The following is a 72,089-nucleotide window of genomic DNA, read 5'->3' on the forward strand; positions in this document are numbered from 1 at the left end:
CCCTCCTCCCAGCTTCTTGTCGCCTTCCACGGTTGCAGCCGAGAATTACTTCCCGACAGTATTTGCCCTGCGTTGTCCACCAAATTGCGCCACATGGCAAAACACACACGTGTGCACACGCACAACAAATTGAAGGGAGCTTCGAAATAGAATGGTCGGAGAGAGTGGTCGTTTTGCCCCCTTAGCCATGGACTTTCTTAGCTTGGGGATCTAGTGGTCCCATAATTTCAACCCTCCTTTGGCCCTCCTTGATGTTCCTCTTGCAAAGAAACTAAATAACAGAGGACTAAGGAGACTAGCTAACTATTGGGATTGGTTGGTCCTTGGCATGTTGGAAAGAGCTGGATCAGTTAGTCACAAACTTTGGTTTACTATCTAGAGAAAGGCACCTAGCTAGACAGATGTTGGTAGAATTATAGAAAATATGGATTTCCACTACTTTTGATGACTCCTACTAGATAAAGGATTGGATGTGGTTTAATGGTGACTCCTAGTACTTTTGATGACTCCTACTAGATAAAGGATTGGATGTGGTTTAGGGTCAACTAAGATCCTTTACTTAGAACTGAGGAAAACTGAACTGAGCACTAAATACTGTAATAGAGCCTCGAAAGTAAACTGGAGAGCAAGAACTTGGAGGAAGAGGTGGAAGCTCATTTGGGAGTGAAACATTCCCTTGAAATTTAGGTTTTTCTTTGGAGAGTCTGCTTGTTGGAGCCTTGTTTGGGAGTGAAACATTCCCTTGAAATTTAGGTTTTTCTTTGGAGAGTCTGCTTGTTGGACCCTTTCTATTAGGACTAAACTCCTTCAAAGGACCTTTAGGTTTTTCTTTGGAGAGTCTGCTTCTTGCTGGTCCTTCCCATTGGGACTAAACTTCTTCAAAGGAACTTCACTTCAGGTTGATTCCCCAAGTGCACATCAGCTTTAGAAGATGGAAGGCATGCTTTTTGGGATTGCCGTGCTATCAGGGGTTCTTGGGCTAGATTAGGAAAATGGGTAGCTAAGTCCTTAGGTGTTCAGGTCTTTGGGGGGATTGGGTTCTAGGAAGGGGAGTGGATTCTGAAGAAGTTACTAACCTTATTTTTAATATTATTAGATATCGCTGCTTATGGGAAATATGGGTATCTAGAAATAATATTGTGTTTGAGAAAGGGGGAATACTGGTCGAAATGTGACTGAATTGACGTATAAATGTACTCAACTTTGTTGCATGCAATATTACTTTGGATTTGATGTGAAGACTACGCCTCCCAAATTTGGGCCAAACACCAAAAGATCGTACCTCAAGGAAAAGCACCCCATCTACACATTTGTGGCTTTCATTGAGAACCCCCTAGGTACTAGACGAGTGGTCAAGGTGTGGACCAGTAGATATGTATTGGAAAGGCTGCCCCCCAAAGGTTGCACCACAGAAGCTATGATGATTATCTGCATCATGCAACTTGGATATCATGTGTATTGGAGCCAATCCTCATTTGTGTGGGAAGATGATAGATGGGATATGTTATGTAAGCTCCTAAGTTGCAATGTAAAAGAGTTGGAATAGTCTTTGGCTCTTAGCCTTTGTCCCATGGTCTTTTGTACCTTTTGTAAAGTTTTCCAGTGTTAATATAATAAATAGCTTTCTCCCAAAAAAAAAAGAATTGGAAATAGAATATAAAAACGAAGAAGAATGCAATGTACACAACATTTTAATTAATAGATTATAAAACTTACGAGCTTCAAATATTTATGGGTTTTTCTTATGAATTTCAAATAAATACAGTTTTCTTTAAAATTATAAATTTATTAATTAAACCATACTTAAGTTACATAAAATTTTGTAGATGTTCTAAAATTAGAAAAAGAAATGTTGGTGGTAAAAATGAGAATTGAAGGTCCATTGTACATCATTTGTGTTTTTTTTATGAGCCATACTTTTGCATGCACCTAGATAAACGCCACACGGATTAATTATAACCCTTTCCCTTTTTTGGAGGGTTTAAGATATGTGGGATGAAAAAGGATCACCTGAAGCTTGTAGTGAAACACCTAAAAATGGATCACCAACAACTTGTACTGGAGCACCCGTAGCTTGTACCAAAACAAGTCTCTCGCTAAGAGGGACTAAGGTAATTAGTAAGATTGACCTCAAGTCTAGTTATCATCAAATGAAAATAGCTGAGGAATATGTGTATAAAGTAGCACTCCGAACACAAACTTGTTATTATAAATTCTTGGTTATGCCCTTTGGACCAACCAATGCTCTAGCGACTTTTAGTCATATGATAAATCGGATTTTTCTCAAACATCAAAACTTTGTGGTTATATTTTTTGATGATATACTAGTTTCCAGTAAAAGCATTGAAAAACATTTAGAGCTAGTATTCACACTCTTAAAGGAGAACCAACTCTACCTCAATCTTGAGAAGAGTAGTTTCTTTCAAGATAAGATCGAATATCTCGGCCACATTGTTTCCGTCCAAGTAGATCCAAAAAAGATCAAGAATATTGTTAGTTTCCCATACCTCATGGCATACATGACTTACGATCATTTTTGAGACTATGTAGTTACTTATAATAGGAAGTTTGTCAAGAACTTTGCATATATTGCACATCCCTTGATTGAACTCCTAAAAAAGACTAAACAATTACATTGGAGTGCTCAACATGATAAATCTTTTCAAGCTTTAAAAGAAGCTCTTACCCACTCACCAATGTTACAACTACCTCATAAGACCATTCTTTGTAGCTGTGACCATCAACGCTAGTGGTTATGGAATTGGAGCAATACTCATGCAAAACGAACACCCTATTGCATATGAGAGTTGGAAACTAAAACCAGTAGAAAGCAACTATATTACTTATGACAAAGAATTGTTGTAGTACATGCTCTTAGGATTTGAAAACATTATCTAATGGGTTGCAAATTCCTTATAAAAACTAATCAACAAAGCATTAAACATTTACTCTCACAATCAACAAAGCATTAAACATTTACTCTCACAACCCATGATTTCTAAACAGACATATCAAGTGGGCATTAAACATTTACTTTCACAACCCATGATTTGAAAACATTATCTAATGGGTTGCAAATTCCTTATAAAAACTAATCAACAAAGCATTAAACATTTACTCTCACAACCCATGATTTCTAAACAGACATATCAAGTGGGCATCATTCATCCAAATCTTTTAGCCTATGATCCAATACCAACCAGGTAAAGAAAATGTTATAGCTGATGCTCTTAGATGGAGGCCTAGTATTCACCACATTTTTTCCATTAAGAGTGAACCCTTTGAAGCCATGAATGAAACTTACGAGACAACCTGGATTTCTCTCAAATTTGGATTGATGTGCATAGTCAGGATTGAACTCCTAATTGTAATTATCTCTTCTTTGAGAAGAAATTGTGCATAACACAACCATTTAGATAGACGATCATGGAAGAGATACACTAGCCTCCATACATGGGACATAGAGGCATTTCATCAACTCTCCAGTTAGTTGTGGGCAAGAGAATTTCTATGAAGAAAGACATTGCTCAAATTGTAGTTGAATGCATTGTTTGTCAAAAGATTAAAAGCTAAAAAGGAAAGACTCAATGATTATTAATGTCTTTACCCATTCCTAGTAAGTCTTGGGAGAAAATATCCATGGACTTCATTACAGGTTTACCTACTACAACTACTCATAATAATATGATTTGGAGTATAGTGGACCGTCTTAGTAAACAAGCCTACTTCATTCCTTTGTAAGAAGATTCTAATATCCCGATAAGCCGCAAAACTACTTATCAAGTAAATTTTCATACATCACTGCTTACCTTCAATGATAGTTTTTGATCAAGACTCAAAATTTTGTTGTCACTTTTGGACCACTTTGTTTGACAATTTGGGCACTAAGTTAGATGTCACAGCTTTCCATCCAACCAGAAGCTAATGGTCAAACCGAAGTCACAAATAGGACAATTCTTGAACTACTTAGAGCCCACACATCTTCTCAACCAAAGCTTTGGGATCAATACATTCATTTTATATAGTTTGCTTACAACAATACACCTTATTCACTGATTGGCTACGCTCCATTTGAGATCATATATGGAAAATCCTTACCCATTCTAGCTACCTGGCTTTCACATAGAATCCAAGCTGTTTTGACAACTTCGCGATTAATTTTGATAGCATTCTTCATGAGGTACATGTAGCCATAGATTTTGCACAAGAGTGCTATGGGACTCAAGCAAACAAGAAACACAAGGATATATCTTTCAAAGAAAATGATTATATACTTTTATGAATTGAAATGAGATGATTAAAAAGTGTGGAAAAGCATACAGTGGTAAAACTTGCACTGAGGTTTTATGGACAAAAAAATCAACAACCTCGCCTATAGACTAGATCTTCCCCATCACACTGAAAAATTCACAACTCTTTTAATATTAGCCTTCTACGACCATTTATAGAACCTTTACCTTCCCATCTGGTTTATGAAGATGTTGAGTGAGTCCAATTAATTATGTGACACATACAATTGTGAGTGAGTCCAATTGTTAGTACATGTTAGAATTAATTATTGAGTGAGTCTAATTGATTGATATCTAACATTGTGGATTTTATGAGTATAGGCTACGAAATAGAAGACAATGGCGACGGTTATTGAGCAAGATCATCAACTTAGGTGTATTCCATATTATTATTTCTAAACGTGTGCATGCGAGCTACATTTTGGTTGTACATAGCTAGGCCCATTTGTACATAAGTTTGGGCAAAGCACACTTTTGAACATTGGACTATGGTTAGTTTTTGTACAAACTCAATTTTGGAAGTAAAAACTATTTATGTCTCCAAGGGCTAATTTTTTAATACAACTTTAAATACCCACATGAGAAAGCAGAGCCGAGCCGCTCATGTTTGGGGGGGGATTGAACCCAATGCTTATGTGTTCTTTTGTGTCTTCTATTTTACTTATGTTACGTTCATGTCTATGCTTATTTTGAGTTATATGATTACAGTTTATTGATTCAATCCTTATCTTGGAAGCGAGCGTGGTAATTGCAAAGTCTCCATGTACAAAGATCCTTGACAACCACCACTCCACTTTTGAAGAGGCTCCGTAAAATCTGCATGTGCTCCTTCTTTTCATCACTGGAAAAACAGCCTTGTTCAAGAGCATGTATCTCCCTCCTAAATAATGAGAGGAATTGAAAAAAAAAATCATGAAGGCAACTCGTGAAGCCCTCAAAATTATGCACATTTTTGCTCTTGGGGTCTTCGGGCCAAAAAACTTCACCTTCAGCCCACTTAAACTATGACATGAAAAACTGGGCAAATAATGAGGTGTAAGTGACACGTGTGCCAATTTGGAGGGCAGATTCGGGCACTTAAACAAATAAATCAGCTCAAGAGATTGAAGACCATCATTCCCTTGGATGGAACCCAATACCCATCTCCCCACAAAGGCCTACAGGCTACATATGCATAGGGAAAGCCCCCCCCCCCCCCCCAAAAAAAAAAATCAAGAAAAAAATTACTAAGTTTTCTCATCCAACTTTTTACTCATGATTATTAACAAAATTACTATTTACGAAAAGAATTAATGCCAACAATAAAGATATATGATTGGGTCCCAAAAAATACCAGAAAAATACCATGTTTTGTGTTTTTAAGGAAGGTTTCAAATTAACATTTAAATCACACAATTTGTATCAGCCAGAATCAAACATAGGACCTTTGGAATAACACGCGTCCTCTTACCAACCAAAAATACCATGAAATTGTGTTTAAGATAAATTATGGGTTCTCTGACAGCCTTGACTCTTGACTTTGACTGGTTTGGCGATGGCGATCACCAGCGTTGACATAACGCCCAGGTAGCCTTGTCTTTTGACTGGCACTCCCTCAGGGCCTCAGACTCTTTTCCCTCTGTCATTTACAGTGTTTCCCTCTAAATCCTGCTCACTGACAATTTCCTGCACAAATCTCTCAAACCCCCAACTTCCAAGCATGTTTCCTTCGTCTCCCTCTGTCGCCCTGCGTATGCTTAGACGCCATCTCCTTGAAGAAGAAGACTCTCCTCATCCCGCCTCCTCTGCAGTACAGTCCCGTTTTCCAAACTCTGCTTCTTGTTCTGATGAATTAAGGTTTCCCGAGGTGGGAAGCTCTACTGCTCTGAAGCGGGACGATGCAGGTGATGGTAGAGAAAAGAGAGATGCAGATCTTGCTCTTCATCAGGACATGGAGAGCGTTTGTAAGAAGAAGCCGCGGCTGGAGGATCTACATAACTACATGACAATGGCAGGAGCGGGCAAAGAAGGCGGAGTCATGGAAAGCAGCAACATTAACGAAGGAGCCATGGAAAGCAACAGCAGAAAAAGGGCTTTGGATAGCAGCATCAGAAAAGGATCCATGGAAAGCTTGAGCAGCAGCAAGCTTCAATGGCCTGTTAAGAAAGAAGAAGTAGAAGACGATAGAGCGATTGAGGAGAATCCGATCTTCCAAGGGTTCCCTGATGGCATGGGCCATGCCATCTTGCACACCAGGCTCTTCAGCGATGGCATCTCGGCAGCAGAGCAGAGCCATGAAAGCGAACCCGCTGCACCACCATCGCCAAAAAGCTCTTCTGTTAAGCGTCGCCACTTGCCATCTCTCGCTCTTCCAGCTTCATCTTGCTGTTCAAACCGTGACCCTTCCTGGCAGAAATCGCCTAGGCTGTCGAGCCCCTGGGGCTCCAAGTTACCCTGCTCTACCCCCCCTTTCCCTAGCCCTTGCCTGAATCGTGTGTGGGATGCCCTTCCCTTAAATGAGAATGATTCAGAGGACATGCTTGTCTATGGTGCCCTCAAGGAGGCTACCAAGAAAGGCTGGGCCCTCGCCACACCTCGGCCCATGCAGCTGCCCAAGGCACATGCATCCCTGCAGCAAGTGAAATCAGAACAAGAGGAACCTGTTCTTGAGCCAACCACACATTGCATGAATAAGAAGCCTCCACGGCTCTTTGAGAAGAAGCCTGCTAAGCATTTTAGGGGAGTTAGACAGCGGCCTTGGGGAAAATTTGCAGCTGAGATCAGGGATTCTGCAAGACAAGGTGCCAGGATTTGGTTGGGAACCTTTGATACAGCGGAGGGGGCTGCCCTTGCGTATGACAGAGCGGCTCTTAGCATGCGAGGGGCTCGTGCTCTTCTGAATTTTCCAGTGGAAGTTGTGTCAAAGTCTTTGGAAGACACGGAAAACTCTCGAGCATATGCAGATAATAGGAGCCATAGCTCATTTGCAAGCTGTGTCACCTCGGCTTCAGCTGATCGTACTCAAAACACCTCATCAACTGCATCAATTGATATGCATGTGATAGAATCAGCAATTGATTGCAACTCAACCCCTGAACAAGCTCCATCTGATGTTGGGACTGATTCAAAACAACAAGTCCAATGGAAGAAACCTGTAGCACCGGCAGTGCAACAAATAGATGCAACTGTCTTTGGTGTCAACTTTGGGAATGAAAGCCTTGGCAAGTCCTCGCAACTCTCACCTGTTTCTTCTGTGCCATGCATAGGGGCAGAAAGTGTGATGGTAAAATCAGTTCTATAAAAGGATCATAGGAACTGGGAGAATCTCAACTGTTCAAGTGCATGATTTGTTCTTAGGATGCTGACAGAAACTTTTCATCTACTTTAGGGAGATTCCTATGCAAGGCATTCTGAACATTTATCTTTTGCATCTCCCTGTACTGTGCTGTATCTTTTGCATCTCCCTGTACTGTGCTATTTCTCTGTTAGAGTCTTAGAACGAGCTTGCTTGCTTCTGACCCGGCTCGAAAAACAAAAAACATATGTGAGTATCTGTTAAGCCTCTTTCCATAGATTGGGCTTACCCCTTTAACATTTTAAGTTGTTTTATGAGCAAGGTTAAAATGGCAATGGTTATTTGTGAAGATCCTGTGTAATTTAGTTGCTTTATGTGTCTGGCGCAATTGTAAAAAATTATGGCTGGGCTGTTTTGCTCTTTACAGACAGAAACTGGGCTCATCCTATGGGTCGTGAACAGGGGAGATTCCCAACCCAATGCTCAACTCTTGATAGATTTTAAGAAATCCTTGTCCGGACCTCTTTAGCTCGTTGGGTAATCACTTATGTTCTTCCTTACTCATGTACCAGTTATCCTTGTGAAAAACATGCCTTACACTAAAACAGTATTTGATGCAGCTGGTGGTTCATGTATATGTCCTTTACATGAATGCAGAGGCCACGTACAATTAGTTGCCTGCGTCTAGGGACTAGGATCATATGTGCTGTTTTTATCTTTCAGCCCACGTACACTAGCCATGCTCAGGCCCAGTATTTTGAGCAACAGATTTGGCAGCAGCAGCATGTTGATGATGAGGCCAAACAGGGCAGTGAGCTAAGATTAACAGCATGTTAGTGCCCAGTGCATGAGGCTCCAATTTTTAGGAGGTCTGATTGACTGGGGACTACTTGCGTGTGCGGCCAGCATTCCCCATAGTACCTTAGCTCCCTTGCCAAGCAAGTACATTTGCAGACTTGCTCTGCATTTATTTATTTGTGCCAGCCATGAGTCTTTAAGCTCTGATCAGACCTCACATGCAGCTCTGCGAAGCTACCGCCACCCTAACAAACTAAACAGCCTTCTCTGATGCCATCTTAAAAAGACTATGGCGGAGCTTGCATGTAACAACCAGTTGCTGAATCACTATTCAGCCATTTGTCCGTGCCATCCTATGTGCTCCCTAGCTGGGATTTCATCAACTCTTTACCACTGCCTCATCAAAACTAAGCTCAATTCACATGCAATCTTCGCTGGTGAAAGTTTCGTGTGGAGTCGTAAAAGACATAAAAGAAGTCCCGTTGGTGGTTGTGATGCATAGCACAGCCTTGGTGGGCCAATGCATGGTTCAAACAAGACTAATCCAAAGTATGCAGAAATGATCAAAGAAGAGATTTAGAAATGGCAGGATATGCAAGATTCATTTGTGAGATTGAGCACATGAATTGATTTTTCCCAATTGTGATTGTGCCCAAGAGGAACAAGGAACTATGCATGTGTTGATGTGGAAAGACTTGAATGCATGCACAAAGAGTAAACACTATCCAATGACATTGATGGAGGATTTATTACAAAGGGTAGCTAGTTTAGAGATGTAAAGTTTTCTTGATGGGTTCAGTGGGTATAATCAAGTACACATCATTCCCAAGCATGACACAGGACAATTTGAGTGCCTAGTAAACAAGTGATAGTTAAAGATAAATGGATGCAATGAACCAGTTTCCCAAGAACTAGAGGATCTACAGAAGCTAGATGCACCTTAATATTATGGTTGCTCATGCTATGATCATAAGAAACACAAGACGGAAGGCATGTTTTGATAGAAACCATCAGAAGAATCTTAAAGGAGATCTGGCACTTATGTACAAACATAAAGAGAAGGTGTAGGTCCATACAAGGTTAAGCAAGTTGCATCTCAAATTGGAAACCTTAGAAGATGAGGAGATTTTGATGTACAAGATTGGTTAAACCTTCATCAGAACGGACAATAATTTGGATTCTAGTATTAACTAATGATAAAACTAGCCATAGCAGCACATGTCTGCATAGTGCTTGAGGAGATAAATGCTAAACCAACATTTGAGGAAGAAGAACAAGAAAACTATCCAAAGAGGGCCCAAGCAAATCCAATAGTATGTAGGTGGTCAATAGCTTGGATTAGCTGGAGCTTCTACTGAGGAAACAAATGAATTACATGCAACAAGTGATTAAAATCTGTTCAAGGTACAAGGATTAGCAAAGCCACCAATTCAAGCTACAGTAAGTCTCTCAGTTGGAGGTGGCACCATGGCTCGTCAAATGGCTCTGTTGTGTTCCTTTTATTGTTGTTGCAGTGTTTTGTATTATACCTTCTTCTTGCAGGCTTCTTTTTAACTAATGGAAGGATCTCTCCACCCATGGAGAAGATTGAACCTTGCCACCTATTTCACACCCAATTCACCACTACGACTCTCCTCATATATGCCATACCGGTTTCCTTCTTGGATAGAAGATAGATGGTGCTCGTGCAATCTTGGTGAAATATGCATTACTTGCAATAAAATATATTCCCATGCAAATGCCATCTCCTATAGAGCAACCACATGCCACTACACCATCATGTCCCATCATGATGTGGCATGCCACTACGCCATCATAGAGCAACCACGTGCTACTACACCAATGCTAGAAAAAACTTATTTTCCAACCAATCAAAATAAGGACAACTCTTAAATCTATCCCGTTTTTGTTTACAAAAACTCTACTATATGCTAGTTTTATAACTAAAATATATGAAAAATCATTCCTTTAAATAAAGGCTACTTCAAATCTCAGCCATTTTTTCTTAATTCTGGCTTGTACAAATACACTAGAATGTCGTTTTTTCAAGCGTTGTACTACACCATCGTGTCCCATGCCAAGGTTGAGACTGAGAGGAGAGAAGAATAGAGATTTGGCCATAGTCTTGCTTTGGTCTCATGTGAAGGAGGAGAGAAGAATGGAGATTTAGCTTTAGTCTCGCTTTGGTTTCAATCACCTAAGCACATCATGCACAACAGATTACTACCAAGAAAAGAAACCAAACCAAGGTAAATTTGAGTAATTTACTTTCACACAAACTCACCTTCCTCTTCCTCTCAACTCAAAAACTAATGAGAATGAATTGTCAAATTTAACCAACCCATCATACTAATGCAAATCACACTGGGTAGCATGCAAAGTCTCACAATGCTAACAAACACAAGAGGAATTATTCTTCTAGTCACTTGAAGGCCTCAGACCTTAGGTGCTACAATGTGGAGTGTCAAGACTTTTAGCATTGTGCCTTGTTCGATTCACTGGTGGAGGGGAAAGAGTGAGAAAGCATTGTGATGCAAGCCCAAGACATGGCACCCTGGCATGCTAGCTCCGCTTAAAACCACCAGAGTGTGATGAGATTTCCTATTTTTTTATTTATTATTCTATTCCACATGCGAGAACAATAACAAGATCTGTCATGTATCTTGGGTCACATTAGTTTAGATTCTCTCAATTTTGAATACTAATGTGGATGAGTGAGAGAATAGGCACTCCATTTTCTCTCCTCAACATGCACTGATTGAAGCCATGAGCCTCCTTCCGTGAATACAATGTTTTTACTATATGCTTCTCCCAAACTATTCTCGTGTTGAAGACATACCCTCACATATAAATCTTTGCATAATACGAAATTGTGTATCATGACAAATAGGTTGAGGCTCTTGTAGAGGCATTATAGGAATAGTTTCAATACCATGGATGAGCCTACAGATCCAAGTCCTACCTTCTCTCTACAAGGTGCATGATCTCATGCACCCTCTAGGAACCATTCACAATACAATTATCAAGATTCAAGCGTTCAAAACTAAAATGAGGGTAGCATTCAAATTGAGTGATTCATTGCTAAAAGAAAGAAAGAAAAAGAAAAACATGTATTCAAAAATATCATTGCAAGCATTCATGTATGTCTTCAACTTATGAAAAAGGTGATAAATAAGTCCCATGGTGAACGATCATCCATGTTTGTGATATGTAAGAGATAAATTTGGGTTTCAATATAAGACAAATATCTTGAACAACAGTCCAAAAATCATCTAACACCTTCCATTTTTATGTACGTTGTGGCTTCAATATTGAAATTCTACATCAAGTATCAAGCACTATGCTTTAGGTCTTCAAGGTTCATGCAATCTCTTTCTAGGGTGAAATCATAAAATAACATGTGTTTGGTGCTTCTTTATAAAGAAAGAATCTATGCATCTCTCATCATCCATAATGGACTTGGCCTCCAGTTGACCCCAATATCCTCCATAAGCAGATCTAGGGAATGTGAACATAAGGTGTCAACACGTTTAGTCAAAACTCTTGCTCTAACTTTTCTCTCTATCCTCTTGAAGTTTGAGGCATTATAATGACTACCTCCATTGCAATCAAAAACCCCTTGTACTTAATTGAAGAATTCAAAACATTCTCATCCTTTGGGAAATAAAAAACATTCTCAACCACCACATCTAGACTCTAGAGTAGCCTAGCAAAAATAGCAAAAGATAAAATCGTGTGTGATCTACTCATTGGCTTTGCTAGAATTGACTCCAAGTGTAATATGCCCATCTTCAATAACACTACCTACCCATGAATTTTTGTTCTTTTGTGATGTAAAAAATTTAATAATTTTAATAAACGAGCTGTTTCCACTTAGAATCTTATAATTCTGAGTCCAAATTCAAAATCTGCACGCGATTTTACCCTAATGTAGGATTTTACAGCATTCAAAACAGACACTGGATAGAGCCTATACGTAAATTTTTAGTTATTTTCACTTAAAATATGGCAAACTTAAACCTTAATAAATGCATGACCGGGTGTCTGATTGACAAACGGTCAGCAACCCTACGACTAGGGAGATACCTCGGATATTTTCACCGAAAAAAAAAATTCACACCGTCGGGCACTCCAGCACACATATCAAGGCCGACGTCCCAAATTAGGGGTCCCCACCCCAAAAAGATGTCGTACACATACCCAGGCACCCGTGCAAAGACCCAAGGCCGACCGCCCTAGTGTACAGTTTACATAGGCCGCCACGTGGACACCCATGCTACCTCTGAACCGGAAGGTACATGCGTACCATAGCTTTTGTCCACGTACATGCACCACTCCTTTCCCCAAGCTTTTGTCCACGTACAGGCACCACTCCTTTCCCCAAGCTCATGCAGACCACAGGCCGGTGTACTTTCACCGTACCATAGCTTTTGTCCACGTACAGGCACCACTCCTTTCCCCAAGCTCATGCAGACCACAAGCCGGTGTACTTTCACCGTACACCGTCCTTTGCACGCACGCTTTGCTCTCCTTTTCCATGCACCCGTACCCGTACTTGCATCTATATAAACCCCAAGTACCTCGTGGCCAACAGACCCTAGCCCACTGTTGTGCCCGTACTTGTCATTCTGCCAGCGTCTGCACCCATCCCCTTGTGCGGCACTGAACTCCCGTACTGTACCCCGGCAGCCTTCCAACAAGCCATTTTTGGCCATATCCAAGTAAGGCCTCTGCAAGATATTTCTTGTCTCCTCTCATCCTTCAACCTAGAGTGTCCTTAGCTGCTCCCCCCTCCCCCCACCGGTGTGAATAGACTCCTCCTCTCCCTCTTGTTGCAGCCATCTCCCTGCAAATTCAGTTTAAGGACACCTTTCCCTCCCCATTAGTGGTGACTTTAGTAAGGGATTTTAGTCTCTTAGAGATGATTCACACCTAGGGTTTTTTGCTCGTAACTTGAGCAAACGAGCTCCAAATTGTGATCTAATTGAAGCGTTGGATTCATGGCATCGCGGTCTACAAGAAGGCGGGCAAAATGGCTCCTTCACAAACGCGTCGAAATATCACCCCGAGAGTCGCGCACATCAACGAGTCTCGAGAAGTTACTCCAGATACTGCCCCATCTCTCCCCTTGGGAGCCCCACAAAGAAGTTAGCTTGGTCATCGTTTAAAAGAAGATTTTTATTTATTATCAATCTTTAATGTTAACTTTAAAGACATTAAGAAAGAGAGGCTATTCTTCTTTATACCGAAATTCGCAATGAAATTGTTGTTTCCTCAAGGAAAGTGATGAAATCTGTCATGTTCTAGAATTCTTTTTGTAAAATGTTATCTTGATTGAGTTAAGCAATACAGGTATATTCTTCTCCCGCTTTAACGCTAACCATGTTTCCATGCTTGTGTAGCTGGGCACGGCGACGTTAGCAAGGCCCGGAGTCGACCCAAGTTATCCCTCATACCATTGGGAGAATAAGATTTCGCCAATGGAGGCGAATTTTATGATGCTGCCTAGTTCTGCGGGCCCAAGCTAGTGCGGTGAATAAGCTCTCCCTAGTGCGTAGACATCTAAGAAGCGGGAGGATCAAGCGATGGAGCCTGAGAGGGCGACAGGCCCGGCTCAAGTCCTCGCCCAGCTGTCAACGATGAGGTGTATGGTCCCATAAGAAAATGCCCAGTCCGTAGAGGCTGGAAGGTCGAATTCTAGATCATTGGCAGAATAAAGCTATGAGTAATTTTGAACATTGTACCTATTTTTTTTAATAATACTTTGTTTGTAAACATTGTGTATTATTGATAAAGACTGTTTAAACGAACCATGTGTAAGGCTTTTAATTAAGGAACTTGTTTATTTATGTCAAACAGTGTGGTAGGATTAATTAGAAAATAAATTGACGCATGAGTTGGGTGGAAAGCGGAAGGATGAGACACCTTGACGGCAACATCCTACGGATGGGTGGACTCGATTAGTCGAGTAACTTTCTAATAAATTAATTAAAGCGTTACGTTAGATAAATAGATCCGTAGGCAACCCTATTCTAAAGGACTAGGTTAGCGGCTATGCCATGCATAAAAAAGGAAAAAAGCGTTGTTTCTAGAAATCAAGAATAGAGGTTGGCCAAATTAAAGTCAATCACTCTATGAGTGGTTTGATTTAAGAAACCCTTTTAAAAGATCATGCTCCCCCTGCGAGATAGAACTAGGTCATACCTACTAATCGTATCCTTGTATCTTACATGTTCAAGGTGTCGATGAGTAGGAAACTACCCTAAGTTAGACTTAGTAGACTATCTTAAAGGTTTCCCCTATTTAGGAAGCGGGGGACCTTACACCAAGTAAGAAGTGCAATGGCAAGATGACACAAAGATGTTCATGATGTGCCACCTTCTTCTTATGTCACTTCAACCATCAAAAATAAAGGCCATCCATAGTGATTCCCAACTTGCTTTACTCCATCTTTGTCCACTTATGTCAGTTGCCACAAGTGTTTCTCTCTTCGAGTCTATGGGCAGCATTCTAAGGCCATGTTGTTAGACCCCAAGTAGAAAAACAAAAAAACGTAGTTGCCACAAATGCCATGCTCTCTTTGACCAACATGGTGATTCCCAACTTGCTTTACTTCATCGCTATCCACCTATGTCACTGTCCCATAGCTACCACAAATGTAGTCCTCTTCGAGATTCTCGAGGAAATCATAGTATGCCAAGTTGCCAAGTTTGACAAATGGGAAGAAGTAACCAAGTTTGACATGACAAACGTGAAGCTTCTTATGAAGCTAAAGAAAAAATCAAACCAGTCCTATAAGTTCTTAAAGGGCAAGCCTGCTATACCCATCAAGTGAAAAATAAACAAAATCCTATAGGCTCTCAAAGGGCAAACTCATCAAGAAAAAATCTAACCTCTGCATAATCACAACACTCCTTAGGTGAGCCTAGGGCTCCGCCACCCCTCGCTACGTACCTTGCACGGCTCCTCAGCCAGTCCGCCTCCTTGCAAGAGTCCTCACCCTCGCCTTTCCTTCTCTTGCCCGCTGGAACTTAGTGCTGGGCTCCCCTCCCATCGTCTGCTTGCCTCCCCTCGACCTCACCTGCTCGAAGTTACCTGCTACATCGCCTGCACGCCTCCTCTCACCCGCCTGCTCTTCTCCCCTCCCCTCGCCTGCTCGCCAGGAAGAGCAAAGTGTTGGGGGAGAAGTATGTAAATGCAAACCACACTTTCAGTTTTCTCGAAGTATGGAGAGGCAGATAGTAATTGCCAAAAAAGAAAGATTTGATTATATTTCTCGCCTTTAGAATCCTTACTTAGTGAAAGTTGAAGGGTCATGGATAGCAAAATTAATAACTATAAGAAACGTTTTGGTAGCTTATTCATAACACTCCTTACAAATCTAGATATATGTATTGACTACAACATTAAATACACATATTCGGGCTGAGCGAACAATAACTAATTTGCGCCCTTACGAGCGCCAATAAATTATTGTGGCCCTAAGGTTGAAACCTTAGGAGGGCACTGTCGTGAAAAGAAAACACATGGATTTTCCTTCTCTCCTTATAGCCGGAGAGTAGAGCGAACAGACGAAGAGCAACGCACTAGAAAAAAAAACAGATGGATTTTCTTTTATTAAAAATGTTCATTGTCATTGCTCTCTCTCTCCCTGTTCGTGCTCTCTCTCACATAACATGAGCCACAACCCAAACTCAGGCATTGCTCCCCCCTCTCTCTCTCTCTCTCTCTCTCTCCCTGTTCGTGCTCTCTCTCAGATAAGCCCAAACTCAGGCATTGCTCTCTCTCTCTCTCTCTCTCTCTGGCCGTTCGTTTGCCCTTCATCGTCATTGCTCTCTCTCTCCTTACAACCGGAGAGCAGAGTGAACAGACGGAGAGTAACGCACTGGAAAAAAAAACAGACAGATTTTCTTTTATTAAAAATGTTCATTGTCATTGCTCTCTCTCTCCCTATTCGCGCTCTCTCTCAAATAACGCGAGCCACAGCCCAAACATAAGCATTGCTCTCTCTCTCTCTCTCTTGCTCACCTCATTCGTTTGCCCTTCATCGTCATTGCTCTCTCTCTCGCCTCATTCGTTTGCCCTTCGTCATCATTGCTCTCTCTCTCTCTCAAACCAAACTCAGGCTATTGTTTAGGATGCAGATTTATAGGCATCCCATAACCCTCTAGATCTCGAATAGTCTAGAAGGCCTCTAGCTCCCTCCACTAGTCATCTTCATGATTTCTTTTTTTTAAAGGTAGATTAACCTTTTGCCTAAGGTCTTTTAGGGTTTAGGGTTTAGAGTTAATTTCACTTTTTTCCTTCCAAACTAATTAATTAATGCCCAAACAAAATTGGGCACCCATAACTGAAAAACGATGTTGGCTACCTATTTATTTTTTAAAAAAAATCACTCCCTATGATGAAAGGGAGTGGGACTAGAAGGAATATGCAAGTGGTTGGAAGTTTTTTGTAAAGAGCTAAAACTTGTAGACATTAATGTAAATATATTATTATTAAAATAATAATAATAATTTATTCACTCTAACAGTTAAATATTCCTATTCATTAAAAGTCGACGCTCACGTTATTTAAGAGTTGACAAAGCAAAGACCATCTCTCCTCCTCCAAGAGAAAACCGCTCCCAAGAGATATAGTAGCCTCCATCATTGGCTCAATGGTGCATCCCCTTGGGTTTGTTGAAGTGTGAAAAATAGAGGACTCTAGTGAGGAAATATCTGATGTAAATGACTTAGAAGTGTCCGACATTTTAGCGCATATATATATATATATATATATATATATATATATGTATGTATATATATATATGTATGTATATATATGTATGTATATATATATATGTATGTATATATATGTATGTATATATATATATATGTATATATATATATATATATATATATAGGTTAAAAAAAGGGTTGACGCCCACGTGCTGATTTTTAATGAAAGGTTAACCTTTAAATGTGGCACGTCAACAAGATCCCCTAACGTAGGGATTGGCCCACATGTATGGAAGAGACCCCCGACGATCTACATGAGAGCCCTACTGTGTGTGTGAGAAGAAGAAGAAGAAGCAGCTTTTTTAACGTCGTAAGAACAATCCCAAGAGACCAAATATGATATATCCGAGGGGAGTGTGAGAGAGAGAGAGAGAACCAAGGTCCCTTCAAGGATAGGACACACCAGAGGATGCGAGAGCACCTTCTACGCAGAGATGCACAAAGGAGAGAGAGTCGTAATCTGCACTGAACATTTTGTCAAACTTCCCAAACCAAAATTTGAAAAAGAAAAAAAAGGGAAAAAACACACACACACACTCTTGTACGGCCCTTTTAAAAAGAACGTGATATTCTCACAAAATTACTGTTAATCATTGGAGAGCTTCTTCTTGAAGCAATCTATCAGGTGACAACCTTACGAATAATGTTTAATTTTTTTAAAAGCAGTACATTTTTTCAATCATGATTTGTACTAAAGGTTTTTTTAAATATCCTTGAATACATTTTTCTACTTGACATATTTCAATCTCTTTGACATTAATTAATTAGTGCCCACAAGCGGGCACTAGTTAATTGATGATAAGCAAGGTGGCAGCCTTAGAGGAGACCCAACTACGTGCAGGCCCATGCTGCCCTCTGTTTGCCTGCACGACAGGCACTCGGTATTTATGAGCATCGCATCTACTTCTCCTCTGCATCGAATATATGAACACGAGAGGGAGAGACACAATAAAATCTCCTCTGCAAAGGAGAGGGAGAAAGAAAAATCTCCTCTGCGTCACATGAGAGATGAACGAAAGAATAACATAATCTTTTTTTCTCCTCTGCGTCGCACGAGAGAAGGACAAAAGACGAGATTTTTTTTAAAAAATAATCCCTCTATTCGAAGGCGGTTTGAAACATTCGCTCTTTTTTTTTTAAGGAACTCTCCAAAAAAATCAACGTGTTAACCTCAAGGTCCCCCTCCCTGAAATTCAAAAAAAAACATCCATAACCATAAGGTCCCATCATCTCACTCCCTAAAGTAGCCTAGGCTCACTAATTAATTAATCTCAAAAGAAATTTGGGACCCATATTCAAACAATTATTTGATATGTATTATTTGAATGCCGCTGACCTGGCTTTTACCTTAGAAGAGTTCCGCCAACCCCCTCCCTCCCTCCCCTCCTCTCTCTTCGTCCCTCTATTCGTTGAGTGAGCCCTTTGAAGCTTTTTATAGAGAATTGTGAATCTTAAATTAAAAAGCATATGGGTGAATGTATGCAAATAGAAACAATATGGAAGGTCATCATTTAATTGCCTTAAACAAAGAGGATATGTAGGTCATCATTTCGTTGACTTTTTCAAGCATTAATCATTACATATTAAAATAAAACCTTAGATAAACACTCTTTTTCTTGAAAATCTCAGAGTATATTTAATGAAAATGCAAAAAATATTTTGATGTCATATTTATTCACATGTATAGTTAAATTAAATTTAATATAACTCGTGTCTTTAAAAATCATTGAGGTTAGAGGCTATATTGATGGTCAAAACACAAGTGACTAGAGATTGGGTGTTCAAGTCAAGAGCTTACTTTAACCTTGCCCAATTAAGTGTGGTTTATCTTTACCTTAGAGCCACAATTACAACTTTCTTATGTAGATGCGCTAGCTTATCCGTATCTAAATGGAAGTGATGTGATGTGAATGGGGCCTAATGAACCCATGTTTACCTACACAATCATTAATAAATACTACTACAAAGTGCTTCAAAAGTGTGTATGGTTCAGCTATAGGATCAATGATAATTCTACAATGACATTGAAGACAAATGAGTGGAGTCAATGGATCATTATGGCCTAAATAGCAAGGAAAACAAGCATCAGAACACCACCTACCATGGAAGAATTATTTTTCCACAAAATTTTATCCATTGTATTACACCTGCCATGCTAAATTTATACGAGAGAATGGTTGCTATTGGTGCTTAAGTGTCTGAGTTAGTGAAGCATGGATGTGTAGCTCATAGAATAGACCTAGTCAACATATGAGCTTGAGTATAGGGTTCTCAAGATACTATGTCAAACATATGAGCTTGATTGTATATAGTATAGAGTCCCTCCAAGAAACCTCGAGTGTGCAACAAACTACTATTACTCGTCCAACCACTCCATGAACTTTCTCATCACCAGCCTACCCAAGAATCGGTAATGACAACCCTTTTCTTGTTCAAATATATCTAGTTCCTTTAACATACCAATGCATGCAGCATTGCTACACATTGCCAATCTCAAATGAGAAGATTCCAAGCTGGCCTATACCAAACGTCTCCATGCCAAGAGTTGAGTTTCATCCGAAGCTTCTAAGTTTCTTACACTTGACATGTTTTGGGGTTCTCAAATGACTCCTCTTCCAGTGCTAATTACTGTTGACACAGGAGCCAATGAACTTGAAAGAGGAGACAACTTGCCATGAACAAGCAACTGGCCACAACGTAAGAATCATAAATAATTAAGAATTCTAGCTTGGCATGAGCTAAAACGACAGGAGGGGGCAAATTTTGCAAGAAGCAAAACCCAAGTCCACGAGCTTACTGACAGCACGCTCTTGGCCAAGTGGTTAGCTCATGACCCAACCTACCCCAGAGGTAGTCAATACAAACCTCTACATCCTTTTTTTTTTAAAGAGTGCACAATTTCTCTAATTACATGGCTTGACTACCCCCTGTACATCCTTTTCAACGGGAATCAGAGATGGTTGCCCTCTCAGTGTTTGATTGAGACCAGCACATAAACTGAGAATGCAGCTTGGCCATGCCAACAGCTATTTACCTCTCAAGGCTTTGAACTTGAGTACCAAGAGCAGTGGTCGTGACCTGCTTATTCTTAAGCTGCCATGTAGGCCAAAGGATCACACAATGGTGTACCACCATTGACACTCAGTTTAATGGTATTTGCCTAAGCAAATTAGGGCATGCAAACTCCATTCCCTTGTCAGACTCTTCTATTCCATGGCATATCGAAGTAACAAAGTTGTCTTGAATTGCTATTGCCTCCATTATACCCTTAAGCTCCTCTGCAAACCTTTGCTTTTCAAGCTTCATTGCCACCATGCTTTTTTCATGTGCATGGAGCTGCTCTTTCAACAGTGCCCTTGTCCTGTCCTTTTCAAGGTTTGCCAGCAAGACTTGCCTCTCCAAGGCCCTGATATGTTCTCTGGACATCAATAACATTTCTGTCAGTGCCTTTTGGTCTTCTAAGTCTACTTCACTAGTAATACGCCTTTGATTTCTGAAGCCATCATTGGCTGTCTCAGAGGCCTTTTCCCCCATTGTCAGCTGCTCCTCGTTTAAAGCACTATCTTTGTTACTCTGACGCATGGATCCCTTTCCTTTGCATTTGAGCCAACTGTCATCTGATACACAAATGCTGTGATCCTGCTCAAAAGAAAAAGATCTCAGAACCAACATTTGTCCACATGATTTTGCTTCACAATTCTACTATGCAAACTGGGCATTACCTTCTGCATGCTCCTTGCCCGACCATCCACCTGAGGCATCTTGACGGCCATTCTTTGCTGAGGATTATTGCTGTCCTTACAAGTTGAGATGAGTGCTGCCCCACCTAGCACAGGAAAAGCTTGAAGGCTTAGGAAGAAAAGCATATTTTCAGTAGTGAAACGAGAAGGAAGTTTTCCAAATGCCTAGAAAGGTGATTTTGAATGCTGTAGATTTAAGGACTTTGCAAGACTGAATGGCCACTGGCCTAGGGTCTTAACTGAGACCTGAACTTGCAGCAGATAAGGTTGAAATTTGAAGACTTACTGCAGATCTCCATAAGATATTATTTTCATTCTAGAAGAAAGCCTATAAGCTACAAGTTCCTCCACTAGAACATGGCCATTAACAAGATTCTTAGATCCTAATTATCCCATGACATTGGACACTACCCAATAGCTGTTTTGATCATGCTTAATGAGAGAGTGATACTATAGCACCATAGTAGAAATGATACTGGTAAAAAGTTCACTTCACTAAACCATATCCACGGACCATTGGACATCAGCTTTGTTTAACATTGATTAAGAGCAAAAAAGCACTACCGTAGTACCATTAGACAAGCGGTCTTGAGGAGAAGGCAACTCGTTCGAGTATTTGTCAACAACACAGTCTACTGAGACAAAAGAAGCACCAGCCTCCTGCAACGAGTGAAATGGGAGGCAAAGAACAGTTGCTTTTTAGCTAAAAGAGCATAATATCAGAATTTCAATAATCCCTAAATATGGGGCTGTCAATCAGCTCACAAGTTTATGAACCCCCACCCGTGAAGAGGGACTGCTCATCCCTCGTGGGCAGGGATTTTCTGTTTAGACCATTAGGTTGTGGGAGAAACTGAAGAATCCAAGTGGAAATCTGTCATGGCAGCAGATAAATACTTTACCTGAATTACAACGCATTTTCTCACCTGAAATTGAGAAGGGTACTTTGTACGACTTGATGCCATAAGACCTTCACCCTCAATTCGCATGCCTTCTTTAGATTCTCTGACAATACTTGCACCAGAGTACTCGGGTTGTTCTACCAAAGCTTGGCACTGTGATCGCAGTTCCACGTTCTCATCTCTACAGTTCAAGAGTTCCTTTTCTAATTCACTGACTTTACCTTTTAGGCTCTCTATTTGATTGTTTGTCACATCCTCAGCATGTAGAAAAGCTGATTGGATATGGGTTTTCTCAGTGACCAGAAAATCCTACCATACACAAGTATACTTGATCAGATATTGGACAAAAGACCCACCATCCTTACAAAAAGATGAGCACAGAGAGACCCCAAAAGATTAAATTGCCTCTAATTAAGGACTCAAGCTTGGAAACTTACACGAACAACTGTTGAAAGAAAAGATTTAGCCAGTTGTAAAACATCCCAAAACTCCTCCACAGAATTGGCCATGCTCTTCGACATGGAAAATTCCTTTTCCAATTTCATCAGCTCATTTTGAAGCTCGGCTTGAAATGTGAATTGCTCTTGAAGTTGAATCTGCATTATGAACGTCATTGTAAAACGAGGTATTGATGTAAAGCAGTAAGTCACCATAGGTAGCAACAAGAAACATCAATCTTCATCAAGCTACTGCAGGTTCCATTGTCAACAGGATCAAAATTGATTTGCTTTTCAATGTTAGAGCAATACTCAACCATATTGATTTCAGAGTAGTATATATACCAGTGGAAAGTTAGGTTAATTCCCAAACTTAACAAAAACCAAAGTGCAACCTTGACTCACAAGGCTTCATTTCATCGACTCCATCATGCATAGCTTACACTCACGTCCTCAACACCTAATAGCAAGTGAGATCACACATATAGATGTCACCGTAGTAGGGAGATCCTTGTAGATAAACCATAGAACTGAGTTTCCTTCACCTGTTTCTATCACCTAGAGGTGAAAGGCAGGCTCACGCACACGCGCACACACACACACACACACACACACGCGTTAGTTGGTTGGGCATTTGCACAACTTTGGATAGAAAGAACTAATATAAACCAGCTGGCCGCAACTTGGGCAAAGACTTCAAAAGAAATCTGCATGTCAGCTAATCATATTGATTATAGAGCAAACTTCTTGAACATGCTCCTGAGACATCAGAAACTGGGCTAACTGCATCATGAACAGGAGACGAATCAATTTAACTACTACCAAACCATCATGGTTAGTTATGCCATTGTCAAACTCTCTCGGACAGTCATGACTAGCTATGCCATTGTCAAACTCTCTGGGACAGTCATGGAATGCAAACTGAGCACACAAGCAGACCAAAAATACAAAGAAACATTGGGGCAAGAAGGTTTTGGACAGGCAAATAGCATGATTGACCACCATTAGGTAGCTCTGAGGGTGCTCATGCAAGAGATTTTACTCAAGGGTGGCAGGCTGTATTGCTGCTTTGTCGACTTCAAAAAGCCTTTGAGATTATTCCACAAGATATACTGTGGATTGCTGCTTGCCAGTGTCAAATGCTAGGTGCAATTAAAAAATGGAATCTCAAAAAGAATAGATAAGGGCCACGAATCAGATCAGCAGTTGCTCACCATGTGATTCGTGACTCATTCTGAGGAGGATGCTCAAAATTCACTGGTTGTCCTAGGTTTTGTAAGCACAACCGTCTTAAAGTGAGCGTGCAGAAGACAAAAAATCATGTAGGTCAAAAGCTGAAGAGGGCATGCTTCCATTGTACTCTACCCAAATCATAAGTGGTGAACACCTTCAAGTATCTAGATACAAAAATACCCTTAAATCATAGATGGAAGCAATGTGTGACCCTTACGTGCACTGAAGAACACACGCAATCAGACTGAGTTTTAAAGTTGCCTTCATAAGAAGTACCGTGACAGAAATTTCCTAACCTCTTCTTGGTCTTGGAAGTGGGCTTGGCACAAATATCTAGATACAAAAACACCCTTAAATCATAGATGGAAGCAATGTGTGACCCCTACATGCACTGAAGAACATACGCAATCAGACTGAGTTTGAAGTTGCCTTCATAAGAAGTACTGTGGCAGAAATTTTCTGACCTCTTCTTGGTCTTGGAAGTGGGCTTGGCACACTTTAAGTGGGCTTGGAACAATTAAAGAAGGGTCCACTGGCCAAGGGAACAGTGTACATACTCCAGAATAAGATGCTTCTTGAATGGGTTTAGTGGGTGTAGGTAGGGGGACCAAAAAGAATTGTGTTCAAAGCATAGTTCGGAACGGTTGGATCTAGTTTAGTGGGGCATCATGTATAGGCAAATGGGTCTTTACATGTAATGGGTCATGCATTAGTGAGTGGGCTTGGCACATAAATGTTTGGGATGGTGCACTAATAAGTCTGGGGGGGTTCCCTTCCATTCAAAGATTAAGGATTTCCCTTGAGGGTTGCTTGTCAAGAGAGAACAGGTCATCATTAATATTGATGTGGATGATGTTTTTTTTTATCGTTAACATAAGTTGAGCATAAGAGTTTTAGGCTGGGTAAAGCGTGCATAGCAAAGTTGTGTAGAACAGAGTGGCACTATGCATTAGCATCATTAAGAAAAGGCCAAGCATAAGGGAGAAGAGGTGACGGGAGTGGACAGACCCCTTCAGCCCAGAGAACCCCCTTTTTTCATTACTCCACGAGGCTAGGCCGCCAGATCCAGATGCATGAGATTGACGGTACTCCCGCTTCAGTGGACCACTGGTCCTCCAAGGACATCTCACCTAGATTCCCTGAAGCAACTGTGTAACAGCTTCCGACCTCAGAAGGTCACTCTTTTCCTCTGGCATGTAGGTCACAAGAGTTTAGCAGTTGGCACGTGGCTGGCCACCATTGGTGGTTGTCCTGCACACAGTGCATGAGGTGCATGCAGCCACCCACAAGAGTCACAACATTGCTTTTGGCCAAAGCGCAGCAGGTGTGGCTGAGGATTCTTTGACTATTCACCACCTCTCAGACTTCTTCCCACATCATCCCTTGGGAGGCGGTTGCCTGGGTGACGGAGTCAAGACCCACCCCTCCATTGTGAGGAGACAACAGATGGTCAAGCACTCAAGCTTGCCCATTGCAGGATAGTCTATCCCCATCCCCGACTCTTCAGTACAGGCATGGTCCTCCGACACTTGTCAGAGGTGGGAGAGCAGCATACGTACTGTGTGGTGGTGTTTTTTTAGGAAGGATCAATTAATACTTTTTGAGCTTGCTAGCCAAAGCTAGATATGTGCCTAAACTCGAAGTTTTCATAGCAGGGAGAACTGGGTCGGTGAGTTGGCGATTTCGAGCTTGTGATCTATGGCTAGAAGGTGCCTTGGATTATCCCATAAGTGGAAGCATGGAAAGTTGAAGAGCCATATATAGGCTAGAGTGGCACCTTGTCATAATTATCTCCTCCGGCCGGTGTTTTGGGAGGCAGCTCATTGGGAGATGGGAGCCCGATGGAGGGATGCTACAGTGCCCGTTGGGGGTGTTCGTGGAGCTCGATGGTGATGCGTCTCCTATGTGCATTAGTCTTCCGCTGCGCATTCTGACAGTAGCAACCCACAGGGTTCTGTGTATGCATGGCTAGGGTTAGAAGGTAGTCAAAACGTGGATACTTCATCGTGGGCAACAAGTTGACCGAGTGGAGATGGTCGAGTCGGTGGACATGGTGCCAAAGAAGCTGTAAGGGGCCAGATGCTAGCTGAGACTGAAGGCAATCCAACACCTAAGCAAAGCATCAACAGAAGAAGCTCAATACTACTCTGCTGATCAACGTGCTAACCAGATGTTTGTTTGGAATGCATTTTGATATTGAAAGTCATCCCCACAAGACCTAGCAGCCTAGGGCCCTAATCCTTTTGTACCTTGTGTAAACCCCATTATAATGGATTGTGCTTATTGAAAAATCAACACATAGTACCTTTTTTCATTGGTAACATGTGATATTTTATGAAGCGGTAGAGTGAGAGACAACACCTTAGCATTTACTTGGATGGATACAGAAAAGATTTTAAAAATAACTCTCAAATTTCTTCAAAGTCAAACATGAAAGATAATCTTCACTTATTTAGATAGCACCTAGGACATTCACAATCATTGAGGTGTTAGAACTTAGAATATTGAGTGGTTGATATACTCACAGTCAATTATAAGGATTCCTAAATGAGAAGGGATATGAAGAGGTGTGAAAGGGATATGAAGATCCCAAGACCCTTCACATTCAGTTTGAGGTCTATTTAAGCAAGCCCAAGCCACTATAATTTATGATTATGATCCATGTTCTAATGCAAGTTTTCCTCTAGTTGTGATGCAAGCGTGTGATTCATTGTGATGTTAATTATGCCAATAGAAGCTAAGGAGTAAACTCACAATGATGACAACTTTGTAGATAAGTATCTATATAGGTCTATATACATGAGGCAACCATGACATGACATGATTGTGCAGGTCTGTCTATGGTCATAACTGGTGTCCAAGAGTGAAGTCTACCTTCTCCATAGATGGATTGTTATGGGATAAAAAATCCACCGCAACATGTAGCCTATTTGGTAATGTACCAAATCTAATCAAAGCCATCTCTAAACCATTTGGTTTGCTAGGCCACCATTCCATGTCAATACGAGGATGTCGGAAGCTTGATCTGCTCAACCATGGATGCTCCTCGTAATGGGGATCGTACAAACATGAGCTAACCAATGCTTGGATAATATAATATGAGGGTGAAGCATTGATATCCAACAATGATAAGCATTGTGCTAAAGGTCTCACTTCTTTGAAAAACTTGTAGGCATTTTACTTCAAGCGGATGTGAGAATATGTGAATATGAAGTGGAAGCAAGTAGAGATCAAACAAGAGAAAGTAGATAGCCAAGAACTGAAATATTGAAATGAATTATTAATGAACAATGTCCATGCTCATATACATATATGTAGAGCCAATTGGCTGTAGCAAAAAGCTACTAGTTTGGACAAATGGTAGAATGCCTAAAAAAGCCTAAAACTAAGTTATAAAATAGCCGAAAAACATGGGAAACGTCCCTAATTACATCATATAAATATCTGGATAAAAAGTGACATAAAATGGAGTAAAATGGGCTAGAGATGACATGTCCAAAACCTCCTTTGAGCTCCAACACGAGGGTCCGATTCCCATACAAGTAAGGAGCTTATCAATAGTATCTCAAGGAAGAGGCTTGGTGAAGAGATCAGCAAGGTTGTATAGCTCACAAACGAAGTGAAGGTGAATCTCAATATGTTTGGTCCTACCATGGAAGGATAAAGTTTGAGCCAATGCCAAGGCACTTTGGCTGTCCATACGAATACGGATCGGAGAATCTGAGAGTACATTAAGTTTGCTCAACATCTGAAACAACCATAACAGCTCACAGCAGGTATCTAGATAAGCACGGTACTCAAGCCTTAGTAGAAGATAATGAAATTGTATTCTGCTTCTTGGATCTCCAAGAAATAAGACTGAACCAAGAGTGAAGCAATAACCAGAAGTGGATCATCGAGCATCCTGATCACCTACCTAATCAACATCAAAGTATCCCACAAGCTCAGTGCCTCCTCTGAAAGAGACGGTACCGGATAAGTATCGAAGAATCCCCAAAGCAGCCTGCCAATGAGAATGTCGAGGAGCGAAAGAAAGCTGACTGAGAACACTGACACTATAAGAAATGTCGGGCCTGGTGTAAGTCAAATAAATAAAAGAACCAACAAGTCTCCGGTACTATGTGCTGTCCTCGAAGAGGAGAGAGGGATCATCATGGGAGAGCTTGGAGTTAGGATCCATCGAACAAGAAATTGGACGGCACTTGGTTATCCCAAATGTCTCCAGGAGCTCCTACAAATATTTGTATTGGCTAAGAAACACTCCATCGAAAGACTGATACACCTCCATCCCAAGAAAGTAGTGGAGAAGTCTAAATCAATCATCGCAAAGGTGAGAGGTAAATCTAACCGATGTGAGCCAATGATCGATAAATCATCAACATATAAAACAATCAAACAGAGCAAAGCATCCTGAGCAAAGAAAGACAGAGATTGATGTCTGCAAAGCATCTCTGGAATCCAAGGGAAAGAAAGAGTACATCAATCTTATCATACCACGCCTTGGATGCCTGTTTCAAACCAAAAAGGGCTTTGTGCAATCTGCACACCTTACCCTCATTTCCAAGAACCTGAAAACCTTGAGGTTGTTCAACATACACCTCCTCATGTAAGTCACCATTAAGGCAAACTTGACATCCATTTGGTCAACCGGTCAATGCTCATGAGGAGAAAGAGAAAGAACTATCTGGATGGTGGTGTATCTGACTCTAAGAGCAAAAATTTCCTCATAATCCACTCCCTCAATCTGAGAGTACCCTTTCGCAACCAATCTAGCTTTGTGTTTGTCCAAAGATCCATCAACATGAAACTTGGTCCTAAAGACCCACTTGACCCCAATAACTTGTCGATGCAGAGACTGTGAAAATGGCATTTTTCCATCCCCAAAAAGGGGGTTTTTATCTAGATTTATTTGGTTATTTTTGGTTTTTTAGGTCTTGTGCTGCTGGCCAATAGCCCCTTTACTACAGCCTACCTCATATATATACACATGGCTTCATCAGATCATTCACCACATCATATACCTCATCATCGACCACATCTGTTGTTGCTGCTGCTGGCAGCCCCTACTCTACATCACCATACCATCATCGTTGACAACTCCAATGTTTCCTTATGCAGCATACCCTTGGGATAGCAGCCCACTCTCTGCACTTCAGTGTTTTACATCAGCACATATCATGGGACAGCAGCCCTCTCTACTACAGTAGAGCACTTCAGCGTTTTACATCAGCTCATATCATGGGACAGCAACCCTCTCTGCTACAGTAGAGCACTTCAGCGTTTTAAATCAGCTCACACCTTGGGACAGCAGCCACTCTGCTACAGTACAACACATCCTCATTTTATCATCAGTTCATATCTTGGGACAGCAACCCGCTCTTTGCTACAACACATCTGCGTTTTTCTTCTACAGTTCTCCTCGGGACAACAACCCTCTCTGCTCACCATATCACATCATCGGGACAGCAACCCTCTTTGCTTATCTTCATCGACACCACTCGGGACGACAGCCCTCTCTACTCCTCTCCACCACTCAGGTATTGCAGCACCCTTGTCACCAGAGCTTGCACCACTCGGGACGGCAGCCCTCTCTGCTCCTCACCACCACTCAAGTATTGCAGCACCCTCGACACCAAAGCTTGCACCACTCGGGACGGCAACCCTCTGCTCCTCATCACCCCTCAGGTACTGGAGCACCCTTGTCACCAGAGTCTGCATCACTTCACCTTCCACTGCCCACTACCACCTCGGAGTGCATCTGCATCCACCAACACGGGCCTTCGACACCGACCACCTCATGGAGTGCCTTTGCCTCACATCGACGCGAGCCTTCGTCATTGAACGTGCTTCAGCTCCTACATCATCTTTGCTTTTGCACCGGTCTTCTTCACACAGTCTCCTCACATCAGAGGACCTCTTGTACATATTTTCACTCACCATCATATATACACTCACTCACCCATTTCATGGTGTGTTGTTTTGCTCTGATATCTCGTACATCTAGTCCTTCGTCCTTTTTCCCTCACAGAGGCCGGTCCACAAGTTCCCAAGTACGATTCCCCTCAATGGAATCCATCCCGGCCTCCATGGCTACTCGCCACTCAAGAAGAGCAAGAGCCTCTTTAGCTAGAGTAGGCTCGTATGCTTGTATCATTGTACTCATCAAGGCAACGTTACAAGAATGACAAAGGTGTTGTAATCTCCGTGCCCATATCAAAGATTGTGTTGAAGAATCAACAAGCTTATGAAGTTCCATATCGGAGAGATGAGAATCATGAACAATGGTTTCCAACCATCGTGGAATCTTGGGGAAAATCCTCCATTGCTCAAGAGCAAGAGAAGGAGAAGCCGGAATAGGAAGAAGTAGGGGTGGAGAGGCAGGGTTAAAGAAGTTGATGGTGGAGAAGCTAGTGGTGGAGTTCGTGTTGTGAGGGCAAAAGGATGAAAAGATTGGATGTATGAGAGATCAAAGCAAATTAATACAGCATGGAAGAGATGAGTGAGTGTATGTATACTAATGAATGAAATCCAGTACAAAGTCCCTCTGATGTGAGGTGAAGCACGGTCAGTGTCAAATGAGCAGAGAGGGTTGTTGTCCCAAAGATGTCTAGCAGAGAGGGCTGATGTCCCCATGAGGTGTAGCAGAGAGGTGGTACTGCTCCAGAGTATGAGAAGCACAAGTGCTGCAGATCCAGAGATGTAGGCCGACGATGGCTGCAGGTAGAGAATGCTGCATTTGCAGAAGCCGACAACAGCAGAAGAAGTTTAACGATGAGCAACTGATTGATGTTGATGCGCTGGCAGCAACAGAAACAGTAGCAGCATACAGATAATAACCCTGATCTGAGTGTTGATGTTGATGTGCCGGCAGCAACAGAAAACAGCAGCACCAGCAAAGAAAAATGATGATCTTCTGATTGTTTTATGAATAATGAGGCTTTTTGTATATATATGTTGAAGGGGTGTTGGTCAGCCAGGGATAGTTGTCGACTAGTAGAACAAGACAAATAAATGCCAAAAATCACACCCTTTTGGGCTGGATAAAATATCAGTTTTGGCCAAGGAAGGAGGAGGGACCTTGATGGTAAGCTCAGGATGAGAACGAGAATCAACTAATGAGGGTTCAACAAAGTGAACATTGCGAGAAATCACCAAGGATCGCGACTCCGGATCCCATAATCTGTAAGCTTTGGAATAAGTGCTATAAAATAGCTGAAAAATATGGGAAAATTCAGTAATTACATCATATAAAAATCTAGATAAAAAGTGACATGAAATGGAGTAAAATGGGTTGGAGATGACATGTCCAAGAGAGGAGGTGAGCTCAATCCTAAGGCTACAAGGGGAAATGAAGAAGCATACAATGTGGAATCAAACTTCCAAAAGAAAGAGAACGTCGTGACTGTGGAAGAGGTAATTTCAAAAATGCTTCCAATTGACCATTGCAAAGCCAAGATAAGAACTCTTCTTTTGGTCATCAAGGACAATAACAAAGGTTTAAACAAACCTATAACTCTAAAGGAAGAGAAAATTTTAGACCATCCAATAATAATGCAATGCAAAGCAAAGGCTCTTGTTATGATTATGGAAAGGAGGACATATTGAGAGTATTAATGCCTCAATCAACAAGCACAACAGGTGGATGGAGGTAGAGGAAGAGGAAGAAACTTTCCCAATTAAGAAAGGTAATCATCAAAATTTGTTAATCAAAGTGAGCACAAGGGTGAATTCTTACTCATGGCAACAGACACCTTAACTCAAGATGGTGAGTGATTCCTTGATTTAGAGCATCTTCTCATATGAATTTCCAGGTGAATTAGTTTTCAAATTTTATCAAAGAAGGATGTAAGAATAGTATTTTTCTTGGAGCTGATAGTGCTCAAAACATTGAGGTATGGTGATATTTCAGTTTCCTTCCATTGAGAAAGACATGTCAAAGATGCTTTTTAATTAGCAAGAAACTTGTTTTTGTGCGCTGTATTGTAGATCAAGATATGAAAGTATTTGCAAAGACAAATGTCTCATCAAGGACATGAAGAATAGTTTCAAGGTTTTTGCTCATGAAGTGAGAAAGGATGGAAAGCTTTATAAGCTTATACTACTGAGAACCAACATGCTTTGGTAGCTTAAAGGAATGACAAAAGTCAACTTTAGCATGAGAGGCTAGGAGATTGGAGTTATAAAAACCCTCAATTGCTTCATGTGAAAGGTATGGTTATTGGTCTTTCACAGATAACAATGAATTTCGGTGTGTGTGAACCATGAAGCATGATGAAAAAACAATCAACATTGTTTCCAAAGTATGAAGCATATAGAGCATGATTCACGTGGAAGGACATGAGAGCTTTGCACGAAATCGACCAGGTTAATGGGCTTTACTATACATTCAGATCTAAAGAGGGTGTCACATTTACCATAGAGATTGATACCAACATCACTAAAACTGTCGTAATTAAGCAGCAACACTAGTCATACCCGTAGTTCGGAGTTTTCTTTCCAAGCCTCTTCTAGCTGAGCTTTGTATCGCTCCATTTTTACTCTGGAGCTCATCAATACACCAATAACCTGTTCTCGATAGTAGAAAGTCCCAGCAAACTCAATATTAGTTTAGATAAAAAGCATGCAGGTCTAGCTTAAACAAAAAGTTTTTTATTTCTTCATAAGAGGGGGAGAAAAGGAAATGGGAGTAAAAAAAGGACCAATAGAGGAGCTTACGGAAGAAGACGACCCCCCCTTTGTGCTACCAACTGAAGATGTCCATCTGCTTGGAGTAGAAAATAAGAAATCCGGTTCAGCCAAGGGTTGGCCATCATTCATGGTTACCCACAAATCCTCGTCCGCAACATTTTCAAAGTTCAGTAATTCTGGGAGATCTATTGCCCTCTTTGAGCACTTTGCATTTCTGTCAGCACTTTTCTCAGAAAGCAGTTCAAAATTCAGGGGACTCTGATGTCTCTCTCTTCTTACAGTAATGAGGCAATTTTGATTTGTGTTCTGTGAAGACCTGTTTTCCAAATGCTTTCCATTCTCCTGAAAATAACAACTCTAAAGAAGTTAATGGTTAACTAACTTGGTGGTGAGGGGACTCCCCTCCTAGCACAATGATTTGAGTTCCATACCGCCAACCTACACCTGCTGAATACGCTTGGGACACTTGAGGTGTTCTACCTCAAAGGGGAGGACTGCGAATTGTAGATCTTAAGTTCTAAGCTAGGCTGTCCTTTATAAGTTTGTGGTTCATGATCTCCATGCTAAAGCCCTCTTGAATTTCAAGATCCACTGTGCCAACAAAAGGGAGGAACTTGAATACTTGAACACAAGTTGATTTTCATAGATGCAGTGCCAATCCTGCTACATCATGGCCACCCTTTCCAGGCTTTTCTATACACCTCAGCCAAAGCTCTTCCTATTCAGGAGCCATGGAGCACTTTCTTCTACCTTTAATGTGAAACAGTTCATCCTCTTTATGTCAAGCCAACTCCCTAGGACCAACACTACCAGATGTGATCGATTCATTCACAAAGCATGAACACTATCAAAGCTGTCATCCCCAGGGCTCCTCTTGCCCAGCCAGTGGGTCACTATTTTCTCCCCACTTTGGGTGCTAGGACTTCAGGAGAAACCAACCCCTTGGTTTACGCCATCAGCAGCATTAAAAACATAATAACCTTAGATGCTGCACTATTAAAGATCACCTCATTCTTACCCTCCACACATTATGGTTTCCCAACAAGGCAAAGCAGTTGTTAGCTAGGAAAACGAAAGGGTGAGAAACATGAATGAAGCAAAGTAAGCACCTGAAAAACATTGCTGAAAAAGCATATCTCTTAAGCAGTTCTGAGCAAAGCATATCAGCAGGCATCTTCCAAGCATGAGGTCAAAAGGTGTAAAATACTTAGGCATACTTGTCAAAACGTCCCAACAGAACAGAAACAGCAACTCCCAATGCCTTTTGAAAACAGCAAAAAATGAAAATGGGAATCAATCCCAACGCCATGTCATAGGGTTAGTTGTATTCCATTCAAAGGCTTACATGCACAAGTAGGATTTTGAGTGAGACTAAAGGGCAAAAAAAGTTATTTGACAGTGTACCACAATGGCAATGACACAACCACACTTAGGATGGCCCTTAATATCTTTCCATTGACAACTAGGTAGGACATTATTTTCATAAGTGCAAGCTTAATCATGTAGCCTTCCCAACTTGCCAACCAATGCTTCCAATGTTGCTGTCAATGGGGTTGATTGGCAAGTTGGGATGCAAACATCCTCGATTGGCAACAGCTTCTCCCATGCAAAAACGTGAGAACAAGGTTGGGACCTTGCCAACACCAAGTTTTGACAACTATGACTTAAGGTTACCCACAATGGCAACAATTGCTTGTATATGACCGAAACAAAGCTTGTAGGAATCTTGTCTTAGGGACAAAATTATGCCATAAAGTTATGCAAACATCTTGACACTCAAACAATGTTTATTGACTTTGGTTCATCCAGCTTGCAAAATTTTTGTATCAAAGACTACAAAGAAAAAGTCTCTCAAACATCTTAACTTGTAGACTCCATATCGGTCCATCCATGGGGTTGGAACAGTTTACTCAAGAACACACTGTCTGGACCCCATGTATGGACCAATAAGGAAATATCCATCCACACAAGCATGTAGCCTATTTGGCAATGTGTCAAACCTCCCTTAGCCATCTACAAAACATCTGGCCTCCGTAGGCAATCATCCTTGTCTACATACTAGGGTGCCAAGCATCTGAGCTGCTCAACCATGGCTACCACTCATAATGGGAGCTTTACATTGATGAGCTAGCTGATGGCTGGGCATTGCAATATAAGGGTGGAGCACTAATAGCTAGCCCTTCACCTTTGCATTCTCCTTCAAATTTGATGCTCACCATGATCAGGCATGCTTACTTATTCTACATAGAAAAAATGGCAAACAACTAACCTTGTTCAGAGCATCGTCCAATGCTGATGTGATAACTAAGGAGCTAAGGTTTTCAATCTTAAGCTCTTGCTCTTTAATACGATGCTCTCGCTCCACCTGCGCTTTTCTTTCTTCCTGCAGCTCTAATGCCAGCTTTTCTTTCTCCAATTCATACTGCAATAAAAACAATTTTGAAACAAATTTCACATCCAGATAAGTTCCAGTCCATGCGTGTGCCTCTCTACTTGTTCATCAATGTAAGGCATTATCAACTAACCTTCAGTAAGTCATTTCTTAGGCGAAGTATTTCTTGCTCTGAAATCTCTGATTGAAAGCCCTATCGTACGCAGCAAGTTAGTATGCTTGAAGGCATAGATTCTTGAAAGAGAAAATTGTAGGGTCTTTACAGACAGACCCCCACCTGGACATGCAGAGAGGGGGAGATCCCCTCGCCCCATGGCCAGGTGAGATCTCCCCTTGTCACAGGCCATAGTTATGTCTGTAAAAACCGTTACGGTTGACCAGTTAAACTAGCCCATAGTTCATCCACTGCAAGACAGTTTCAACCACCTTAAGCTTTTTCCTCAGGTCTTCAATCTCCCGTTGCTGCCGCTTTAAGAGTGCCGCATCTGTCAATATCTGTTAATCCAGCATCCACCAAGATTGTTAACGTGTGATAGCCCTTTCCAAATTCATGTGTGTGTTGATATTTGGACAACAAACAAAGTTCTTCGGCTCACCATAGAAATGTGTGTTTAAAGATTGCCGAGCTCTCAAAGGAGTGCCTGTGGGTGTGATCTGGCGATTGAATACTGTGCTATTCTAGCCTCTAATTTACTTTCCACAATCAGCACTCATAAGTGAAAAAAACCAGCCGTGTAGATGCACTAAACTCCCTATAACCCACTGAATCCCTACATTGTGCAAATATTGTCCCTGCAGTTTAAACATATATGCTTTCGTTTCCTGATATCATCTAAACATTTTCAATCTCAAAAATTAGGGTCCATAAAGAGCTTGCAACATACACTACAATAATGCAGGAAAGTAAGAAATACTTTGAATACCTACCATGCATCAAATGACATAAATTAACAAGTTAAAGCACAAGTAATGATTTCAGTAACAGTAAAAAAGCGTACCTCATTGACTTGTGCACAGGTGGTGACTCTTTTAGCCCTGCTGGCAAACTGCAATGTGCCTCGTGTCTCATCAATGTGAACCTGCACCTCCTTTCATGAGCTTTATGACCAGAAACCTACTTCCAAAAAAAAGTACAGGAAGTTGCACAATAAATTTCTTGCCTCATCTGGTGCTATAGTACAAATGATTGCAGTCTTTGCGTTGCCCCCTAGAGCTGGCTGCAATATACGCGTCAACTTACTATCCCGATAAGGTATATGCCCCCTGCACAAGCAATAAATTATATTAAATTGTTAAAAAAAATGAATAAATATCCCTTAACACTTGAATAGCCTGTAGACACTACTACTCTTACCCTTGCCTTGCAGCACCATCGCTCAATTTCTTTATCACATTACCAAGAGTCATTAAACTCTTGTTGATATGAGTTCCCTCTTTTAAGCGAACACCACCAGCTCCTGTTTTTGCTACTCGTTCAGAACCTGCTAAATCTACAAGACTCTGCATACAGAAAACAGATCTCTAGAACCTTTGCAATTGTTGATTTCTCATATTGATTCATGTCCAATCGCTACATGTATACATACACACACATGCACACCTACACACATACACATGCATATACGCATGCATGCATGCATGAAAGCATACATACATACACATATACATACATGGAGGTAAAGCATTCTAAAATGTAGCAGCATAAATGCATCCAAAGTTAATGCAAAAACCTTGAAAATCTGAGTGAAAATGACACAATAGATAATAATTACCAAAACTGAAACCCGCACTGCATCTAGCAAGCAAGCACCTGCCAACTCAGCATGCTTGTCTTTACTCTCTATGACCTGTCATTGGGCATTAATAGTGACAGTTCAAACCAGCATTAAAATAAAGATAATTAGGATGGCTTCCCAACATCCCCTCCACATTTTTTGCAAAAAAGCTGCCACATTTTACAACCCTTGATGCTTTCAGCCGTGGGTAGGCTGCCCAATGTCTTGGGAGACATTTTCAACCCTAACAATGTTTCAAGCACAAAACATGCTTGTACAAGAGATGTACACTTACCATACGAAAAATCGTGTGAGACCTGCTACTGTACACATTCATGTTTGTTTGCCCAACATGGCGGCGGGCTGAAAGCACAATCAATGTACAAGTTTTTAAAAAACAGGACTACTACATATCACCATATTTTGCATGCAATGGGCAGAAGCTGCACCTTCTCCGAACTCAAGGAGTTCAAAGACTTGCTTTGGACTGCTCACTATCTCCTCTCTTAAGCCTGCAACGAAGATCCCCTTCTGAAAACAAGCCCAGGGTAGCAATGAAATGTTCAGACGCAGGCTTGCAATTTTCTGCATAGGTTCTCAAAAAAGGAGGTGCAAGCCAAAAAGACTCGCCTCAAGATTCTCATGAACTTGCAGCTTTCGATTCTCTGGAGCCAGGAGGTCATTTATGTCCTCATTGTAGATCTCCATGTATGAGACACGTATCAGGAACTCTCTGTCTGTAATCTGCTAAAAGCCACAACCAGCAAAGATAAAAACAAAGGTGCAGGGGTGATTAAGGAATGCTTCACAACTCCTACCCAGTCATCTAACAGTTGAGGTCATGCCCGTGGGGAGGATGGCCTCAATCAGCCACACGATGGGATAATAGGCCACAGACATGAACTCTCTTTGTGAAGCCAGCTTAAAGAAAAATGTAAATGCAAGCTTGGCATAGACAAGACTACTAGCCTTTTGAATATGGCTGAAAACTTCGTGGACTGCCAAACCAATCAATCCAAGTTCACCCTTTGAGCCCCTCATGGTATAAGTTTTACCACTGCTGGTTTGCCCATATGCAAAGACAGTACCTGGTTTTACAAATGTGTAGTCAAAATCTACATTTCTAAAACTTCAAAAAACAATCCTTCTTCAATAAGATCTAGAGCAAGCGATTGCCTTCTTGTAGAGCTGTTTACAAAGCATCTGTACATGCAAAGAGAGTCCGAGACACTATACCATTAAATCCACGCAATGCAGATGAGATCACTCCCTTGGTGTGCAGATCATAAATAGCAGCAGTTCCAATTCCTGTCCCGAACACATGATCTGCAAAACCCCTTGAGGGTAATCTTCCATACGAATGGCAATGTTGCCAATATGATAAACATCCCCTCTCAAGAAGACAAAAATGAGAAAAAAGGCTTTGATGTATCAAACTGTGTGATGCATGGCAGTTATCAAGATTGCTAACCTAGCAACCAAAATGGTGCAGTGATCAAATTGTATCACAATGGTGCGTGACTTTGTCCATTTTCACAAGCCCTAGCACACAATGGTGATGAATTGCTCTGCCACAGGTTTGCAATTCCTAGCAACACAATGGTGCTTGTCTACTTCTAAGGTTTTACAAGCTCTAGCAACACAATGATGCTTGTCTACGTTACATATGAAACGTGGTGCGTGATTCTACTCTACGCGCCAACAGCCCAATGGCGCAGAAAATCTCGTGAAATGCAGATTCTTTGGAGGTTTCAAAACCTTAGCCGTACAATGGTTCAGGAGATCTCACCGAATGCAAAAGCTTGGCCTGAAACGGGGGTTCCGAGTGGGCTGCAAAGCGAGATGGTGTTGTCCACCACTTTCCAGAGGTTTCCTTTGCTGGATTCAGAATTAGAAGGCGGTCGTACGCGTACAGCTACACTGATTCTTTCCATGGATGCAGTAAGAGAGGTTTGGTTCGAAACCCTAGCACACAGCATGCCATAATGTGTCTTCCTTTCACCGAGTGCAGCATGGAGAGGAAATAGGAGGGTAATCAAAGCATACCTGGCTCTCACTTCGGAGATAAGATTTAACGGCGAACCTGCTCCTGCCTGATGGCCGTTGCCAACTTCACAAGCTCTGCAACCTGATGGTAGCCTCGCGATGGCAAAAACGCGAGAAACTACGTTGATGAAGGACCTGGAACAAAAGAGTACGATGCAGAACTGGAAAACCCTAGACTAGTCCTCTAGCAACAACGATCCGCCATAGCCGTAGCTTCTTCCCACTGGTTAGGGGGGAACACACTGTGTTCAAATTTCATCAACTACTTTTCAATTCTTTTTGACGTCCGCCTAAACTTTTGAAGTTTGAACTGTACTTCAGATTAGGGCCGGGTCCTGCGGACATTAGGTCCGGTGGTTGCCGGGTATATATATATTATGCTTGAAAAGGTTTCTATTACTAAAATCCTTTATGGATTTTCACAATTTTTTTTTCACGGTCTCACTCTCCCAAGAGTGTAAAAAAAATACATCAATAACTAAAGGGGCAAGTGGTGGAGGTAGCATCCTCCCTCTCATTCGTGGGAGCAGGTTCGACTTGTGTGTGTGTGTGTGTTGTACCTCCTTGCAAAAACAAACCAAAAACCCATAAACCTAGCCACCCCCATAATGTCACACAAAAGAGGGAGTATTTTTTGGGCAAAGGGCCAATCGGATTGGGACACCTTAGCTTTTCTGTTTTATTACTAGAGTTTGGTCAATCCACTCAATAAGATAAAGGTGGGGATGTAGCCATCTTTATTCTACCGAGTGTTGATTTTATACAGAATGAGTAGCCTCACCCGTCTCTTCGATGGGTAGGGGTTGGGCACAATTTCACTCAAATGAGCTCCTCCACGGAGCGGAATGTGAATATTTCCCTTTTCATATCGGGCTACGCATCTTCTCATCAATCTCATAACAACTTTACCTTCCAATGCCAATGTCCTGCCAAAGCTTACACTTTGTGACATGAATGATGGGTATCATAACATCAATGATCTCAACTTGACTTATATCACCAAGTCGCAAACAAATTGTACAATGTCTTCATACTAGTGTAGCAAAACTACTAACTTGTTGGGCTCATCCCAAGACGATGGGTTGTACATAGGCACAAATCCATTCAATAGGTAATCCAATCTCTCTTTTAGATTTCATTTTAGCAAGCAGGTATGCCCACTTAGCCCTCTCTTGTTTGCAATTGTTACACATCCAATCTTATATCCACTAGATAAGCTAGTGGAGGATGGTGAAGTTGTAGGTCTTACTCTTCCAAGCGGAGAGCAAATGGTCGACCAAGCATTAGCTGATGATTCTTTCATGTTCCTTAAGGCTCAAAGAGATAATATTCAGAAGGCTGTGGCTATTTGGGATACTTTTGGTCTTGCTTCAGAGGTTATACGTTTATATGCAAAAATCTACTTTGATAAGCTGTACCAAGAGTGATTTGCTTGGTTTGGGATGGAATGGATAGGTCATACAAAGGGGATGCATCACGCGCCACTTGGGTTATCTGATTGGAGTTGATGTTGATTCATATGCTTTATTGGCATGGATTTCTGCAAGGATAGATAATAAGCTTGAGTATTGGAAATCTCTGGGTTGGCCTATACATGTTCAGCTCAAAGTAGCACAATCCATTATGATTAACATGATATCTTTTTTCTTGGCTTTATTGCCATGGACGGGCAAAGCTTTACATCAGATACAACAATGAATTAGATTTATGCATGGAAAAGAGCTGGAAATAAGCCAAGGCATACATGGATTTCTTGGGAACATGTTACTACTCCGAAGAGGAGTGGAGGGGCAGCCCTATTAGATGTCAGATTACATATGGTCACTAGGAGATGGCCTTTATTGCAAGATATGTGTGTATCTCAAGAGCCATGGGTGGTAATGGCTAAGGCCCTCATAGAGAAGGTCGCACTTGTGCATGGTATTACCAAGATTGATGGTACATGCTGGGATGTAGTGAATGGTTCTCAGCAGGTTCGAGTGATGGCTTCACCTCTCCTTTCTCATTTGATGATGTCATGGAAGGAGGTGTTGGCACACACTAAATGGAAGCCTTGCGACGATCAGTGGTTGCAGTTGAATTCTATGGTAGGTGAGGGTGTTGGCTACTTCGTGACTTCTAGAGTGGCCTGACAAACTTGTTGAGCGGCCAAAATTCAATAGAATGGCTCGATTGGGACTAGTGAGAATTATGGATGCTTTGTGTTGCCACATAGAGGCCACTTACTGTCTTTTCGGAAAATCCATCAATATTTTTGGGTTCCACGTGGATATGTACAATTATGGGAGAAGGTGAGGACAGGACTTACACCATTTGGTGATATTCCTTAGTTGGAGTATCAACAACCTTGGTTAGATTGGGCATTTCAAAAGCCTCATGACATTGTCCAGCGTACAACAAATCAAGTGTACCATTTAATGGTGGAAGATAAGCATTGGATCATTGAGAAAGCTAATAGGGTTTGGAATAGCAAGAAAAGTAGAGCTTGGTGGAAGGAAGTAATCTTACAGGGCTAGTGGTCTAAGATTCCATATCAAGGGAAGGTGTTCCTATGGTGCATGCTAGTTGGAGGCCTCTCATTGGGAGACTAGTTGCGAAAGCGACGGATTGCTTCTAATAATTGTGTATTTTGTACTACATGCTTGGAAACATGCCCGCATCTTTCCATTTCATGTCCGGTGGTGGCAAAGGTGTGGGATTTCATTTCTCGCATATGGATTCCGTTGACAAATAAGCCCATTCAGGTTAAAGACTGGATTTTTTGCAAGATTCCGAATGGGCTAGATAACCCATAACATTCAATTTTCTTTCATTTTTTCAGGTGGACAGGTTTGTGGCATATCTGGTTAACTAGGAATGCCTTCATATTTGATGCAAAAAGTTGGTATTACAACTCACATAGGTCGTATAAAAGGGCTACTATTGTGGCAAGTCTCTTTCTTGCGGTCGGCGGCTCATTTGGTGGAGAATGACACGGCTATATATTGGATGAGGGTACTCCAAGCTACACCTGTGGTGGTTCAGAGTTATTAGTGATGGAAAGCTAGTACATCACATGGCAGCCATGTGGCCATTTGTAAAGTAATTTTTGGTTCTCTCTCTCTCTCTCTCTCAAAACTTGAAGATTTTAAAATGGCCAAAACAACAATCAGAATCATGAATGAACATCGTACACGAAAAACAATATATTTGAAAACTATGCGAAAATGTGGTGCTCAAAATGTTTTACATACAAAAGTCCCCATAAGCTATATATTGGTCACCAAAAAATCTCATGAATAAACATACTAAAATGTGTTAACCAAATTTTTTCACATACAAAAGTTCCCATAAGCTATATAGTGGTTACAAAAAAATCTCATGAATAGACTATACTAAAATGTGGTAACCAAAATGTTTTACATATGAAGGTCATCTCATAACCTATATAAGGACCACTAAAAAAACTCATATACAATGACCCTAAACTAGAAGATATTATATCTATGTAGAATCACATGGTGCCACATAAACTTGGTGCGCTGCAGAGAGAGCCTCCTTCATAAAAAAAAGGCAATATCTGTGTGTTGTCCTACACATGTTGCGAACAACGCTATACTCAAAACTGCCAGCTCTATTCTCAAATTAGCTTGTACCTAGGTAATACATAAAAAATAATTAAAAACTTTGGATTTTTTAGATAAAAGCTTTATAATATTTCAACATACCTTGGTCAATAAATGATGTACTTTTAAGGATAGGCATACGAGTAGGCCTCAAAAAGCTATACATAAAGTCACCATTATGACCATGCCTAATAGCTTGCCAATCATAAGACACAGTGATGCAATTTAGAGTTGGTGACAAATGTAAAAGATATCTTAATCCTATTTAAAGTACATACGTGTTAATGTGTATGTAGAGGCTAAAATAGAAAGCTATGTAGGCACATAAAATTTCTCAAACTTAACATGCATTACATAGATAGTCAACAAAATAGACTGACTATACTCTAGACTTGACCTGTATCTAGTTAATACATATATTAACACATAAGAACTTTGGATTTTCAAAGACAAAGAGCTCTACAATCACACAACCACAATATTGAACCAACCATGGTCAATAGATGCTGCGCATATCTCGACATGAGTACAAATTGACCTCAAAAAAGCTATATAAATAGTTCTCATTACAACCGTTTTAGTATAGCCAAAAAGAACACGTCAATACAAAATGGAGTTTGAAAGCTGACAACCCCATCAAGCTAAAACAAAACACTCACTCAAGACCGACAAGAATCACATCCATAAATTCAAAATAAACATAGATACATCAAGAATAGACTTGTTATCATAACATTATCCCTTATACTCATGTATGTACCAGAGAACACTATCTCCTTCACAAAGAATAATGGTTAAAATATTAACTCGCAAATTTTTCCATGTCAAAGAGCTCAACCAATAAGTGAGTAAGAACACGAGCTCTCCTTTAGAAAGGGATTTGTATAATTTCTTCGGGTAAAGGAATTTAGTGTTGTTATTGAAGACACATAAGCAACACCCTTAATACTTTTACAATTGTGTATCTTCTAACCCAAGCAGAGGAGTCAGTGAGAAACACAAAAGGAGTCAGCACAAAACAACTCCTCATTCTAATCCTATATGAAGGCAGACATATATCAATGTCTATGTAGAGGTAAATTATCTTAAAATTTTGTAAGTTATTGAAGACACATAAGCAACACCCTTAATACTTTTTCAATTGTGTATCTTCTAACCCAAGCAGAGGAGTCAGTGATGAGAAACATAAAAGGAGTCAGCACAAAACAACTCCTCATTCTAATCCTATATGAAGGCAGACATATATCAATGTCTATGTAGAGGTAAATTATCTGAAAATTTTGTAAACATAGAGGAAATACCAAAATTAATTTGAATCACACAAACAATTAAGTAAATGACCTAAAATTTCACCTTTCAAATTAAAAAAACTTGCCAAATTACGTCTACATTCGTCTCGAAGCCAATTGCAATACCTCCTTGAAGACCACATTCGTGGTGCAAACAATGCCGAAAGTACTCAGGTCAGTTTCAGATGTAGTGTTTGAAACAAATCCTTTCATAGAATCTGATGATCTAAGTCGTAAGAAAGCTACATATAATTGTCCATGGCTGAATACCAATGTCACCAAGTATAACCTTAGAACTGATAGTGTTTGTCCCTATGATTCATTGATGGTCATGGCAAATGTAAACTTCATGGAAAATTGCCTTCCTCATGTCAAAGCTACAAAGTACTTGTTATGAAAGTTATTACAGGGATGAAAACCCTATCCCCAATATTTGTACCTGTAATTATTTCTGCTTTTATAACCTTAGAATGGAAGTGCTTACATATTAATCTCGTCCCATTGCATAATCATTTTCACGAATTCAAATTTTGTAACAAAATAATAGGAACATTTTCCTTCAAAACCAATCATCGATGAGTAGGATAACCATTGCCTACATTCAAGCTATTAAGATATCCTGTTTGCATACAAAAAGCTACCCTCACCAGCTCCAAACACAAAATCCGAACTCAAGTATTCCTTGGTTCTCTATAGGAATTGCACTTAGAGAAGTGTCATAAATAGCATCAACCTCAACATTTCGAGCCTCTTTAAAAAAAACTTGCATAGTCTCCAATTCTCAAAAGCCCTGTCTACACCCATTCAATGAGTTGTTGCATAAACCCTATCTGAAGAAGCATTCTAAAGGGATTGACACAACACCTTCTTATATTTTGATATATGTAGTCCCATTATCAATGTCTAGAATCTATTGTACAAATTCTCTCTTCGTCGAGTTACTTGTGTTCTGAAGAACACACATGTTCTACATAAGCTTTAACATTGGTCTCTATCTAGATTTTTGAATGGCACAACATTGAATTGACAATGTCCTCTCATCCTCCCTTCAAAACAACTGGCAAAATCTATTTGAAATCCCCACCAAAAAGCATGACCTTTCCACCAAAGATCTTCTCATTAGACATCATGTCTTGGAGCATTATATCTAATGCTTTGAAGACATATCAATGTGTCATTCGATGCCTCATCCCAAAGTATCAATCTAGCCAACCTCAGCACCTTTGAAAGTTGACTATTGACCTTTATATTGCAAGTGTTAGTGGCATTTAGTTCTAATGGTATCCTAAATCTAGAGTGAGCCATATGCCCATTAGCTAATAGTAAGGCATTTATACCAGATGAAGCACACACAAGAGACACATGGCCATCTCAACGTATTTCACAAAGCAAGAAATTGTAGAGGAAGGTCTTTCCAGATCCTCCAGGACCATTAAGGAAGAATACATCACTAACACTCCTATCAATTGCATCAAGAATCTGATCACATCAAAGAAAGCCCACTAATCATTATTGAGAGTCATTTTAATCTAATTGAACATTTTTGCTTGTTGCATAGGATTAAAGATTATCTCTTCTTGCAAATAACCCACCCACAACTCTTGTCCTACCTGATCTATCAATTGAAGGTATTCCTTCAAACTCGGACAACCTTCACCCATGCTGCTAAAGCCTCATTTTTTGCCATAGCTTCACAGGTATTAATAATTTACATTGTACCTTGTAAATCATGGAATATATCCTCCAAAAGACTTGATGAGAATATTTCCCACAAATGTCTGAGAAATTCAGGCTCACAAATGACCAAATTGTTACAAAACAATTGTCTCAATTGTCTGACACTTTGATAAAATGTAGCCTCTTGCATACATGTAAACCACTCCTCGTCACCTTACAATACAAGCTACCTTGAGCATACACGTAAACCACTCTTCATCACTTTCCAATAGACCTCTAGCTATACAAGCAGCCTCTAGCATACATGTAAACCACTCTTCATACGTTCTAATAGAACTCTAGCTATGCAAGTGATAAAGTCGACCATCAACAGTACATGTCATCAAAAGACTTACAACCTCTACAAATAGTAAAAGCAAGATACATAAAAAATGTTGTTCTTGCCAATAAAAAGCAAGATACGTAAAAAATACTGCTCTCGCTAGTAAATGGAGAAACATTATACACGTGGCCAATGGTATCACCTGGCTTTCTTATAGTCCCCTTCTTTGCACATTTGTTCCAAACCCAATTGCAAGGGAAGTCATTATACATCAGATTGCATCAATGAAGATCATGAGTTACAAACCACTTTTTTGAAAGATTAGTTTTTTTATTGTTATCCTCCAACAACTACATCTTGCAAGTCATCGTTGTCTCAAAACATCATGTTATTTTGTAATGGCAGATGAACTTGTAATCTGGATATTCAGCTTCTCCTCATGCAAATCATATTCATAGAATCTCCAATATGCCTTTGATGATGCTGATTCATAACGTGCATCAAAGTATTTACAAACTTCATACACTATACCACTGCGATCATCCATCCTTATCGTTCCTCTGTCAAGACCCTTATACATTATATAGATATTTCATGGTGGAAATTGTGGAACACACTTCAATATTAATGTGAGCCTTGTATCTCATGGAAAGGAAAGGAGAGTATGGCACGATCCACATATTGTTCACTATAATTCCCTTTACTTGTACACTATTACCATTATCTCGACACATGTAAACGGGATAACCATCACTATCCACTGCTATAGACGAAGTGAAGTTACGTGGACCCCAAATACATATCCCATCAACCATACAAACAGCACTGGGAATCAATGTACCACATAGACCACGAACATTACACTATTTGATAACTTCATGCAACTCTATAAACATTTTTTTACTGGGCAGATTAGTACGTACCAATCGATCATAGTGAACTATATCACTTGGCTTGAATTTGGTAGACCTCCCTTTTAAAATTTAATCACAGATCTACAGAAAAACACGGTTCTAAATAAACTTTGCTTTGTAAGTAACCTCATCATATCCTTATGCTTCTGGTAAAACACATAAGTAGTAAAATCCGATCTATCCTAGTTAGGTAGTTTGCCATGGCAATAAGGTGTCATATATTTCATACCATTTTGGGTTACATGTGAAGGTAATAAACATGTATGGCTTACCCTTCTTCCTTACAATTCTTGGTAAAGCTGATACATAAAGCGAGGCCCTCTTGTAAAAGAAGATGGCAACATAACTCTTTGCTATGCTGCACTCCCTAATACACTTTGTGCACCATTAGCTACATTAATCATGTTAGATAGTCCCTGGTAGACTTCATCACATAAATCTGCTTGGTGATTTTGGATCCATACTAATCTTGACTCCTTGATAGTATTATAAGCATCAACAATGTATTGCTGCAATAGTCTTCCCCCACGCAAAAGGCATGCAATGGTATGAAGTCTAATTTGTAATCGATATGCATAATATTACCTCTAAGTGACACATTTATGAGTCCTAATTGTTTCATGCATGTGCACATTAGCATGTAGAATGCGTACATGCCACCCATCCGCCACCCATCCTCTCCTCGTGGAAATAGGAGAACATACATGAGCGGTATATATGACTGATGTAAGTTACTTATTCTTTTCACCACTCCATTACGAGAACAGATTTGAAAATCTCAAAACCCAAGATCAAAATCATCCCTTGCATTGGTAGAATAGTAGCAGTTGGTGCCAAATACTAGCTTGAAGTACAATGTGTCTCATAGATTACCATCCTTAACTCTACATGTGGATTACTTTGCATAAATTCCATCAGAGATTGAAACACATTGGCATATGGCTTACATTCGTGTAGTTGGCCGCCAAATACTACCTTGAAGTACAATGTGTCTCATAGAATACCATCCTTAACTCTACATGTGGATTACTTTGTAGAAATTCCATCAGAGACCAAAACACATTGACATATGGATTACATTCATGCATTATTTCTTGCAACCTTCCCAACACATTAGGATCCAACCTAGGCATACCATCTAAGCAATTCTGTAACTCATGCTCTATGTCATCCATATACAGTGGTGCATACCATGGATTGTCTTCTCGTGTCTGTATGGGCAACAATGTTCTGACATGATGATACAACTTACCATGGACTCAAAAATCATACACATCTCTATTTTTGTCAAATCTTTCATCAACATGACCACCGAGTGAAATAAAAGCTAAGGCATTATTGTAAGCTCGTATATCCTTTCAAAATACCTTGCTTTTGGCATCATTACCGAGCAAAAGAGTTTTAATAGCCTCAAGGGGGATTCTCTAAGGCTAGCAAAGATACCTTCCCAGCTCCACAACAATGCTTCCCCATAACTTGTCGATAGAGTATTCTTATCTCTTCATTCCATGACTCAACATGGCAAAAACTACAAATATAATCCATACCTTCCAATGAGTGAACACTACACGCACCAAAAAATAATGGATATGTTAATAGATGCCTTATGTCATCTCTTGTAGGACATTGATGATGAGCAATCGAAAGACATGGCACTCTTGACCCTTGCATATCACCTCTGATCTTTGAACTGCACTCCTTGCAAATTGAGCAATGAGAACCTCTAGTTCCTTCCAAATGAGTGAAACTATTTTGATTTGGATCAACTATTACTACTCTCTCTATAGAGCTATGTAGTGTCACATTTTACGCCTGATTGATACACTCAAGTTGATCCCTACATGCACTTATTTTGATTTTACCAAATGACCCCTTTCTTTTAAACACGAAATATCTAAACGTTGAAAAGCAACATATGATTGAGAATGTGTTTTTAAGTCAAAAAGAATGTAGCATTTTCTTATAAACATTTCAAACACTACTCGGCAAAAAAATTCAACCTTTGGGCAACCATCTGGACCATGTCAGACTTCTTTTTTGTTCCCTTTTCAACACTCTTTTTTTCCCTTGAGTCTTGGCCTGTCTCAAGAGGGAACAATTTCTTCCTCTTCTAAATCTTTATCTCCTCGTAATAATCATAGAGCATGCAATCATTGGGAACCACTAGGCCATTAGCTTATCCACAAAATCTTTAAGGACAACATTTGCCCTTTGCAAAATCTTTTCAAGAGTGACCTCGTTTTGAAGCCAGCTTCAAACCAAAAATTGCATCACAAAGAAAAGTATGCATATGACATATTTGTAGAAATTGCAACTAAACACAAATAGCTATAGAAAACCATGACTTACTGTATATAGATATGATCTCTGTGCACAAGGCCAAACATATTTTTGGTTGTCTTGTTTGCCTCCAATAAACCCAACCAAAAGATTTTGGACTCTATTGGTACATCGCACAATGCTAATAAATTCAGCTTCTCCAGTGTTGCGAAGCTATCCACATCTCACTTTAAGGACCACACTTTAGCCCGCCATGCATCACCATGCTTTGGATCAATAATGTTAAGGATCTACACAAATGGAAATCATTCTCAATACACTATGTCTAAAGTTAATATTGTCTTGAAACGCAATTAGAATCACATTATATTAATCTCAATAACATATAATTCACGAATGCAAAACACACTACAAAATACCTTCCCTAGGAGGTCACTATATCTCGTGGGCCAATTCCTCTATCTCCTTAGCTTCAACATCTTCTCCCATGGTCAAGCGCACTTGCTTAAGATTTTTGTTCAAGGCTTGAGTAATTTGAACCTTCACATAACATTGAATCTCATCACATGACAATTTAAAGCAAAGCATGAGTATTAAACAAAGCTTAAGCTATCAAATACTCACATTATAAACAAGCTTGCCCAAGTATCTACGAGTAAGAGGGTACCAAGTCTTGGCGCCCTTTGTATTCTTCTTTCTAATCAAAGTAATTAACTTTCTATCTCTCTCCGGAAAATCTTTCATGTAATCATCATGATTGGTAGCACTAATGTTAGCACAATTTACAATCTCGTCCTATAAGGTTGTGGTTACTAAATGCATAAGTATTCAAGCTTTAAAAAATGGAGACAAAAATTTACAATTTGCCTGAGTAAAACACCACATGATCAAGATCTCAAACATAAATTCATAAGCAACTTACTAATTTATCCTTTGTAGGCTTGCTAAGAGAGCAATCTCGCTCACACATGTAGGATCACTGATTGTACACAATACATGATGGTGCTTTGCTCTTGTTTGATAGCTTGTGTCCAAGCCACCGTACGATGGTTGCCCTCCCACACATAAAACATCCTACCCCACAAGGATTTACAACTTTGGTCTACTTCTAACATCCTCCTCAAACTCCCTATTAATGTCATGCCAAATAGCATCCCATCCACTAGTGATCTCATCATTCACATAAGTAGTCTCTTTTTCACGTCTAAAGAGAAACTATAAATGCTCCCTTTTCTGGCACATATCCCTCCTTGCCAAATGCAATCTTTATACCACAAACATCTTCCCTTAAACCCCTAACATGGGCATAAGGGATCATAGGACATTGAAAACAACTAAACAATCTAATTTTTGCATGATATCCTCACCTTTGTCAATTTAAATCTTATTCTCATCTTTGTTTGTTCTCCAATGGAGGCACCTCTGATCTCATCACATAAGGCACAATCTGTAAGAAAGCTTCTTTGCTATTCCACTCATCCAATGTATTAAGAGAGGTACTTGGTAAAGTGCTACCACCCTTTTCTTGAGCGTTGCCTACGATTGTATCATCAACAACCACATGCAAGCTACTCCGTAAAGAGTCAGTCACACTGTCTAACTGTCAACCTCCTCCCCAACATCTTGAACACCCTCAAATTTAGTCTCCACAAATCGACTAATTTGATCCAAGCTAACTGTTGCCTGAGACTCCCCTTCCTTTTCAACTGCTTGTGCCCTTTCTCTCTTGGTATGCTTCCCCCCGCCACCAGTGGGGTGGATTGTCTGTACATCAAAAAAATACACACAACCATTAATTCTTCCAAATACAACATAACCATTCAACTATGCATCACCAAAAAACTTGACTATTCATTTCACCAAAACACATGACCCCCAAGCATATAAAAAATAATGTCTAGTTACAGAGACACTTTGAGCAGAGACAAACATCACTCCTTGAACTCACGAGGAGTCTCAAACATCACCTCCATATCCCTTCAACTTCATCTCAAACCTCCCATGCATCCTTAATGCTCACACATGTGCCCTAATCATGCCCTTAACCAATATATAAAACATATGCCCCACATGTGCCCTAATCATGCTTTTTTAAATCACTTTGAAGAAAGACCCTCCCCTTGAATCTCAACCTCGGCCATGGCCAAACATGCCTTTCTCGGCCACAGCTCTAAACCCAGACACCCTCAACATATGCCCCAAAAGTGCCCAATCATGCCCATAGATAGCTCTAATCCAAAGAGGGTTCCATGTCTCCTTTAGTAGAGAGTTTACATTGAAGAGCAAGATCCTACTATAATGAGCAATTAATCATGAAATAAACACTTAATTTGTAACCTAGATTATGAGCACTTAATCATGAAATAAGCACAACCACAAATAGAAGTATGCCCAGTACACCACACTAGGTGCTGAAGATACCCCCAACCCCCTCGGATACCTTAGCTTAGATTACCAAATGGAGATTGCTTCCAAATACAAGATCATGTATGCCTGGGAATTCACTGGCCTACACCTAACTTCTCCAAGCACAACCAAGGCTCAAGGCACTTTCAAGGCTCACCGTGTCTTTGGAGAGAGACCAACACATAAAGAAAAAAGCCCAGCATGGCTTGTTTCTGGGCTTTTTAAAAAATCTCTTTGAAGACACAACCACTTGAGAGCGGGAACATATATGGCTCACCTTTGTCTTTGGAGAGAGCAACATATATATATAAAATATGCCCAACACAAGAGCACTTGACTCTTTCAACTCACAAGGCTCACCATGAAATTGCAGAAGGACCAACACATTAAAAAAAAGCCCAAAAATAGGCCACGCCAGCCTAGCTTGTTTCTGGGATTTTTTAAAAATCTCCTTGAAGACACAACCACAACCATCTATGGCTCACCTTTGTCTTTGAAGAGAGCAACACATATATAAAAAAAGCCCAGAAACCGGCCGCGCAAGTGTTTCTAGGCTTTTTTTATATATGTGTTACTCTCTTCAAAGACAAAGGTGAGCCATAGATGGTTGTGGTTGTGTTTTCTCTTTGAAGACACAACTATAACATCAATGGCTCACATTTGTCTTTGGAGAGAGCAACACGTATATATATAAAAATGCCCAAAAACAGGTTGCGTTTGTTACCATATTATAGTAGTGATGTGTGTGAACACACTTAGGACCGCCGGGGCACTTTTTCCCTCACTAGGAGGTTTTTTCCCCCGTGCATTGTATATACGCCCATTATCTTTTAGGGTTGGTAATCTTTTATTTTTGGCACTCATAATACACAACAGTGTTGTGCTCAAGCTTCCTCATCTTCTTGAAGTTGTGTGTGCATTCCTGCAACCCTAATTCCAACAATTGGTATCAGAGCAGGCTTCCTCCTCCCGGGCAGCATCACCGGCACCTGCCGCTTCATCTCCTCCGATTGCGACGAGGTTTCACGAGCGTCTGCAGGTTAGTATATGCCGTGGGTAAGCCCATAGGGCTTGTTCATTTCAGAATTTTGATCTGAAGTCATTTCGCCCTCCGTTTTTGCATTCCAAGTACTGCGCAGGCAAAATCGTCCTACTGTGCAGATTTTCTGTCAAGATTAAAATCTGCAGGACAGGTGCCCATTCGTCTGTTTTGGGCTGTGCTACATAGCACAGGTCGATTTTATACAGGTTTACCTCTTACAGATAGCATTTACATCTAGTAGTACAGTCATTGGCCATGGCTGACAACAATGATGTATTCCGCATGTTGGCTGCTGAGGATAAGTTGGATGGCACCAACTATCCATTGTGGGCATATATGATGCGACATGTATTGGTAGCAAAGGGGTTATGGAACATTGTGCAGGGTATTGATGCACGTCCTATTGTGGCTGGGAATGCTGCAAACACATCAGAAACAGGTACTGTTGATGATGGTGCAGGCACAAGTGCTGTAGCAGCTGTTCGAGAACCACCACTTTCAGCAGAGCAGATTCGTTGGGATGGTAGAGATGCGCAGGCTCATGCCTTGATTGCGCTGTCTGTCAAACGTACCATTATCCCACATATTCGCTCCTGCAGGACTTCTAAGGATGCTTGGGATGTACTTGCCACATTGTATCAGGCAAGAAATGAGGCTCGTGTTGCTTATCTCCGAAAACAGTTGGAGAGTGAGCATATGAACGAAGGTGATTCTATGGATAGTTTTTTGACAAAGATCAAGGATTTCAAAGAGCAGCTCATTTCTGCAGATGAAATCCTGTCAGACAGTTCACTTGTGCAGACTGTTTTGAATGGTCTACCAGATTCTTATCAGGGTTTTGCTTCCACTCTTCGCTTGATGATGAAAGGCAATCCCAATGCCTTATCATTTGAGGAGTTAGTTTCTGTTTTGCTGCAAGAAGACCAGTCAAGGCAAAACAGGAATATTACGCGTGTCGCAGATCAAGCTTTCGTTGCTAGTCAGAGAAGCGGGAAAGGTAAAGCTGGCTTTTCTTCTAGTAAGCAGAAATCTGCAAATGCTGCGCAACCAAAGAAGGAAGACAAAGATGAGAAGAAGGGTGACAAACAGAAGACATTTTGCAAGTACTGTAAGGGAAATGATCATGTCATCAAAGCGTGTCCTAAGCTGGCTGCGAAAGAGGCTAAGAAGAAAGAGGTTGGTATGGCTGTTGCAGATGCCTCTCCTTCTAACAATGAATCTGCTAATGTTGTGCTAGATACAGAATGGGCATTCAATGCGCAGTGCAGTTATGACCCATCTTTGCATGACACATGTATGTCTGCAGTAGATTCAGATGTATGGTACTTTGACAGTGGTGCCACTAAGCATATCACCTCGCAGCGCAGTTTATTCACTTTCCTTGAGTCTGCTCCCACAGGGAATACTGTCACTTGTGCCAATAACTCCTCTTATCCCGTTGAAAAAGTTGGACAGATTGTGCTGAATGTTGCAAATGGCAACACCTTTACACTTTTTGATGCATTGTATGTGCCAGGGATCAAAAAGAATCTGCTGTCAGTCTCCGCATTGCCAAAACAGGTTTGGTTGTAAAATTTGTGGATGACAGATGTACTGTTCATGATCTCTCTTGTGGTGACATCATTGTAGCATCTGGTTCACTATGTCGAGGGCTGTATAAGCTCAATATGGATGGCAAATGTGTAGAGGATTCAGCATGTGCTATTATGGATACGCAGGCTATTTCAGATGCAAAACTGTGGCATGCACGTTTTGGTCATCTGAATTTTGCAAGTTTGCTGCGCCTGCAGAAATCTGAAATGGTGTCTTCTTTGCCTAAGCTTGAGGCACCTGTCAAGCATGTTTGTGAGGGCTGCATATTGGGTAAAATGCAGCGTGCTTCCTTTCCCAAAGATGGATCAGTGAGAGCTGAACGCAGATTGCAGCTTGTTCACAGTGATGTTTGTGGTCCCATGCAAACTCCATCATTTGGAAACTACCTTTACTTCGTGACTTTCATTGATGATTTTACCAGGCATGCATGGGTATATCCTTTGAAGGCAAAGTCCGAAGTGTTTTTGTGCTTCAAACAGTTTTTGGTTATGGCTGAAAATGTGTCAGAAAGTAAGATGGGCACCCTCCGTTCAGATCGAGGGGGGGAGTATATGTCTTCAGAATTTAATGCATTTCTGGCTGAGCGTGGGATAAAACACCAATGTACAGTGCCGTATACACCACAGCAAAATGGTGTGGCTGAGAGAAAAAACAGGTCTCTCATGGAAATGGCAAGATGTATGGTTAAGAGTCAAAGTCTACCACATGGTTTTTGGCTTGAGGCTGTCATGTGTGCCACTTATGTACTAAACAGGTGTCCCACCAAAGCATTACAAGTTGTCACTCCATATGAGGCTTGGCATAGCCGCAAGCCATCTGTTGGCCATTTACGTGTTTTTGGTTGCCTTGCATATGCATTAGTGCCTGTGCAACATCGCAGAAAATTGGATGACAAAGCTGTCAAATGTATTTTTGTTGGATATAGTGCTGAGAGCAAAGGCTATCGTTTGTATCATCCACAGACAAAGCGCATTTTGGTTAGCCGTGATGTTGTATTTGTGGAAGATGCAGTTCAGCCCTTGGTTTCATGTACTAAGGAGACAGATATCAGCTCACGTGATGTCTATGATACATTGTTGCCTCTTTTCAGTGGTGCACAGTCAAGTGCAATACCTCATGAGGCAGTTTTTCAGCCTATGCAGGTTTTAAATGATGGCACAGATCAGCCTATATCTGATGCAGATGTGCATGATGCACTTGAGGATGAGAGACAAGAGATTGAGGGCTCTAGGAATATGCCTAGATGGCTGGTGCAGACTTTGCGTGATAGCAAGTTGGATGCCCCTTTGTCTAGTCGCACTCGTTCTGGCTCTCATGGTGCCTCTTATGCGTCAGATTGTTATGCATTGGCTGTTTCTAGTATGTGCGATGAAAGTGAGCCTGTTTCATTTGATGAGGCACAAAGTTCAGAAAATTGGATGGCTGCTATGCAAGCAGAATACGATGCTATTATGAAGAATGGTACATGGTCTTTATGTGACTTGCCCCCTGGCAAGAAGGCCATTGGCACTAAGTGGGTATACAAATTGAAGTGTAAGCCTGATGGCACAGTGGATCGCCATAAGGCTAGGCTTGTTGCAAAAGGTTATGCTCAAGAGAAGGGCATTGATTTTGATGAGACTTTTGCTCCCACATGTCGTATGACCACTGTTCGTAGCATCTGTGCATTAGCAGCTCATAATGGTTGGAATGTACATCAGCTGGACATAAAGACTGCGTTCTTAAATGGAGATTTGCATGAGGAGGTGTATGTATCGCAGCCTCGTGGTTTTGTTCAAAGAGGGCAGGAAAACAAAGTGTGCAGGTTAAAAAAGGCTTTATATGGTTTAAAACAAGCTCCACGAGCTTGGTATGAAAAAATACATGCATATTTGACTGCACATGGGTTTCAGAATAGTCCAACAGAAAGCACTTTGTATGTTAAACGTGTGGATGGTGTACATCTAATCATTGCTCTCTATGTCGATGACATGCTGCTCACATGACCAAATGAGAGTCATATTGCTGATTTTAAGGCTGATTTGAATGCCTCTTTTGAGATGTCAGATTTGGGGCATTTGCATCATTATTTGGGGATACAATTTAAGCAGTGTGATGGAGGTATTGCTTTGTGTCAGACAAAGTATATTGAAACATTGTTGCGGAGATTTGGCCTTGAAGACTGCAAGCCTATTGCTACTCCAATGGAGACAGGTTTGAAGTTGAGTCTTCATGATGCTGGAGATCACTTTGATGTCACACTCTATCAGACAGCTGTTGGTTGCCTCATTTATGTATGCATTACGAGGCCAGACATTCAGTTTGCAGTCTCACAGGTGAGCAGATTTATGCATAGCCCAGGCATTAAGCATTGGCAGGCAGTGAAGCGTATCTTTCGCTATTTGAGTGGTACTCGGCATCTTGGGTTGTTTTATCCCAAGGGGGGATCATTGCCGCCAGATTTACATGTTTTTTCAGATTCTGACTGGGCTGGTTGTTATGACACACGCGTGTCCACGAGTGGTTTTTGCTTCATGCTTGGAAGCTCATGCATATCATGGTTGAGCAAGAAGCAGCCTACTGTGGCCACTTCTAGTTGTGAAGCTGAGTACAGGGCAGCTTTCACAGCTACGGTTGAGTGTGTGTGGCTCAGACGCCTTATGGCTGATTTGGGTGTTGGGCAGCCATCTGCCACCACCATCTTCACTGACAGTCAGAGCGCATTGGCAGTTGCGCGGAACCCAGTGTTCCATGCTCGTACGAAGCACATTGAGGTGCACTACCATTATGTCAGGGAGAGACTCTCTGCAGGAGAGATCAGTTTGGCTTATGTGCCAACACAGGATAACCTTGCAGACCTTTTCACAAAGGCTCTGCCTCGTGAAAAGTTCGAAGCTTTTCGCAAAGCTTTGGGCTTACTCCCTTTTGTGGATTCGTCCACATAGCTAGACACTTCCCTATACATGAGTGCTAGCTCTTGTTCACCGCATCACTCCAGGGGGGATTTGTTACCATATTATAGTAGTGATGTGTGTGAACACACTTAGGACCGTCGGGGCACTTTTTCCCTCACTAGGAGGTTTTTTCCCCCGTGCATTGTATATACGCCCATTATCTTTTAGGGTTGGTAATCTTTTATTTTTGGCACTCATAATACACAACAGTGTTGTGCTCAAGCTTCCTCATCTTCTTGAAGTTGTGTGTGCATTCCTGCAACCCTAATTCCAACAATGTTGGCACGGTCTATTTCTAGGCCTTTTTTTCTCTCTTTGAACACAAGAGCACTTGGCTCTTTCAACTCTATGGCTCACCATGTCTTTGGAGAGAGCAACACATATAAAAAAAATATGCCCAGAAACAGGCTTCGTCACCATGTCTTTGGAGAGAGCAACACATATAAAAAAAATATGCCCAGAAACCGGCTGCATCAGCGCAGCCTGTTTCTAGGCTTTTTTTTATTTCTTTGAAGACAAAGAAGCATGCTAAGGTAGCCCAAAGAAACTAACACACGAGCATCGTAGACCTACCTTGGCATTGGAGGCTTCCTCACGCGCATACTAGGGTGGCGTTGCTATCCCATCAACCTTCGCTTTCTCCCACATCTTCCTCAAACAGCCTCAAAATTCTTGTTTCCACAAGCTTACTCCTCAAAAATAATATGATTAAATTAAAAATGTCATTTTTAACTTCTAAAAGTTTTTAACTTCTAAACATCTCTTCCAGTAAACTCGTGTGATGCCTAAATATTGCTAGGTGATCTCCCTAATGTATGTTCACATGCACGTGTGCACACACGCACACACATGTAAATAAAAGAGGCTAGACTAAGTTGTTTTTACTCATTAAATATTTACCTTGTTTCACATCTCAAAAAAGAACATTATAAAAGGATTTTCGAACATTAGTGCTCAAGTCAAAGTTCAACACCATATTTAAAGAGCTAGGTGAGCTACACGGTCGTTAATGGGTTAAAATCTATGTACCTTGAAATGATATTGTCGTGTTGTGTTAAATTTTTATTTTTATTTGGGGAACTACAACTTTGATTAAAATACAAGCCTACGCATACATAAATATATGTGAGTGTGTTATTTAAGAGAGAACAAAACAAAAGCAAGGAGGTTTTGATTCCTAATATGTTGAGCATCATCCCAATGATTGCTTATTGGACATATATCGTGTTTATGACAAAATATTACCCTTCTAGTTCTCCTTTTTTTCTCATGGGGTTTACCTTGATGAGACCATTAGAATGGATTGATTGGCATTTTAGTCTGTATTCTTGTGAGAAAGAAGTAGGACACAACAATGAAAGAAGAAATTTATGACCTGCACTTTTGGACAAATTCAAATATATTTTAAAGTTATAAGTTTTAAAAATTTATAAGGTTCAAAATAGTATGTTTAAATAAACTATTGAATGCTTATAAAATTTATTTTGAGCTTGTAAATTACAAGGTCTAAAATAGTATGCTTAAAAATTTAAATAGTATGTTTAAAAAAAATATGAGGTTAAAAATAGTATGTTTAAATAAACCATTGAATTCTTAGGAAAATTATTTTGAGCTTGTAAATTACAAGGTATAAAATAGTATGTTTATAAAATTAAATAGTATGTTTAAATATATAAATAGTATGTTTGAAAAATTATTGAATTCTTAGAAAAAATATTTTAAGCTTGTGAAATATAAGGTATAAAATAGTATGTTCCAGAAAAGAAAAGATACCAATTCAAGGGATGAGGGGGGATCTTTGATATGCTTGGACATATTATGATATAAGTCATGTCTCCCAAGACATGACCCAATACAAATATCGGGGCCATGAAGAGTAAGACAATGTACTAGCTAGCCAACTAGTAGCTAACTCTACTCCCTTCAATGTTAAACGAGAAATAAACGGTCTCAGAGTAAGCAAATATAAAGTGTCTTCAAAGCCGTCATAATCATTAACGGCGGTGACTACTTTGAAGGCACCACTAGGTGTTCATAAATAAAAGAATATTTAGAGATTTTTTGGAATCAATTGCTTGGAAAAAGAATGGATATTTTATTAAAAATTGTTATTTGCTATTAGTGGTAATGCAAGGAGAGACTTAGCCTAGTTCAAAAATCTAGGAACCAGAAGGTTAAAACTACATAGAATTGAGCTTATATTGGTCTGCTATGTACCATTTTTATCCTTATGTTTGGTGGAACTGTGAAGGATACGATGAGCAAGAATATTATTGTGTATGGCTCCAGTCCAAGACAAAAACTATGCCTGGTCTCTAATGAGAGATTTTTTGAGCTAAAATTATCTATAGTCTGTGATTATTTTGATCTGGCCGAACTTCCAATTACACTGAAGCACCTTTCTCTAAGCTATGAGCATTTGAAACTGAACCCTGTTGTTCGACTGAATATAGGTGAAATGGGTTTTAAGCTTGATGCAGATATGTATCAATTTTATTAGCTTTTTGTTGACAAGGATAAAAATAATGCTCCAAAAGATAATGTTTTGAGTATGTTAGATGCTATTAGGGCACTTCCTCTCAATAGTAGTTTGCATGTTGCATTACATAGTGCCATCAATATACATAGAGTGGATAAGTTTCCCCTGTCATATGATGGATATGTTGCTTATGAGCTATCGTCATGTGGGACTACTTCTGCAATGTATGGTATGAAACAGAGGCATGATGGTCACTCGTGGTTAAGTACGTGACAAGTAGTTCTAGTTATTTTGACGATGCTGTTTGATTCAGTATATGCTCATGCCATTTACGGTGTGTGAATGTAAATTGTCCTTATTACGCCAAGATGCACTTGCATTATGAGACACAATGGAAAGGCCGATTGAAAAGAAGTTGTCTAGAGGGAATGGCTGGTTCAGAGTTTGGTAATATTTCGTGCGGGAATGGCTGGTTCAGAGTTTGGTAATATTTCGTGCAAACATTATGATCAAATGCCTGAATGTGTGAAAACATGCCCAACTATTATCTATTACTGACTACCAAGAGATCACCAGAATATAAGTAGATGTGCTATATACATATGGGTAATCATGTGCATCCTTACAAAGAAGGCATAAGTACATGCATTGGGAAAAATTTGGAATAGAAGGTGAATAGTAGGGCCGCTTTTGATCCTTTCACTACAGCAAAGCAATTACAAATAGCAGTGGCCCAAGATGTTATATTTCACATGCTAATGAAGGATGGTGCACATGGTTACTCATATATTGGGGATGATGAGTTTGCACAAATGTTGGAGTATGTTACTCCTTTGTCCAATAAGAAACGCATTGAGAGGTGTTTGGAATATGCTAAGCAGGATAAAAATATTTCAGTTATTGGTCTTGAGGCAGTGCTTGAACTTAATAACAAGTGTCAATACCCTTTTCTTCAAAGTGTGCTCTTTTCGGGCCAATTAGGGGACAAACATCAACCTCATGTTTTTAAGATGTCTTTGAAGGGTCCTGGTAGTGGATTAGCCTTGGTCGACAAGATGAGACTAGGTGGTAGTTTGCAACATATGTGGGTCCATTTCGACCATGTTCACAGGGTGTCTAGATGGCCCACAATGTCTGCCCATGTATATGATCCATTCATTCGTGAACTGGTCACCATAGCTACTTGCGAATTTAGAGTTGAGGATCGGCATAGCTACTTGCGAATTTAGAGTTGAGGATCGGCATGCACAAATAGAATTTTGGAAAATGTTGAATACAGTGGTTCATCAAAATGGCTTTAATAAACCTGAGTTCCATGGATTCATGGGCAGATATGAAGCAAATGCTAATTGGATTACTATTCACACCATTTATTTTGGAGGGGCAAAGAAAATATTGCGTGAGAAAGAGAGAAGTGTTTTCCATTAGGAACAAAGTATGACGAGGCACTCGCGTAAGTGTATTTGACCATCCTTCATTGAGGAACACAAGTCTCTATGTGGAAAATGAAGAAATGCTCCTTCAGAGACACCCGCCCCCCGTAGAGGCTTGTAAAAATGAGATTCGAAAGTTTTGGTTTTCTGGCCATGCTGTGTAGGGAGAGATTCCTACATTAGAGACATGGCTAGCTTGGTGGGATATTAGGGCTTTTCACTAGGGCTCTTAGTTTGTTACTCAGGAGGAGGACTCAGGAGTTTTTGTTCCAAGGACAAACCTTGCTGAGGCAAAGCATGCGAGTATGAGAGCATCAATAGGTTATAAAAGTCAGATTAGCTTGTTTGAGGTCACAGGTGTAGACATGGCATTGGTTGTTTTGCAAAGTGTCAAGTTAATTATTTGAAAGGTGTGTACTATGGCACAAGCCCAAAAATGTAGGACATGGCTGACAGATTTATGAGTACATGTGAAAAAATGTCTTCTGGCAAAAGACTAATTGATTTGGTTCACACAACTATGCTGGAAATGGGATTGACTCCCTTGAGATGCAGTGTGGTAAGAGAGGTTAGCAAAGTGTGCGCCAAAAGTGTCCACTATGTGTGGATCCAAGCGAGATCTTGGATGAAGATAGTCATTGGCCAGAGCATGTGACTGTGACAATTTACCGTCCACAAGGTAGCACGTGGAATGCAGAGAGTGTGGAGACAAGTACATGTGTGGAGACTAAAATGCCCAAAACAATGTGGTCAATTCGTAGAACTACTCCTAGAAGCAAAGTAGCTTGTTTTGGGTGATTGTCAGGATAAAATGGCAGATGTGGCTCTCAAATTCTTGATGTGCAGTTGGACAGAAACAGTGGAGTTTTGGCTCCATGTTTTTGGGATCGTAGAAAGTATCGCGGTGGTTGGAGGGTATGTGTGGTTTTGTAATTCATCTCTGACACACTCTTGGGATGTTGACGAGGACCATGTGATAGGCGCACTAGGACTGGTGCCCAGGGTTTGGCCCGTGGAAGAAGGTACCAATTTGGATTGTCATGAGGTGCAAATTCTTGAAAGAAATGGATTCGTTTAGCAAAAAAGGATTGTTGTTCCGTAAAGCACATGGAATAATACAGTTGTAGATGGTACGGTGGCTAGTGCTTCTTGTTCATGGTTTCGTGATGAGAAAATTGTGAGATGGTGGATAAGGTCAATAAAATAATTTAATGAGAACATTGATAAGGGTTGAAACTTGGACGGATAGGTAATCCGTGAGGCCATTGTTGTATGTAATGAGTCTCATATCTTCTACGTAAGCATTGATGGATCTAGAGCGTTTTGGGAGTGAACTACTCCGTTTTGATCAACAACTTTCCAAGATGCACATGTGAAGATTTTTAGAAAAGGGAGAGTAAGCGCTCTACATACATTACATGCAAGCACATGTACTTTGTTTACTTGCAAGTCCTTGGTTTGGATGCGACTGCTCATGAAATTATTCACCAAGTAGCTCTACATACATTACATGCAAGCACATGTACTTTGTTTACTTGCAAGTCCTTGGTTTGGATGTGACTGCTCATGAAATTATTCACCAAGTAGATCTAACAAAAATTGAGTTGTTTCAAGCACTCGGAGGTAGGCAATCAAATGTCACACGTTGAGAGAGCGCGGCTAAATGTGGTTTTTTTTCATCGGATGTTTATGCCTTTTTGGGGTCTGTATGACATGGGATTGTTAGAATGTTTTGTGTGGTTCAGTATTGGGTAGTTACAATGTTTTCTCTACCATTATTTTGGACTGGTTTTGTGTATTGGTGGTTCATGCAATTTTGGGATCTTCCAACTGATTTGTGGTTATGTAAAAATGGTCACTTATATATGCACTCTAATATAGACAGGTTTTGTGTATTGGTGGTTCATGTAATTTTGGTATCTTTCGATTGGTTTATGGTGAGGTGTGAATGGAAAATTATGTAAGTGCGTATGTCTTATGCTTGTTGGATTGGCGAAAAATGATGCACTGTTTTCTAATTACATTCGTGTTTTAAAATTTTATCGAGCATTTTTTTTGGGGGGGTTTATTGCCAAGTTTGGCTTTAGTTTTCACATCGCTCAGAGAAGGTTGTTCGGAGAATGGGATTGCCCACACAAAGTGCTCCAACGTATATCACCAAGAGAGTTTGCATGTCAATACAAAAAGTAGCCTCCCTCCCCAAAAAAGTGTTCCATATATAGCAAGTCAAAAATGAGGAGGCATAAAGCGCTTTAATGTATTAGTCATTCTATTCATAATTGCTTTCATCTTGCTCAAGTTGACTTTGAGACTTGTTAGTGCATTACATAAAATAGAGATTTGGTCTTTTAATGCATCGACCCATTCTTTACAATCTCTACTGCACATGCTAGATCTCTTTGCATTTGTCCACATGAATCAGTCTAGAGCACCATGCATGCATGTCTTTTACATCATGCTGAATTTGAGCATTGTTAGAAATAATAGCCTTAGAAGAAGTTTTCATGTCCTCTCTTATAATGTTTTTTTAGTAGGCACTCTCGATCCAAGGACTTCTGTCCATATTCCCATTAAGTATTCCCTAGTTGTAGCATCATCACCACCTGGCAGGCACTTAGACAACACTTGACTTCTTGAATGCACACAACTAGGGATATTACCCATGCACACACACAACGGCACCCCTCGAAGGTGATATTACCCATGCGAGTTGTTTAGTGGCACAAAATTTAACTTGTTCTAATGGAGTAGAATAAATAACATCCAAATCACCACCATCCTTATTTGGCAGCAGAACCTTTTGGTCAATATCTAAAGACGCCACCATAACTGAAAGCAAAGGGTATCTTGATCTTTTGCTTTTGATGATAACTTCTAAGTATTTATTAAATTTCACTCTAACGTTGTCAAATTTACACCATTTATATTTGTTATTTTCCAAGACGTCATTATCTACAAAAACCAAATAAAGAAATAAAGAATATAGCTTTTCATAAATTGCAAAGAAGAGAGAGAGAGAGAGAGAGAGAGAGAGAGAGAGAGAGAGAGAGAGAGAGAGAGAGAGAGAGATTCGGGTTTAGGGGGTCACCCTTCAAGAAGATGTGTGTGTGTGTGTGGTCTCTATTTTCCTTCTTCCACAATCTTCAGAAGGTTTCGAAAGGAGAAATTGCTCATAGAAGGCAAACTTTTTAAAAAAGGAAATGGCATCTTACTCTTTGTGTGTGCATATATGTGTGTGTGTGTGTATCCTTATGTGTATTGCAAAATCATTCAGAATTTCAACACTTAAAATGGTTATCTTTCACATCCTCGATTTAGCTTTAGTTTTTGATTTCTTACTTGGTTTTCTATTTGGACATGATGGAGCCTCAATACTTAAGTGATTGTATCCACTAGCATCTCTCACAAAGAAGAATACTTTTGTGCGCTTTTGCCGCACAGGTCGTAGCTGGGGACTTGCCGGACACCGTATGCGAGCCACGAATGGCTGCAAGCATACAACCAGGGAAAGAAGCTCAAACAGAATGCAAAGGGTGTGTCACTCACCGCTCAACCGCCGCCTTGAAGGATTCCCGCGTCGTAGCCGTGAAGAAGGAGCCGCCGTCGCCGCTCTACCGCCTCTCCGCCCCCGCCGTGCCGCTACACAGTGCTCGATCGCTCTCTCACTCACACTCTCTCTCTCTCACACACGCAGGAGAAGGAAACTAAAGAGATAAGGCAAGAGCACTCTTGTATTCACAACACATGAGAATGAGGATTTTAGGGTTACATTTGACTCTTATAGGTGACTTGGCCGTTCACACTTGGGCGCCCATACATGGCCGGCCAACCCTAACCCTTATCCTACTGATATTCAAGGTGCGCCTCTCATCGACGATTACCCAATCCCTTTATCCTTAACATATGGTGCCGACAAGCCCGGCCCATGACTCAGAATATTTAAATTAATGACGTAAAACATAGTATGTCTCAATGTCCGTCACTCATGGGTTAACATGCCCCCCTTCCTGATGTAGATTCCGTCCTCGGAAGCTATGGTATGGTAAGCTCGATAGGGTTGTTATTGTGGACCGTTTGCAAAACAGGGAAGAAGAGTGAAAGTATGCTGGAATTCAAAAGATATAAAGTGTATAAATTCAAGCATGTTAGACCACAATGGATGTTGCTATGAGAACTTAGTTTAAGGGTCACATGAATGAGCTAGTGTAGCAAATTAACAGGAGTTTAAAATTATTGAAAGTAAATCAAGAGTTAGCAAGGTGTCAAAGGTTAATCAAGGTTTATAACTGACCTAAGTCAAAGAAAATAACCAAGCTTAATAAATAAACAGATGACCACACTGTGTCTACTCTAAGAACAAGTTAATACCACGAGCCTAGGGACACAAGAAACATCAGAGTTACAGGAGCCTTTTGCCTTCTTCTTTTTTCTTTTTTTTTTTTGCACGTGACAATTTTTACACACAATGGCGACCTTCCTAAGGCAAAACTAACATCGATCCTGGTACCATGTTTAACACAAGGCATTATCCAGGAATCTATTAGCTCACTTTAGGCAAGGCTACCCCCTACCAACCAAGGCATCGGTCTGGAGTAGAATACTCCTCGCCTACCAAGTATCAATAAGGCGATAGGCCAACATTAAAGCACATCATAGACTTGTATTGCCATTTATTATAGGCTCTTTTTTTTAATAAATAATTTCTTTTGATCTTCGCTCCTGAACTATAATTTGTCTTGCATCCTTTCGACAAAGGGGTAATAGCTATGTCCTAGAGGTCAACACACACATGGCCAGGTGTCAAACATTAAGATGGTTTGACCCTAGACCTAAGACAATCGTATTCCAAGGTTAACTAAAGACGTCATGCTGCCTAGGAATATTTCCAATAAAGTTAAGCTCATTAATGATTTACATTAGCATGCAAGCAACTTCAAAAACTAAGTAGTACATTGACAATTTCCATGTGGTCATGCATTATAGTTTATGCAATTAATTGAACGGTAAAAACGAAAGAGAGTGGGTATGGAAGAATTACACCTGTAATTGGAGATCTCCTTGATTCGATGAGACAGCTTGCAATTTGATGTAGATATATTTTGATGAACGTTGCGGCAGTCTCAGGACTTGAAAGCGAACCCACCTCAAACTTTTTTAACCTGTACAATCAACTAACAAGCACTATACCTCGAGAGGCACATCAGTGTGAAAATTTCAAGACTTGTTTAAGGAATCTAAACTAGAAAAAACTTAAAAACACTAACCTACCTACCAGTCACCACACTACTACTGAGGATACGGTAAGAGGATGTTGTAGAGTCCTGGCTCTAGCCCTAAGGCTAAGCCTCTATCCGCATCATCCAAACAAATAAAGTCAACCTCAGTAGTGCCATGAGTTTCATCCGTCCATTCATCATTGTCAGATATTTCCTTTTCATTTTCCCATCCACATAAACTCATCAAAAATGTAACCATGCGAGGATAGTCATCTTGTGGAAAAGGAAAGCATTGGGCTATCGGGGATATGTCCTCTACGGAGTAGGGGTCAGTCATGGTCAATAGGCGAATTAGCCATTCTAATTCCTCAACATTTTCCTCTCTGGCTAGTACATCTATATGATCCCATTCAGTTTCAATTACAGGATAGCACATGTGGAATATCTGAGAAAGGTACAGATGATACCTCTCACCAAAGGTAGGAGTGGATGAAGTGTATGATGATCGGGCATCTGCCATATCTGCAAACACAGATATAGCATCAGTAGGTTTATGACAGGTCAATCCAGTTCTTGATTGTATACGGATATTTCTCTTGTTTTTGTGCTCTTGCTCTTTTTACTATTTTTTGTTTTTCTTTTCTTTGTTTTTCTGTGTATGAAGCTATATATATACATCCCCTTGAATTTGGCAATTACATGGTCAGGGGAGAAGGCTAAGGAGGAAGCATTAGAATGTCGAGCGTGAGTATATGCTCCCCCTTTCCTTGGGTAGATCATATTATTTGCAATGATGTTGCAGCCTCTTGGAACCAATTTGTCTAGCGGGTCATAGGTTGTGATGTGGGCAGATAGCTTTTTATGACCCTTGTGGCCACATCCAATTGTAGAGATGGTAGTGTACGCTCCCATTGACGAATGGAGGAAATGGTTTCCGACGATACTATTACAAGGGGAGACGTAGACTCATCGGTTTTTTGTTGGGTGTTGACAAGAGTAGGTGTAGAGCATGTAGAAACTTCTATATGAGTGTGTGTTTGGCATGAGGAGCTAGAAGCTTCATGTGGCTCCCCCCTTCCTGAGCTAGGTGGTAATGATCGATATCGTTTGGGAATCCAAACTAACTCTGGAAGAAGTGGTGCGGAGCACTCTATTACCTTTCCCTTACCACGGTCTTGAATTGTCATCATTGGGGTGGCAACAATTGGTTTGCAAGGTTTTACAGGTGATGTAGAGGGATTCAACTTATGTTTAGGGACCCAAATCTGGTCATTCCCCTCGTAGTACCCTTGGGCTACTAATAATTTTTTAGGGATCCATCGCGATGTTACATTGCCCTTTCTCGGGTGGGTAGCTGCTTTCCTTTTACGAGGCTTCTTGGTGGTTGAACGAGATTGAGCAGGGGAAGTAGCTTTTAACGAAGCTTTTGGGACCCATTTGTATGTGTTTTTTGGCATAGTAAGCGGAGACTTGGAGACCACCTTGCCTGTTTCCACTTTTGGCGTTGAAGCGTTAGAGGGGTGGCAAACAATCAAAGATGGTTTTGCCACTGGACTTGGTGATTTTTCGTTATCCATCATTTTGTCCAGAGTCGATGACTTAGGAGCGAGATTTTGAGCGGTCAGACCTAGTGTTGGTTCTTGCGTCGTGACTCGTCTGGTTGCCCAATCGATATTGCATTTGGTGGCCATCATCCATTTGCGCCCTAAGTTTACAGTCCCTTCCATGGTACCAGTAGGCATAACCAAAAAGCTTTGAATTATGGTTCCCTTGTCATAAGCAACCGGAGTGTGCAGAATTCCTGAGACAGGGGTTTTCTTCTTGTTGATTCCTTGAACTTGGATAGAGCTCTTGGATAAAGGTGGTTTTCCCAGTTGACACCACACGCCATATGATAGCAAATTGTGTTGAGCTCCTGTATCCAATAATGCATTATACAGCATCTCCCCGTAAGGACTCTGTAACTCAATTGGGTATCTTAGAGGTGGGTCAGATTCCAGTGCATCCTCCTCTGCTTCCTCGAAAAATACTTGCGTAATTCCCAAGTTGGCTTCTTGTTGTCTCCTAGCACGCTGTTGACGTTCTTTAGCTTCGACTCTTGCCTGTATCTTTTTAAGCTCAGCCTGTTCTTTAGCTGCCTTCTTTTGATGGATTGCGTGTAACTCCTCCTGGCTCAGGGGGTCATAGTATCTTTTGAATTTACTCCCATTAAGGAATCCAATGGTTTCAACTCCGTCGAGAGTCTCCACTCTGATGGTACCTTGCGGGGTAATTTCACATACTCTATATGGTCCCTTACCAGCATATTTGAGCTTCTTCTTTTCGTTTCGCACTCCATACATCAGGACTTTATCCCCAACCTTGATGTCCTTGTCCTTTAGATGGCGATCAAACCATTTTTTCCTTCTATCCTTCTCCACAAGGGCATTGTATACAGCCAATTGTCTTTCTTCATTTAGCCGCTCAAGGATATACAGACGCTCTGCTAAGGGATTACCATCCCAACCCTCTTGAGTAGCAACACAAAGACTAGGAATGACAAATTCCCACGGCATGACTGCTTCTTGGCCATATACCATTTTGAATGGTGTGCAATTAATAGCCACTTTGTACGCAGTATGATAGGCCCATAAAGCTGTCGTAAGCTTTAGATCCCAATCCGTGCGATGAGCTTCAACTGTCTTTGTCAAAACAGAGATTAATGTCTTGTTTGTACTCTCGGCTTGGCCATTCGCTTGCGGATAGTAAGGAGTAGATTTATGATGGGAGATCATGAAATTTGTTGTGAGCTCCTTAATCACGTCATTTATAAAATGCGTCCCATTGTCGCTCACAAGTTCAAAAGGACAACTGAAGCGTGTGATTATATTTTCAAAGAGGAACTTGGCTGTTGTCCTTGCATCTGCCTTACGTGTTGCTTTCGCTTCAGCCCATTTGGTCATATAGTCAGTGGCCACAATAATATAGCGAGATTGTGTGTTGCGGGCCGCTGGGCTAATTGGACCTACAAAGTCTAAACCCCACTTTTCAAATGGTTGGTTTACTTTGATCGGATGTAGGGGCATCTGATCTTTCCTCTGGGGTTTCTTATATCGTTGGCATTCATCGCAACCCTTCACAAAGAGTGATGCATCTTGGAACATAGTGGGCCACCAATACCCTAATTGTAAGATCTTTCGTGCAGTTAAGTCTCCTGAGAAGTGACCACCGGCTACGCCCATATGTGCCTCTTGCAAAATGTATAGATACTCATCCTCTCGGGCACAATGCCTAAGAACGTCATCCTTTCCTCTTTTATAAAGAGTCCCAGCTATTAGGCAATAGGGTTCGCATTCTTTGATCAGCTTTCGAGCTAGATCTTTACGAAGCTCCTTGGGTAGAAAGCCATTAACCAAAAAGTTAACAATCTTCTCACTCCATTCAGGCATTGTCTCCACCATGAACAGGGAAGTGTCAGGTAAGTCATCATCAACCCCGGTAGGAGCCTCACCATTAGGTATACGAGACAAATGATCAGCCATAACATGTTTTTTACCAGGTCTCACAACAACAGTGAAATCAAACTCAAGAAGAATCAATAGCCATCGTGTGATTCTTCCTGTGGAGCATGGTTTGTTTACCAGATACAACAATGCTTGATGATCCACATAGAAAACAAACTTGGTGGCAAGGAGGTAATAATGAAATTTCCTTACTGCATATATTATTGCCAACCCTTCTTGCTCCGTAGTGGTGTAGTTTATCTCAGCATCGTTCAACTGGCGACTGGCAAAGCTAATGGGGTAGTCTAGCTTGTGTTCTCCAGGTTGAGTTAACACACACCCACACACACCCAATAGCAAAGTTTGATGCATCAATATGTACATGGAAGAGTAAATCCCAGTTAGGCATTCTCAAGATTGGAGCACTCGCCAAGGCTTTCTTTAATAGCTCATAGGCACGGTCACATTCTTCGGTCCAAATAAACTCGATGAGAAGCTTATACAATGGTCGAGCTATCTCGGCGAAGAAGAGAATAAACCTTCAATAATAACCAACGTGGCCCATAAAGCGTTGGACTCCCTTGTAGTTGGTGGGTGGTGGCAGTTCCAGAATGACCTTGATTTTACTCTCGTCCGTGGAAATCCCATTTTTGGACACTATATGCCCTAAGATAACTCCGTGTTTAACCCAGAATTGGCATTTGAAAGGATTCAATGAGATGCGATATAATCTACACCTTTCAAATATTTTTCGTAAACACATCAAGTGCTCATCCCAAGAGGAATGAACACAAAGATCATCTAAGAAAGCTTCACAGAAGTCCCTTAGATATTCCTTAAAGGCCGTGTTTATCAATCGTTAGAATGTTGCAGGTGCATTGGTCAAGCCAAAAGCCATGACGCGAAAGGCAAACACTCCAAACTCCGTGATAAATGCTGTTTTAGCTTGGTCCTCGACTGCAATTGTGATCTGATTGTAACCCGAGTACCCATCTAAAAAGCTATATGCCTCTTTGCCTGCCACTCTTTCAAGCACATGTTCAGAATATGGCAAGGGGTAATGATCCCTTCTGGTAGCTGCATTAACCTTTTTGAGATCAACGCACACTCTGAGTTTCCCATTCTTCTTTGGTACGATGACTATCGGAGAAACCCATTCTGAGTGCTCAATAGGGTATATGAATCCACATTTTACAAGCTTTTCAATTTCCTCTTGTACAATCTTTGCGTACTTAGGATTCATTGGGTAGGGACGTTGCTGGACTGGTTTAGCAGTGCTAATCATTGGAATCGTGTGTTGCACCACCGAGGGTGGAACACCCTTCATATCATGATATGTCCAAGCAAATATGTCCTTGAATTCTTTAAGAAGCTTCGTAAGTGCAGCTTCTTCCGCCTTGGTGAGGTCTTGAGCAATAAAAATTGGTTTAGACTCCTCACCCGGATCTGCTAAGTCTATCTCCTTAACTACCGCAGGGCCATCGTAGACACCGCTACTCCCATTGGTAGGCGTTCGTTGGGCTTTTGTGTAGACCACTTTACGTTCCCCTGTGGTAAATGATTTGAAATGCTCGGGTGCGGGGTGTAAGTCTACTGGTTCTTGTTGTGCCAGGCTTTTTTCTTTCAATTTCGCTTCCTTTTGTTGTTGAGCCAACTCTTGGTTTTGCTGCCTTCTTGCAGTATGACTTAGTTTTGGCTTCTCAATTGGGCGACGTCATGAGGTTGCGGAATACACCACATGACACTTTGGAGGTATTGTCCCCAATTATCTGCTATCTTCCGATGAGCATCAATGGCTCCTACATAACTAAGCCATTCTGCAGTGGATCTTTCCTTGTTTATTGCAGTGCGTACATTAGCTCGATAGCGTTGGCGCTTATGTTTCGTTTTCTTCTTACCAAGTTTTTGATTTTTGTTTCTATCAGATTTGGACTCACTTGGTCGATCTTCACTTTCGGATGAACTGCAAGAGGTCACTGTCCTAGGCCTTGAGCACCTTGCTTCCACCTTTGGGTGAATATTTGATTCTTTCCCCCCATCATGCTCAGGGTCAGTTTCTTCTTGAGATTCAGACTCAGAGTTGCATTGGTCAGAGTCTTCGCTACTTTCAGTGTCAGTGGAGTTTGCCACGTTCTCGCCATCAGGAGTCAAGTGCATAACACCTATCATGTTTATTGGCACTAACGGTGGCATATCTTGCCCCTCAGGTGTTACCCAACTTGTGCCTCTATTTTTCCATGTGTCTATGGTTGCCGCTAGGTGTACCCAATCCACGTTATCCGACTCAGTCATACCCGGTAGGACATCCATATAAGGAGAATCTTTCCCATCATCAGTCTCTTTTTTGCATGTATAGCAATACCTTAATGCGGCGGAATGAACAGTGGTATCCGATCGATTATCGATGATAACCTTGCTTCCTAAAGGATGTGCACGACCGTTCTCAAGATCAACTCGAATGACAGAGTCCTGAAATTGTAGGTAGACATGGTTTTTCGACCAATCATGCACCATTTGTGCTTCCCTCATGAAAGGACGTCCTAAGATCATTTGATATGACATAGGATGCTTGGAGAAATCCATTACAATGAAGGTATGTCGTACCTTGTATCCCAGAACCTTGATCTTAAGGTCCCTTAACATTCCAATAGGTTTAGCAATAGTTCCGTTTGCCATCTTAACCACTATGTTTGTGACTTCGAGGTGAGGCCTTCCCATAGATTCCCAACAGTTTTTAGTCACAATGCTCACTCCAGCACCACCATCAAGGATTCCCTTTAGAGTTAATCCCTTGGTAGTAATGGGGAGGGTGGCATTAGATTCGTCACCTTCAAAGTACTGTCCCAACTTGTTCACAGGTATTTCCACGATCGAATCTTCATCAAAGTTGGGTTGTAGATCCCAATGCTCCCCTTCATCTTGAAGTGTGTCGGGTCTATCCATATTTGCAAATTGTGGTAGCCCCGCCTTTAGTTCTCCATTGAGAAATGCCCGAAGAGCTAAGAATAGCTCAAGATCTCCATATAATTTGGATATGATTGTGGTTCTGATTTTTGAGGACATG

General features: G+C 40.8%; 2 protein-coding genes across 3 annotated transcripts; one reads left to right on the forward strand and one right to left on the reverse strand.

The window, feature by feature from the left end:
• Positions 1–5,890: 5,890 nt before the first annotated feature.
• LOC147613147 (uncharacterized) lies at positions 5,891–7,783 on the forward strand. The gene has a single exon (XM_086782430.1). It carries the CDS (start codon positions 5,989–5,991, stop codon positions 7,567–7,569), a length of 1,581 nt encoding a protein of 526 aa, XP_086638556.1. The 5' UTR covers positions 5,891–5,988; the 3' UTR covers positions 7,570–7,783.
• Positions 7,784–19,564: 11,781 nt separating this feature from the next.
• Positions 19,565–38,604, reverse strand: LOC147613148 (kinesin-like protein KIN-7L). 2 transcript variants are annotated; one of them, XM_086782431.1, is made up of 21 exons: positions 38,355–38,604; positions 38,098–38,273; positions 37,545–37,634; positions 37,278–37,396; positions 36,939–37,052; positions 36,758–36,839; positions 36,604–36,671; positions 36,306–36,380; positions 35,888–36,033; positions 35,694–35,796; positions 35,532–35,612; positions 34,960–35,028; positions 34,667–34,726; positions 34,411–34,563; positions 32,169–32,483; positions 31,929–32,018; positions 22,221–22,379; positions 21,808–22,092; positions 21,454–21,541; positions 20,864–20,967; positions 19,565–20,780 (listed from the first exon to the last, which is right to left on the reverse strand). In XM_086782431.1, the coding sequence occupies exons 2-21, from the start codon at positions 38,240–38,242 to the stop codon at positions 20,283–20,285; spliced, it is 2,844 nt and encodes a 947-aa protein (XP_086638557.1). In that variant the 5' UTR covers positions 38,243–38,273; positions 38,355–38,604; the 3' UTR covers positions 19,565–20,282. The 2 variants fall into 2 exon arrangements, with proteins under 2 accessions (XP_086638557.1, XP_086638559.1); XM_086782433.1 differs by having other exon boundaries at positions 21,446–21,541.
• Between the last annotated feature and the right edge of the window lie 33,485 nt (positions 38,605–72,089).

Source organism: Cibotium barometz, chromosome 44 (assembly GCF_041138505.1).
Source record: "Cibotium barometz isolate CiBa-2024 chromosome 44, ASM4113850v1, whole genome shotgun sequence".
Taxonomy (NCBI): Eukaryota; Viridiplantae; Streptophyta; class Polypodiopsida; order Cyatheales; family Cibotiaceae; genus Cibotium; species Cibotium barometz.

Excerpts from the sequence above, each read along its gene's own strand:
- LOC147613147 (XM_086782430.1), top strand. The coding sequence starts at position 5,989 with ATGTTTCCTTCGTCTCCCTCTGTCGCCCTGCGTATGCTTAGACGCCAT.
- LOC147613148 (XM_086782431.1), bottom strand. The coding sequence starts at position 38,242 with ATGGAAAGAATCAGTGTAGCTGTACGCGTACGACCGCCTTCTAATTCT. Across the intron at positions 36,381-36,603 it reads CTCACACGATTTTTCGTATG|GTCATAGAGAGTAAAGACAA; the intron begins GTAAGTGTACAT and ends GCCCAATGACAG. Across the intron at positions 20,968-21,453 it reads TCAAGACCGCTTGTCTAATG|GTGGGGCAGCACTCATCTCA; the intron begins GTACTACGGTAG and ends TTCCTGTGCTAG.